The 72,089-nt window shown below is 45.1% G+C and overlaps 1 protein-coding gene, 1 long non-coding RNA gene and 1 pseudogene across 3 annotated transcripts; 1 reads left to right on the top strand and 2 right to left on the bottom strand.

Annotated features, from left to right (window-relative positions):
* Positions 1 to 31,750: 31,750 nt before the first annotated feature.
* Positions 31,751 to 64,303, bottom strand: LOC148143148 (uncharacterized; annotated as a pseudogene). Its single transcript, XR_015751121.1, has 2 exons — positions 64,248 to 64,303; positions 31,751 to 34,530 (listed from the first exon to the last, which is right to left on the bottom strand). The product of XR_015751121.1 is annotated as an uncharacterized LOC148143148 (transcript).
* Positions 52,816 to 64,397, top strand: LOC148143147 (uncharacterized). The gene is made up of 3 exons (XR_015751133.1): positions 52,816 to 52,883; positions 58,836 to 58,907; positions 64,260 to 64,397. It is a non-coding gene; the product is annotated as an uncharacterized LOC148143147 (long non-coding RNA).
* Positions 64,398 to 69,465: 5,068 nt separating this feature from the next.
* LOC148143146 (uncharacterized) lies at positions 69,466 to 70,742 on the bottom strand. Its single transcript, XM_087974062.1, has one exon. It carries the CDS (start codon positions 70,609 to 70,611, stop codon positions 69,697 to 69,699), a length of 915 nt encoding a protein of 304 aa, XP_087830188.1. The 5' UTR covers positions 70,612 to 70,742; the 3' UTR covers positions 69,466 to 69,696.
* Positions 70,743 to 72,089: the final 1,347 nt, after the last annotated feature.

Below are 72,089 nucleotides of genomic sequence, written 5' to 3'. Positions count from 1 at the left end.
GTTTAGACAGAGAAAATAATATAGCGAAAATGGTACCACGCCTGAAAGGATCACTAACAATTAGGCAGAGTCTTGAGGAGAGGAAGTAAAAATAACATTATGAAGAACGTTTTCGTGCAGAGAGTGGTTAGGGTCAGATTTACACAGTTGCGCTGGCACCCTTGTGGAGCTCTGAGTTGTCTCGTCCTGTTCTGTCGGTGTGTTCTGATCTCAAGTGTGAAACCTTTTCCCTCAGATGGTAATGAACTGGTGAAGTTGAAACACATGACTTGCTTTCCTTTGTCCATTTCCTGCGGTAAAGAATCAGACGCCCGTGTAACAAAAGACTTTCTGCAGGATTGCTGTGTCAAGGCAAATTCTGAACACCAAACAGGTTGCACAAGCAGGCACTCATATCAATTTACCTGAGGGAAGAGTCTCCGGTGTCCATTTCTGTCTGTCCCGATAGCACATCACCTTGCCATTTCTCCGATAACAGACCTTTGGAACAAGTTCAAAGTTGCCATTTGATGCATTCGTGTCAATGACGGCTCCTACCCCAAGTGATAGTGAGAGAGAGCAGAAGAGCGAATGGGCTCTGCCTTCCACCAGCACAGCTTGCAAGCAGAAACAAAATGGTTCAATTATCCGCTAGTGGAGAGAGCCCAGTCCCTGGGGACGGGACAAACAGGAGTGTTCTGGGAGCAGGAGACAGACTGAGAAGCAGATGTTCTTGAAACTCGTTGCGGCTTGAAATTCTGGGAGCAATGTACAATGTATTTCGTACTGAGCAAGTCTCAGCTGCTTCTGGAGCTGGCTGCGCCCATGGCATGTGGCTCGTTGGTCTCAGGGTATGAACAGGTTGACGTGAATGGTGCCGTGCCTGAGGAGTGTCAGTTCTGAAGGTAGATTGGAAAATTGGGACAGATCTCCTTGGACCTGTAGTTGCTGTGGAGGAGGATCATAAGACACAGAATATAGAATAAAAGATTATAGTGTCATGTAACATAAATGATATATTGAAGAAACCTAGATTGCTGTTGAGTCTTTCATCTTTTAAAACGGGTGGTAGATTTCGGTTCATTAATCTGTAAATCCCAGAACTTTTTAAAAATCACATTCTCCAGGTAACTTAAGGTTCTATAAAAGGAGGTGACACCTCAGGTCAGACAATGCATGAAAGCTGTGAGGGTAGGGTCTATCTGTATCCTAATCTTGAGTGAGACTGGTTCTATTTCCAAGTATATAATTCTGCAAACGCAGATTCACCCCAAAGACTTCTATATGTGAGTGCATGCATGAGAGAGAGCGTGTGTGTGCGTGTGCATGCTGGGTACAGTGTGTGTGTGTGTGTGTGTGATGGAGTATTAGTATGTGAGATGGTGTATGCGTCGGGTTGAGTGTGGGGATGTATTACTGTGTGTCTGAGAGAGAGCATGTCTATCAGAGAGGGTCTGCACGAGCGTGTGAGTATGTAAGAGAGTGTGCTTGTGTGTGTGAGAGTGTATTGTGTAGCTGGGTCTCCTGTAGTGTGATGTGAACCCAGGGTCTCGGCTGAGGCCATTATCATGTGTTCTAAACTTGGCTATCAGCCTCTGCTCGGCCACTAGATCAAAGCGGGCTGAGGCACGAGAAAGGACGGGCGGGGGCACTGGTGGTGGTGAAGAAGGGAGAGAAATGGAGAGGGGACAGAGGTTGGGGAGTAGAGAACGACTGGGGTTCAGAGGGTTGGGGAGAGAATCGGGGTGCAGTGTGAAGAAGGGAGAAAGGGCGGGGCAGTGGGTGGGGAGAAAATGGACAAGGGGCAGAATGGGAAGCGAAAGACAGCACAAATCCCACCTTCCCCAGGACTGGTGTCAGTGTCCCACGAACTGGAACCCACTCGTCCCACAGCAGATTTGGGTTAACCATTTCTCAATATAAGCATGGCTAAGGCATATCATCCCTGCAGACCATTCACACCGACCTTCCCAACAGCATCCCACCCAGACCCACTCGATTACGCTACAGCCCTGCAGTTCCCCATGGCTATTTTCTGATGAAGGGTTTTGCCCAAAACGTCGATTCTCCTGCTCCTCAGATGCTGCCTGACCTGCTGTGCTTTTCCAGCACACACTCTCGACCCTAATTTCCAGTATCTGCAGTTCTCACTTTCGCCCTGTAAGGGGTGAATGTTATATTCCGAGTCTTTTAAATCTTTTAAAATCTTTTCCCCTCACCCTAAACCTATACCCTGTAGTTTTGCAATACCTCTACCCTGGGGAAACGACAGAAACGTTGAGCAGCCAGACAAAATGCAAAAGTAATAACATGTCGAGACACAGGGGAAAAACATTTCGACAAAATTTGCTTCGGCATTTTTCTCTCGTATTCGCATTTGGACACTTAAAAATTGTCATGATGTGGAGGTGCCCGTGTTGGACTGGGGTGTACGAAGTTAAAAATCACACAACACCAGGTTACAGTCCAATCGGCTTGTTTGGAAGCACTAGCTTTCGGAGCGCTGCTACTTTATCAGGCGGTTGTGGAGTATACGATCATAAATTCTGTGTCTTACGATCTTATACTCCATAACCACCTGCTGGAGGAGCAGCGCTCTGAAAGCTAGTGCTTCCAAATAAGTCTGTTGGACTATAACCAGGTGTTTTGTGATTTTTAACTTTAAAATTTGTAACAAATTCCTGCACACTGAGCATGCTCCGCGGTGTCAGCAAGTACTGCGCATGACCGCCAGTGTCAGCAAAGCACTGCGCATATTCCTTGGTGTCCGCAGAAACTACGCGTCAGCTCCTTTCCATGGACCAATGGAGAACCTTGGAAGACCGGAAGGAGACTGGTCCTCCTGCCAACCAGAGCCGGCCATTGTCGAAATGTGGACGTTGGACCGTGAGCTCTGAAGCTGCTGCTGCACCTTTCTCTGTGAACTTCACCCCAGACTGTAACTTCCTTCCTCTGTCTAACTTTTGTGAGTACAGCAGTCTGTTTCTCACCACTTTTTCCATTTTTTGTTTCATTCTGGGGTTCAATTGTTAACTTGCAGCAACTGAAAGGAAAGAGTGAATCGAGGGAGGGGACAGACTCCGGAAAAGTTGATCCAGGTCTGTCTCAATTTACAAACACATGGCAAATGCAGTGACACAATGTATAGCCTTTGATGTTAAAAATAAAAGCGCAGAGAGGAGGCGCATTGTTTAAATGGTGATATGTTGAGATGTGGTGAAAGTGAGATGATGGAGATCAGAGTTGAAAAGTGTGGCGCTGGAAAAGCACAGCAGGTTCGGCAGCAACGGAGGAGGAGAGTTAATGTTTTAGGCACGAGCCCTTCCTCAGGAATGATGTGTGGATGGACAAAGGGGCCTCAGCGTCCTTCTACACCAGTCACTGCCAGTTGTCAGACAGGAGCAGCAAGCAATCAGCAAGGCAAGTGGTATATTAGCAAGAGAAGTTGAGGTCAGAAGTGGGGATGTCTTCCTGCAGTTAGGTCAGTCATTGAATTTTTCAAGGCTGCGTTCATTTGACTTTGAAGAACAAAGAAGTGGATGGGTATTGTTGGGGGGGGGGGGGGGGGGGGGGGTAAGAAAATGGTTTTAGGACCAGTATAGAACAGTTAGTCATACAGCACAGAAACAGACCATTAAATCCAACTAGTCCATGCTGACTGTGTTCTGAAACTAAACGAGTCCCACCTGCCAGTATTTGGTCCAGATTCTCTGAACCTTTCCTATTACAATTGCAACATTTAAGAGGCATTTGGATGGGTATATGAATAGGAAGGGTTTGGAGGGATATGGGCCGGGTGCTGGCAGGTGGGATTAGATTGGGTTGGGATATCTGGTCGGCATGGATGCGTTGGACCGAAGGGTCTGATTCCATGCTGTACATCTCTATGACTCTATGTACTTATCCAAATGTCTTTTAAACACTGTAGCTGTACCTGCATCCACCACCTCCTCTGGACATTGATACCACATGAGAACCATTCTCTGTCTTAAAATAAAAAGGTGCCCCTCATGTCTTTTTAAAATATTTCTCCTCTCATCTTCAAAGTTTGCTCCCTAACCTTGAAACACCCATCCCAGGGAAAGAATACCTGCTGTTCACCTCATCGATACCCCTGAAGATTTTATAATCCTCTCTAAGGTCATCTCTCAACCTCCGATGCTGCAGTGAAAAAAATCCCACCCTGTCCACCTAGATGCCGGTATATAGATATCCAGTTATGAACTGTTCAATGCTGGTGCCGACTGGAAAGACCAAATGACCTATTCCTGCTCCCAATTCTCTCACTCTGTGTCCAGGACAGCAAGAGACCATTTGACATAGGTGCAGAAATTAGGCCATTCAGCCCATCAGATCTACTCCACCGTTCAGTCACAACTGATACGTTTCTCAACCCCATTTTGAAATTTTGATTTTGGAAAGGCAGATCAGGGCAGGATCTGCAAAGTTAATGGGGAGTGTTGTTGACCAAAGATACCTTGGAGTGCTGGTTCATAGTTTCTTGAAAGTGGAGTCGCAGGTAGACAGGACAGTGAAGGGGGTGTTTGGTATGCTTTCCTTTATAGGTCAGTGCATTTCAGTACAGATGTTGGGAGGTCATGTTGCCCCTGTACTGGACATTGATTAGGCTACTTTTGGAATACTGTGTTCAGTTCTGGTTATCCTGCTACAGGAAAAGTGTTGTGAAACTTTGAAAGGGTTTGGCAAAGATTTACAAGGCTATTGCCAGAGTTGGAGGGTTTGAGCTAAAGGGAGAGGCTGAATAGGCCGGGGCTGTTTTCCCTGGAGCATTGGAGGCTGAGGGGTGACTTTATAGAAGTTCATATGGAGCATGGATAGGGTGAATATCCAAAAACATTTCCACATAGTAGGGGAGTCCAAAACTAGAGGGCATAGATTGGAGGTGAGAGGGGAAAGATTTAAAAGGAACCTTATGGACAACTGTCTCACACAGAGAGTGATGCAAGCATGGAATGAGCTGCCAGAGGAAGTGGTGGAGGCTGGTATAATTACAGCATTTTAAATGGCATCTGGTAACAGGGTGAATTGAGAGGGATATAGGCTAAGTGCTGACAAATGTGACTATGTTAATTTGGGATATCTGGTCAGCACAGACAATTTGGACTGAAGGAAAGCAGAAGTATTGTTGTGAAGACTGGAATTTCAGAGCAGCTTTCAAAGATATTTTGTCCTTACTGGGAGCAGAAGCTACAATGAAATCTTTCATTTGAGAGACAGCAACTGAGTAAGTGAGGACTTCCAGGATTTTGATGGAATGTGGGAATTTGTTGCAATGTGGGGTTGAAGTGTTTTAAGTAAAGTGTCCTGAGTGGGAAGCCTAGAGAAGGGTTTCGGTTGGTTTTTGTTTTAAACTGCTCATTTCTTTCAGCCCCCAACAATGTACTTCCAATGCTGTGCATCAGAAGGAGCGGTGAATCAGTAACTGGTATCATCAGAAGCCTTACGGTTTTCAGTACTGCAAGTATTGCATTGTTGCATCAGCATTGTAAAGGTTATCGGCAGCAGTGGGAGGTGTGGGCTGTATTCACTGGAAGCGATGAAGCAGTTAGATAACACACATATGAGAGGGCAGGGTGGGACTTGTCTTTCAATTTGCAGAAGTTGGGAGGTTCTGGGAGCTGTGGTTCTGCAGTAAATCATAGAAGCCCTACAGTGTGGAACGAGGCCATTCAACCCATCAAGTCCACACTAACCCATCGAACAACTTGCCACCCAGACTCACCCTATCTCGTCGTTTCTGCTTGTGGGTTAGACTAGGTAACAAGATTATATGGCTAGGTTTAAGGCAGAGGAGGAGGGACTACGTTTCCTGGAGAGTGGTGAATCTATGGAATTCTTTGCCCAAGGAAGCAATAGAAACAGGCATATTCAAGACACAGTTCGATGGGATTTTGGATGGTAGGTGAATTTAGAGTAGTCACGATAATGCAGGTAAGAGGAGCTGAGATGATGGATAGATCAGCCATGATCTTAAAGAATGGCGGAGTAGGCTCGATGGGCCAAATGGCCTCTTTCTGCACTGCAGGGATTTTATGATTGCTTCATATGGTGTATATCTGATATTCGCTGTTGTACAAGCTGCATGGCTATGATTTTTCAACTTCTAATATAGTAATGGAATTACATCCTGTATTTCTTGTATTCATTTTTATTTAACAGGTCAGCAGGAAGTCTTTCAGCAACTTTACTGGCTTTCTTTCCTGAAGCAGCCTTGACATTTCATTTTCATATCCTTCATTCAGCTCCATTTCCAGCACCTTTGTAGGAAGGTTGTTCCAGGTCATTGTCACCTAAATGAAGTTTTCCTCTTTATATACTTAATGCTATCTGGCTGAATGAGAGTTTTCAGGTTTCTGTGTCATGGATAATATATGATCAGCAGGTATCTGGAAATCTAAGGAATTGTCACCGATGTTATGTTCATTTGACTGTACTGACCGTGACTTATTTCATGGTTTCTTTTGCAGGAAGACATGGGGAAAGAAATCTGAAACCAAAAGATACATCAGCTTCTGACAGAGCCACTTGATTCATTGGGACTTGAATATCAGCAGCCATTCCAGTCGAGAAGAAATGTTTGCTTCTGTCTGCTTGGACACTGGTGTGGCAGGAAGAATACTGATACACCCGAATGAGGTGACTGTGAAAAGTGCAGTACTTCACACCATTTACTCAGCTTGGAGGATCAAAGAGGCCGTTCACTTGCTCTCTGTGCGGGAAGGGCTTCACCTGCTCCTCCCACCTGCAGAGACATCAGTGAGTTCACCTCCATCGCAGGGGGATTGAAGGAGCTTCGGCCGAGTGCCATTATCGACTGCATTAATAGCCCAGTTCTGGGGACTCCCCGGTTTGAATCTCACCATAGCAGATGGTGGATTTGGAGTTCAGTCAGAAATCTGGAGTTCAGAATCTCATTATGAAGCCATTTTCGGGGAACAAACACCCCAATCTGATTCACTCATGCTTTAGGGGAGGAACCTGCCGTTGTGGGAAAGGATTCACTCAGTCGTCCCAGCTGCATCCTTTCCCTGGTCTGGCCTATATGTGACTCCAGACCACAGCAGTGTGGTTGACTCTTGACAGCCCCTCTGCAAATGCGCGGGGGGAATCTTACTTGCATACAGGCTATGGGTTGCAATTGCTGAGTGAAGCAATACTTCCTCCAGGCTAAGGCTGCACCAAGGATCGAATTACAAAGGGACAACTCAGCTGACCAATAGTGAAGAAAGTGGGTTGCAGGGAAGTGTGTGTATGTGTGAGTTTAAAAAAAAGCTACTTTTTGTGCACCTTTTTGCTGGGACGATCTGAAGCTGCAACAAAGTTGGGTCCCAACAAAAGTTACCTGAACTTACCGTCGGACTCAGACATTGAAGGCTCTGAGATCCAGCAGGTTTTTCTTTTAAAGCTGCTAATTTCTTTCAATCTCCGGCGCGAGGTTTCCAATGTCTTATATCAGAAGGAGCAGTCAATGTGTAGCTCGTATTATTAGATTTGTACATTTTTCAGGACTGACGGTTCATTGTTTCCTCAGCTTTGTAAAGTTTACTGGCAGCAGTGGGAGGGGTGGGCTGTTTTCACTGGAAACAAAGTTAAAATCCAGTTATAGTCCAACACGTTTATTTGGAAGCACTCGCTTTCGGAGTGTTGCTCCTTCGTGCAGCAGGATCATAAGACACAGAATTTGTAGCAAAATGATATATTGAACAAACCTCAACTGCTTTTAAGTGTTTCATCTTTAGAATGGGTTGCAGGTTTCAGTTCATTAGTATGTAAATCCCAAAACTTATTTTAAGTCACAGTCTCGAGATAACTTCAGGTTTTACTAAGAGGTACCATCTCAGCTCAGACAATGCATGAAAAATGTGAAGTTCGAGTCTGTCTTGAGTCATACTGGTTCTGTTTCCAAAGTAGGAATTTATAAAATATTACATGGATTGACTGTCTGCAGATTGTGCACTTTTTGAGCAAAATAGAATGCATCTATAAACATAATTCTGGAAATGCAAATTCATCCCATGGCCTTATCTATGTGTGAATGCATGAGAGTGAGTGAGTGTGTGCATACACGTGAGTCTGGCTGAGAGAGTGTGTGTTTGCGTGTGTGCATGCTTGGTAAAGTGAGAGTGTGCAGGAGGATGTGTGTGTGGGTGAGAGTGTGGGTGGGTACATGTGTGTGCATCTGAGAGAGCGCGTATATCTGAGAGAGTGCCTGCCTTAGTATGTGAGAATGTATGGCTGTGTGTGAGAGACAGAGAGACAGAATGTGTACAGTGTAGTGGGGTCACCTGTAATGTAACATGAACCCAAGATCCTAGTGGAGGCCATCTTCATGGGTTCCAAACTTGGCTATCAGTCTCTGCTCGGCCACGAGAAATGATTAAGCAGTTACACAATAGACACGGGAGAGGGCAGGGTGAGACTTGTCTTTCAATTTGCAAAAGGTGGAAGGCTCTGGATGATGCGATCTAGGGCAATCACAACTTGGAGGACCTTCGGCTCAGAGAGGTGGAACTGGAAGCCAGGTTGCTGACACGCTGGGAAGGCAAGGCGGAAAGTTAATCAGATGTTTTTTTATTCCGGGAGATGATCTTTCCCTCCGTACAGAGCCTTCTGATGGGGTCAGTGGACAGGGTCAGGAGGGTGTGAGCCCGGGTCAGGTAGGTAAAGGGGATCTGAGAGAGGGCTGCAGGGGGGAGGAGCTAACTGTGGTGTGGTGGGAGTAAGAACAACGTTAGGGAGGGGGAGATAAGGGACAGAATAGTGATGGGGATTGCCTCCGTTCTCTGCAGTTGGCAGCAGGAGCACAGAGGGTATCGGAATCTGGTGCCAGGATTCAGGAACCGATGCGTTCAGGGCTGGAGAAGTGGGAAAGGGAGGTGCAATGGGTGTGGTCCAACGATGTCAGCAGGACACAGCCTCTGCTGAGGGTGCATGAGAAGTTAAAAGCTGCAAAGACAAAGCAGAACCTCAAAGCACTGGGTGGGATGGTGGCTCAGTGGTTAGCAATGCTGCTTAATAACGCCAGGAGCCTGGGTTTGATTCCATCCCTGGGTGACTGTCTGTGAAGCTTGGCATGTTCTCCCCCTTGTGTCTGTGTTGGTTACCTCTGGGTGTTCTGGCTTCCTCCCACAGTCCAAAGATCTGCACTTTAGGGTGGATCAGCTGTGCTAAAGTGTGCAGGTGAGCTTGCATCTTTTAGGATGACCATGTTAGTTTGGATTTCTTCATTTGTAAATCCCAGAACTTTTTTAAACTTACATTCTCAAGATAGCTTTTAACAATAGGTGTCACCTCAGCTCAGATAATGCATTGAAGGTGGGACATTAAAGTCTGTCTGTGTCCCAATGTTAGGTCAGACTGATTCTATTTCTAAAGTGGGAGCTACAGAATCTTACATGGATTTATGCAGTTTTTTAGTAATTCGAAATAGAATGGACTTCTGCAAGGAAGTGTACAAACAACTGACCAGGAACATAACAGGCAACTACCAGCTGATCTGACCAAAGAGCACAACCGTGAACTGACAGCATTCATCAAGACTTCTGATCCAATCCTTCCAGAAGCTCAGCACCCACGGATTAGTTGAATCCGTGGACATGTCAGTACTCTACACCAGCATTCCTCATGATGATGGCATCACGGTAACAGCCTCAGTACTCAATACCAACAACTGCCAATCTCTCAGCACTGTCCTACAACTCATCCGCTTCATTCTCAACCACAACATTTTCACCTTTGGCAACCAGTTCTTCATCCAGACACATGGAACAGCCATGGGGACCAAACTTCCACCCCAGTATGCCAACATTTTCATGCACAGGTTCGAACAAGGCTTCTTTTCTGCACAGGACCTCCAACCAACACTATACACCAGATATATTGATGACATTTCTTCCTCTGGACCCATGGTGAGGAGTCACTGAAACAATAATACTCTTTAGTATCTGTCTCATTTTTGAACACATGCAGCTCTATCAAGGATGCGTATCTCAGCACTTCCCTGGACCGCAAACCCACGGATAACCTGACAGTGCTACACTTCTCTCGTGAAACTTATTAAAACAGCCATCCCCTCTGGACAAGCCCTTCGCATACATAGGATCTGTTCAGGTGAGGAGGAACATGGCAGACACTTGGAAGTACACAAGCATGCTCTCATAAGAACGGGGTACAATGTTCAACTCATCAACTGCCAATTCCAATGTGTCACAGCAAGAAACTGTAATGACTTCCTTTAGGAGACAGACACGAGTTGCAACCAAAATGGTACCCTTTGTTGTCCAGTACTTCTCAGGAGCTGAAACACTACGCCATGTTCTTCACAGCCTGCAACACATTATTGATGAAGATGAGCACCTCGCCAAGACCTTCCCCACGCCTCCACTTCTCACCTTCAAACAACCGCCAAACTTTAAACAGATAATTGTTCTCAGAAAACTGCCTGGCCTTCAGGACAACACGATACAACTCTGTCACGGCAGATGATGAAAAACGTATCAGAATGTTGACACGATTATGACCATTACACATGAGGACACCACCCATCATGAGTGCAGCAGGTAATCATGTGACTCAGCCAACATTGTTTATCTCATACGCTGCAGGCAACGATGCTCTGAGTCTTGGTATATTGGTGAGACCAAGCAGAGGCTACAGCAACAGATGAATAGACACTGCACAACAATCAGCAGCCAGGAGTGTTCCCTCCCAGTCGGGGAACACTACAGCGGTCTGGGACATTCAGCCTTGGACCTTCGGGTGACCATCCTCCAAGGTAGACTTCAGGACAGGCAAAAAAGCAAAATTGGGCAAGCAGGGGCTGATAGCCAAGTTCGGTACCCATGGAAATTGCCTCAACCAGGACCTTGGGTTCATGTCACACTACAGGTGACCCCACTGTACTATGCATTCTCTCTCTCTCACACACAAGCATGCATTCACACAAATACATGCTCCTCCAAACCAACACTCACACAGACTCTCTCTCATACACATACGCTCTCTCAAATGATCTCTCTCTCACACACACACCCTCTCACAGACTTATACCCCATTACACTCTCTCTCTCTCACTCACACACACATACACACCCTATCACAGACTTATACCCCATTACACTCTCTCACACACACACATGATCACTCGGTTTCTCCTGCACACACACAAAAGTTTGTGGGTTGAATTTGTACTTGCAGAATCGCATTTTATTTTGTTCAAAAACCCATACACGTAAGATTCTGTAATACAACGATAGAAATAGAATCCGTCTGACCTAACATTGGGACACAGACAGACTTTAACTTAACACCTTCAATGCATTATCTGATTGAGATGACACCTATTGTTAAAAGCTAGCTTGAGAACGTAACTTTTGAAAAGTTCTGGGATTTACATGTGAAGGAATCAAAACTAACATGGTCATTCTAAAAAATGGTAGAGGTAAGCTAAAGTTGTTTAATGTTACATCCCATGACACTGCAATCCTGTTGCTATAAAGTCTGTGTGTTATGATTCTGCTCCACAACCAACAATGAAGGAGCGGCGCTTCGAAAACTAATGATTCTAAATAAACCTGTTGGGCTATAACCTAGCATTGTGTGATTTTTAACTTTGAAAATCTGCAGTAATACCAACATCTCCATACTGCGCATGCTACTCGGTGTCAGCAACGCACTACGCATGTTCCACAGTGTCAGCAAGATATTACGCATGCTCACACAACAAGCGGAAACACTCCGTGACCTTGTTTTGATGGACCAATGAGAAGTTCTGGAGGGCCGGATGGAGACTGGTCCTCCTGCCAATCACAGCAAACCCATCGTCTGGATGCGGAAGTAGGACAATGAACTTTTGAAGTTGTTGCTGCTGCTCCTCTCTCTTTGAACGAAGATTGAGCTTCACTCCAGACTGCAACTTCCTTCCTCTTTCCAACATCTGTGAGTACAGCACACTCTTTTTTCACCCCTTTTCCATTCCGGGGTTGAGCTGTTGACTTGCAGGAACTGAAGGGAAACGAAGTGAATCCAGGGAGGGGACAGACTCTGGGAAAGTTAGTCCAGGTCTTTTTTCAATGGCAAATACAGGAGAATTGACATTTCAAGCTCGAGCCTTTCATCAGAAATGATGTTGGATGAACAAAGGGGCCTCTGCGTCCTTCTAATCCAGTCAATGCAAGTTGTCAGACAGGTGCAGCAAGTAGTGAGCAAGGCAAGAGGAATTGAGTTCAGAAGTGGGGACACCTTCCTGCAGTTTGGGCGTAATTGAATATATCCAAGGCTGAGTTCATCTGATTTTTGAACAACAAAGATGTGATGGTTATGGGGGAGGCAAGACCAGTACAGATCAGTTACAGAAACAGACCCTTCAGTCCAACTAGTCCATGCTGACTATGTTCTCAAACTAAACTGGACCCACCTGCCTGTGTTTAACCTATATGCCTCTGAACCTTTTATATTGGAGTCATAGAGATATACAGCACAGAAACAGACCCTTCGGTCCAATTTGTCCATGCCTATCAGTTATCCTCATCTCGTCTGCTTGCCAGCCCTGGGGCCATAATCCCTCGAACCCCTTCTATTATAGACCAATCCAAATGCCTTTTAAATTCTGTAATTATACCAGTCTCCGCCACTTCCTCTGGCTGGTCATTTCATATATGCACTACTGTGTGAAAAGGCTCCCCTTAGAGCTCTTTTATGTCTTTCCCCGTTCGCCCAAAACCATTAGTTCTGCACTCCCCCACCCCAGGGAGAAGACTTTGTTTATTTACCCTATCCTTGCCTCTCATGATTTTATAAACCTCTAAGGTCATCCCTCAGCCTCCGACGCTCCAGTGAAAACAGCCCCAGCCTATTCAGCCTCTCCCGAGAGCTAATTTTTTTCAAACCTGGCAACATGCTGGTAAATCTTTTCTGAACCCTTTCAAGTTTCACACCGTCCTTCTGATGGGCAGGAGACCAGAGTTGCACACAATATTCCAAATGTGGCCTCACCAATGTCCTGTAAAGCTGCAACATCACCTACCTCCCAACTCCTTTACTCAGTGCTGTAACCGATAAAGGAAAGCATACCAAATGCTGCCTTCACTATCATATCTACCTGGGACTCTACCTTTAAGGAACTATGAACCTGCACTCCAGGTTTTGATCTGGGACTCCTTACAGAGACATGGCTTCAGGATGACAAGGATTGGATCCTAAATATTGAGGGGAGATGTGGCATTCAAGTCGAATGGGAAGCGAGGTAAAGGTAGAGGGTTGACACTGCTAATCAAAGCACTGATCACAGGGTAGTCTAGTGTCAGCTCGGATTTCAGGTCCTGGTTTCTTTGTCCTCTATTGATCTCCCTGTTCCCACAGTTGTTGTCTGTTCTGAGCTCTGCTTCATTTCTGCTGAAGCTTTAACCTCCTTTGACACCTTCTGGAACAATAAATCATTCAGTCAATCAAAGTCCAATCTACAATCTCCCAGCCTGTAAACCATCCAGACACAGAGTATCATACCAGAAAATATAACAAAATAAGTGAAAAGTTAGAATTAAATAGGTGCTTGTGTCTGTTCATTGGCAAGTAAACTAGAAATAGGGGTCTGCCAGGATTCTTATAGTGCCCTGGTTGAAGAATTCTCTCTCCCTTACATCTAAGTATTAGTACCCTGCTATGATTTATAACAATATTTACATCAACAGAAATAAAGCATCTGTTATGCAATAGACATAGAGATATACAGTATGGAACTAGACTTTTTCTCTCTCTCGTGTGTGTGCGCGCGCACACACACACACCGAGGTCTATGGGGTGAATTTGTATTTGCAGATACCATCTATTTTGCTCAAAAAATGCACAATCTGCAGGCAGACAATACATGGAATATTTTATAAATTCCACTTTGGAAATAGAACCAGTCTGACTCAAAAACTGGGATACAGACAGACTCTGGCCTCACACCTTTAATGCATTGTCTGAGCTGAGTTGTCATCTTTTCTTATAAAACCTTAAGTTATCTTGAGCCTTAGAAGAAGTTCTGGGATTTACATATTAATGACACCAGCAACTCATTCTAAAAGATGAAAGACTTTACAATCCAGGTTTCTTCAATGTATCATTTCAGTGGCATGACTCTGTAATGTTTTGCTGTAAACTCAGTGTCTTATGATCTTATACTCCACAACCACCGAATGAAGGAGCAGTGCTCCGAAAGCTAGTGCTTCCAAATAAACCTGTTGGACTGGCGTCATGTGATTTTTATCTTTGCCCAGGTTAGGGTGGGTTGGCCCTGCTAAATTACCCATAGTGCTCAGGGTTTTGCAGGTGTGGGAGAATTGTTAGAAGCAATTTGATTCTACCTTCTCATGACTGTCTGTGTGAACTTTGGTATGTTCTCCCTCTTCTGTCTGCGCGGGTTACCTCTGGGTGCTCCGGTTTCCTCCCACAGTCCAAGGATCTGCAGTTTCAGATGGATCGGCTGTGCTAAAGTGTCCAGGGATGTGCAGGTTAGAGTGGGTTAGCCATGGGGAACTGCAGGGATGCAGGGTAAGTGGATGAGTCTGGGTGGGATGCTGTGTGGAAGGTCGGTGTGAATTTGATAGGTGAAATGGCCTGCAGGGATTATATAAGTCTTCTGCTTTAGCCATATGTGGATTGAGAAATGACTGCTGTGGGAGGAGTAGGTTCCAGTTCATGGGACACTGCCCCAGTCCTGGGGAAGGTGGGAATTGTGCTGTCTCTCTCCCCACCCACCGCCCCCATCCATTCTCTCTCACCCCGCAACTCTCTGCCCCCCATTTTCTCTCTCTCCCCCTCATTCTCTTCCTCCACCCTTTGACCCCCGAGTCTTTCCTTTCAGCCCCCACCACCCTCTGTTCCCCCCAGTCTCGCAATGGCCCCCACACTCTGTCACCCTGTCCATTCTGTATCTCTTCCAACTCCCACTGAACTTTCTCATGCCTCAAGCTCTCTTTGATCGCTGTATCAAGCTCTTAGAAGAGAGAGAGAGAGAATGGTTGGTGATGAAACTGCCTGGGAGATGGGGGTGCACGAGAAATGGCTGATCTTTCAAATTGAGAATAGCTAACATAATATATTCAGAAACAGCATTAATGTTTGAATGCATGTTCAATTTTATATGAAGACAAAGCTGCAGCCATCTTTCTCAAACTTGCTTTGAACTATGTGCAGTTGAGGACAGGCTGTTCGGGGTGAATGAGGCTTTTGCTCGAAATGTCAATTTTCCTGCTCCTCGGATGTTGCCTGACCTGCTGTGCTTTTCCAGCACCACATTCTTGACTCTAATCTCCAGCATCTGCAGTACTCACTTTCTCCTGTTCGGGGTGAATGGCCGAACCCTAGTCTTGAAAAATTGGTTCTGTTAGAAGGTGTAGAGGTGTATTCTACCTTCAAGAGAATTGAAAAGTGAGCAGAACCACCTGACATAGCACCAAACGTTCTGAACAAGGTAACAGTTTAACATTTGGTCGAACAGCTCAGTAGCTGGGTTGCCTGGAGACAAAAACATACTCAATTTTGGCCAATCGATTTAAAATCTTGCCCCAAAATACTGAATTCCAATCAAGTTTGAATTTAGTATTTTGAGAATATTGGTTAGCACTGCTGCCTCACACCACCAGGGTCGATTCCAGCCTTGGGTGACTGACTGTGTGGAGTTTGCACATTCTCCCCGTGTCTGCGTGGGTTTGCTCTGGGTGCTCCAGTTTCCTCCCACAGTCCAAAGATGTGCAGGTCAAGTGAAGTGACTATGCTATATTGCCCGTAGTGTTAGGTGCATTCGTCAGAGGGAAATGGGTCTGGGTGGGTTACTCTTTGGAGTGTCAGTGTGGACTGGTTGGGCCGAAGGGCCTGGTTCCGCACTGTAGGGAATTTAATCCAATCTAATATTAACACCAATGAAACGTTTTGATGCTTTGGAGTACAAAATCAAAACAAAAAGTTGAACAGTTACAGGAGAACTGCCAAAAGACCAACAAATGTAGGCTGCTAGTGAGAACTCTGAGAGGTACCTGTCCAGAGAAGGAGTCTGCACAGAGAAAAAAACATCGACACTGACTTGGAGAGCAAATCTACAGAGGAAGGTACAAAGAGAAGATTTAACAGCTGGCTGGGTTTAAAATTTGAATCTTTCGGTAAATCTTAATCAGAGTTTTTATTGGACTGGTATCATACAGGGGAAGGTAGAAGATAGGTTAGAGACAGGAGTTGTAAATAGTTGTTAATTAATTATTCTCCGTTAGACTTTAATAAATAAAGTTGTTGATTTTTACTTTAAATACTGACCTTTGGGAATAGTTTCTTGGTTCTTGAATTTTCACCGATTACCACATGGGTTAAACCTTCTCTATGTTGCTGGTTTAAATTAGGTGGGGGAGGTTGCACCCAGTGTTGTAAAATTTGGGGACTTTCGTCCGAGATTTGAACTGGTTTAGTCAGATTTGAATAGATTTGGCGGTACGAAAAATCCCAGCAGATTTAAACACTTGCAAGTTAGTGTCCTAGATCATTAAATAAAACTTTAAATAGTGACTTTTAGAAACAGTTCCTTACCTCTTGAATTTTCACATTACCACATGGGGTAAATCTTTTTTGGGTTTAAATTAGTTGGGGGGGGGGGAGGTGCAGTCCGTGTCATAACAATTCTGACTATGTAGAAACAGTAGTGGAGCGTGGAAACAAACTGTTTGTTCTGTGCCAGTCGGATATCCTAAATTAATCTAGGCCCATTTGCCAGCTCCTGGCCCATATCCCTCCAAACCTTCCTGTTCATATACCCATCCAGATGCCTTTTGAATATTGTAATTGTACCAGCCTCCACCACTTCCTCTGGGAGCTCATTCAATCCACGCACCACCTGCTGCGTAAAATAGTTGCCTTTTAGGTCCCTTTTAGTCCTTTCCCCTCTCACCCTCATATAAATCAATTGCTGCTTTTTCTGAACAGGCTCAGTGGCTGGCATTGCTGCCTTGTAGCGCTAGGGACCCGGGTTTGATCCCAGTTTCGGGCAACTGTCTGAGTGGAGTTTGCACCTTCTCCCCATGTCTGCGTGGGATTCCTTTGGTGCTCCGGTTTCTTCCCACAATCCAAAGATGTGCAGGTTTGGAGAGGGCACTTGTGGGGAATTAACTTTCACACTTTTTTTCTACTCCTTAGGTCCCTTTTAAATCTTTCCCCTCTCACCTTCAACCTATACCCTCCAGTTTGGGAGTCCCCTACCCTGAGGAAAAGATGAGTAGTCAAATAAAATGCAAAAGGAATAAAATGGGGGGGGGGAGCAGAAAGGAGATGCATTGTTTAAATGGTGATATATTGGGATGTGGAGAAAGTAAGGACCGCAAATGTTGGAGATCAGAGTCAAAAAGTGTGGTGCTCGAAAAGCACAGCAGATGAGGCAGCATCCGAGGAGCAGGAGAGTCAGCGTTACAGGCACGAGCCCTTCATCAGGAATGTGTATAAAGGGGCCTCAGCGTCCTTCCATACCAGTTAATGCCTGTTGTGAGGAAGGTGCAGCAAGCAATGACCAAAGCAGGTGCTATCTTAGCAAGAGGAATTGAGTTCGGAAGTGGGGATGTCTTCCTGCAGTTATGGGATCATTGAATATATTCAAGGCTGAGTTCATCTGATTTTGGAACAACAAAGAAGTGGATGTTTATGGGGGAAGGCAAGGGAATGGTTTTCAGACCATTGCAGAACAACTACCGAGTCAAACAGCACAGAAACAGTCCCTTCAGTCCAACTACTCCATGCTATGTTCTCAAACTAATCTAATCCCATCTGCCAGTGTTTGGCCTATATCCCTCAGTCACAAAGCTGGTCCTTTTTACTAAAAGCTGGTCCTTTTTACTAAAAGCTGGTCCTTTTACTAAAAGCTGGTCCTTCTTCTCAAGGATGCTGTGTCCTTGGTTTTTTTTCAGAGGGGTGGTAAAAAAAACCCGGGCTCCGAATTAATTGTTTTAGTACAGAGATGTAAAATGGTATTGGGAGGCATTTTTGGTTATATGTGAACAGATGAGACTTGAGGCCAAAGCTGTTATGTTTTAGAAGTGAACTGTACAATGAAAGGGGAGTGGTCAGTCCTGAAAGCTGAAGTCTCGTTTGGGTGAGTTAAGCAGTGGACTATGTGGAGAAAGGCTGCTAACACTGTCACCTTCTGCCCTTCTAACTTCAACTGTAAGCCTCCGTTCAGTTTTACTTTGTTTAAGGGATTTGTTTTTTTTTTCGTACTGTTGTGTACCAGCATTGTGAAGAGTGTTAAGAGTTTCTCCACAGCTTGTACTGTACTTAATAAAGTTTGGTTGTTCACAGAAGTTGGCGTATTGCAGTGTAAGAAGCTCAAGCAAAAGAACTCAACAAAGGAACCTAAGGGATAAGTCTTTCATGCAGAAAGTGGCGTGTTTAAGGAAAGAGCTGTCAGAGGAAGTGGTGGGTGCTGGTACAATTATGACATTAAAAGGCATCTGGATGGGTATACGATTAGGAAGGGTTTAGACGATATGGGCCAAATGCTGGCAAATTGGCCGAGATTAGGTTAGGTTATCTAGTTGGCACGCATGAATTAGACCGAAGGGTCTGTTTCTGTGCTACATATCTCTATCACTCTGGCTTGCCACTAACATTTGCCACATCTATATGTACAGTTTCTCTCTGGTGTCAGTGTCAATGCCTTGATATCTCATTCTTAACTGGACTGGCAGTACTTGAAATATAATGCAGCAAAATGAGGACAATTCACATAAAACATCCCCCTATGCACCGATAGTGGGAACATGGGGATTCCAACCGGGGTTTACAGATGCCACTTTTAAACTCTGGAGATCCAGGGGTATCTCATGTTGAGGGGATCTATTTAAAGATGGGGTCCTGATGTCTTTTGAACAGCTGCGTCAGAAATTCGGATTACCTAATGGAGACCTCTTTCGATACTTCCAAATTCGAGATTATATACAGAAGAAGACCACGTTATTAGATAGTCTTTATAAATCAGATAGAGAATGTAATGTCCTACGACCAGTGGGGGTATCTTCCGTCAGTACTATTTATCATTTACTACATGATGAAGTATCGGGAGATATGGATAATCGGCTTAAAACATGGGATCAGGATTTGGGACTAGAAATCTCTATAGAAACGTGGAATGATATTTGGGAAAATGCTAGAAGAATTACTATCTGTAACAGAACCCAGGCTATCCAGCTGAAGATACTTCATAGGGCCCATATAGCACCGTTTCGATTGGCAAAATTTAAGGCAGGAGCATCTCCAATGTGTCCTCAATGCAAAATAGAGGTGGGCACTCTTATACATTGCCTATGGACCTGTCATAAGATCCGTAGATATTGGACTAAAGTAGCAAGTACCCTGACAGAAATTTTAGGAACGGAAATTATAGTGGACCCTGTATCTCTCCTCTTGGGCTTTTCGAACCTTCCCTCCCTGGACACCTACGGGAAGAGACTATTTTCTATTCTTTCTTTCGTGCAAGGAAAAATATTTTGGTGAACTGGGCGGCTGAGGGCCACCCTGGACTTTCAAATTGGCACAGATTAATTATGGAATGTATTCCCCTTGACTTCCTTACAAATATGGTGCACCGAAAGACTGAATTATTTTATAAAATATGGCAGCCCTTTTTGAATTACACAAATACAGATATTTTGGCTATCCTAACAAGGGCTTTTATTTAATTGAGATTCCAAACCTGGCTGGTCCGGGGCCCCTCGGGGGAGGAATCCCGCACGAATACGGGTTTTATTACATCTGATGTTAACACATTCCGAGCGTGTAAGAGACTTAAATATACACTCTGGTTAGTTGTAGGTTAGATTAGTAGATAGTTGAGTTTTGTTTGTTTTTTCTTCTTCTTTTTCTTTTTTTTTCTGTTTTTTGTTAAATTTTGACTATTGTATATTTGAGTTAATTGTATATCAATGTTTATATCTGAGAGTTTTGTTTATTTTTGTAAACTTGTTAAAATGTTAAATTTCTAATAAAAATATCTATTAAAAAAACCGGACTGGCAGTGATGACTTTTGTAATCTTTTCTTACAGACTATCTGAAGACAGAAGTTTCAAGTCAACAGATAAAGGGCTTATGTCCAAAATGTTGATTCTCCTGCTTCTCTGATGCTGCTTGCCGTGCTGCCCTTTTCCAGCGATGCAGTTTTTGACTCTGACTCTCCAGCGTCTCCAATCCTCACTTTCACGTCAATGTCTGATAGTTACTCAATCCATCAGGACCGCAACAATTTTTAACTATGATTCTGTGAGAAGGAGCAAAGCTTTCTTTTTGGTCCCTGTTTGAGTACGGGGGCACTGGTTGAAAGACCCTACTATTGCAGCGCACTGAGTGTGGAGCCTGAAACAACTCTACTGCCTGGAAAGAAGAATTCATGGCAGGGTTGTACACGTGTGTGTGCAGCTGAAGCTTCGGCCATGGAGAAACCCGAGGAAACACGCCCTGTTGAGAAACCATGGAGTTGTGGCGACTGCGGGAAGGGCTTCCATGTCCCACCTGTCCTGGCGGCTCATCAGTGCAATCACACTGGGAAGAGGCCGTTCTCCTGCCCCAAGCGGTCAAAGGGCTTTACTTGCTCCTGTGTCCTGCTGGCACACCAGCATATAAACACTAGTGAGAGGAAGTTTTACTGCTCCATGTGCGGGAAAGGATTCACTTGGGTGGACAACCTCCAGACCCACCAGCGATTCCACGCAGGGGAGAGGCTCTTTAGTTGCCATGAGTGCGGGAAAGCCTTCAGCAATTCCTCCAACCTGCTGACGCACCGGCGGGTCCACACAGGGGAGAGGCCATTCAGCTGCCCTGAATGCGGGAAGGCCTTCAGCGATTCCTCCAACCTGCTGAGGCACCGGCGGGTCCACACGAGGGAGAGGCCCTTCAGCTGCCCAGAGTGTGGGAAGGCTTCAGCAATTCCTCCAACCTGCTGGCCCATCAGCAGGTCCACACAGGGGAGAGGCCCTTCAGCTGCCCAGAGTGTGGGAAGGGCTTCAGTAAATCCTCGGACCTGCTGAGACACCGGCGAATCCACACGGGAGAGAGGCCCTTCACCTGCTCTGAGTGTGGTAAGGCCTTCAGCAATTCCTCTGACCTGTTGTCCCACCAGCGGGTCCACACCAGGGAAAGGCCATTCAGCTGCCCCGAGTGTGGGAAGGGGTTCACCCAGTCCTCCAAACTGCTGGCCCATCAATGGGTCCACACCGGGGGGAAGGCCGTTTGCCTGCCCCGACTGCGGGCGGAGGTTCACATTGTCCTGCAACTTGCGGAGGCACCAGTGCATCCAACAATCAGATTTCACCAGTGACGCTGCAGTGGGTCACCCCCAGGGCTGAACCTCCTGCCCAATCTGACAGTGGGTGCAGTGAGCTTTTGTGTTTTGTGCTGGACTCACCCCCACCAAGCCCACCTACGTGGCTCAGGGGTGGCATGGTGACTCTGTGGTTAGTACCACTGCCTCACGATGCTGACCTGGGTTCAATTCCACCCTTGGGGAGACAGTCTGTGTGTAGCTTTCACATTGCACGCCCCACGTCTGTATGGGTTACCTCTGAGTGCTCTGGTTTCCTTCCCCTGGTCTAAAGGTGTGCAGGGTAGGATGAATTGGCCCATCTAAATTGTCCCATAGTGTTCAGGGATGTGTCGGTGTGGTGCATTAGTTGGGGTAAATGTAGAGGAATAGAGATAGGGGAATGGCTGGGTTACTCTGCGGAGGGCCAGTGTGGACTTGTTGGGCGAAAGGACCTGTTTCCATACTGTAGGGAATCTAATCTTTAAAAAAAAGAATTCCTCCAAGCAATCTTGATAAAATATGCCGAGTTGGACAAAGTATCCCATCAAGTTTGAGTTGAAGAAGTCAGAAGTGACACGACACCATGTTACAGTGCAACAAGTTTATTTGAAATCACAAGCTTTAGGAGCATTGCTCTTTCATGAGTGCTGCTCCTTCATCACTTCATCTGGTGTCGTGAGATTTCTGACCTTGTCCACCCCAATTCAACACCAGCACCTCCGCATCAGAGTTGACGAATGAGATTGGATTTTATTCGGCCTGGTTGTGAGATGTTCCATTTGGAAACTCAAAACTGTCTGACCAACAAAGAGATGCAAATCATAGAGTCCTACAGCAGGAGACAGGCCCTTCAGCCCAACATGGTCCACACCGACCAAACTGTCCATCAACACTAAGCCCATTTCCCTGCAGTTGGCCCATTTCCTACCATACCTTTCCTATCCACGTATTTGCCCAAATGCCTTTTAAATGTTGTTAATGTACCCACCTCAACCACTTCCGCTGGCATCTCATTCCATATGTGTACCACCGTCTGCGTGAAAAGAAATGTTGCCCCTCACATTCCCTTTTATTCTTTTTCCTCGAACCTTAAACTGATGCCCTCTAGCCCTCACTTCCCCAACCCCGTGCATTCACCCTCTCATGATCTCTTCACTTCTCTAAGGGCCTCTCTCAGACTCTTAATGCTCTAAATAAAAATATCTTAGCTTGTCCAACCTCTCCCTTTTACACAGACCCTTGAATCCTGGTAACATCCTTGGAAATGTCTTCAGCACTCTTCCAAGTTGAATAACATATTTGTTATAGACACTGCCCTGTCTACCTGTTTTGTTGGAAATATAGGACCTAATCCAAACTGGATAATCTGGCTGATGGGGCAGGAAACCACTTCCTTTCTTGAGAGACAAGTCTCCTGGAGAGAACTGGCTGGCTGACTGATCTACTGACCCTCAGTGTCCCACTGCCCTCAGTTATCTGGAGGGGTGTCCACACATTTGCCTAAGGTGGTGCTTGAAACCTTTGTCATCTTTGGGATGGATCCCCATTCATTCCGTGCTATGGAGTCATGCAGCCTGGAAACAGACTCTTCAGACCAACCAGTCCATGATCCCCAACTAAACTAGTGCCACCCATCTGCTCCTGGCCTGTATCCAGTATGTTAATACTTTTGTTCATTTGTTCACCGTGAGAGTTGGATAAATAAATTGCTGATTGTTGATTTTAAAGTGTTGGGGATTTATTCTTATCACTAGAGCAGGTTACACCACTTTTCATGCTAATTTTACAGATTATTGGGTGACACGCTCCTCTGGGTGTTTCTGTTTGAGATAGGTGTGGCTGTCAGCCTTTGCTTTATAAAAGTATTGACGTAATGTAGTGCTGAATGCAATGGAGTCAACATGAATCCCAGCCTCTCACTGTGGTTGTGGGTGAATCGTCTTAATTTGGCTCTTAACTCAGAAACTGCACACAATTAACTGCTGAAACAATGATTAACACTTTATTGTATGTAGCAACCAAAAATAAAACTCCTCAAGTTTTCATTGGAGAAAAGAAGGTTTAGGGGTGACTTGATAGAGGTGTACAAGATGATAAGAGGTTTAGATAGGGTTGACCATGAGAACCATTTTCCACGTATGGAGTCAGCTATTACAAGGGGGCATAGCTTTAAATTAAGGGGTGATCGGTATAGGACAGATGTTAGGGGTAGATTCTTTACTCAGCGAGTAGTGAGTTCATGAAATGCCCTGCCAGTAGCAGTGGTGGACTCTCCCTCTTTATGGGCATTTAAGCAGACATTGGATAGGCATATGGAGGATAGTGGGTTAGTGTAGGTTAGGTGGGCTTGGATCGGCACAACATCGAGGGCCAAAGGGCCTGTACTGCGCTGTATTCTTCTATGTAACCAAGTTCAACCTCACTCACAACTTGGCTATCACCAAATTGATGGCAGAATTTAACTGAGTTTCCCCCAACAGTATCTGTCTCTGGACGTGTCCAGGGATTCAGTGCAACATTCTTCTTCCAAGTACTGCTGCTACATCATTCTGGAGTTGAATTCTGGTGGAGATTCCTCGCTTTCAAATCTGTGATGTGATGCTTCTTTAGATTCTAACACCACCTCCCCACACTTCTGGAGATCTACGGTCTGTAGCTTACCTTCTTATCCTCGAGGTTTCGTGGTTTGTTTGATACAGCGTTTCCTGCAAAAAACTCCTTTACGTCAGGGCCTTCCTTCCACAGACAAACTTAATTGTCCTTTTATCATGAGCTTATTAAACACTTCGCTCATCTGTCCCAGGAAACAGCTTGTTGTTTTGCGTCCTTCTTCCCAGAGATGGTTAACTACCAGAAATTAGGCCATTCAGCCTATTGAGTCTGCTCTACTATTCAATCGTGGCTGATACGTTTCTCAACCCAATTCTCCCTGTCACCCTTGATACTTAAGAATGATTGAGTCTGCTCCAACATTCAATGGGCTGAATGGCCTAATTTCTGCCTCCTGATGTAGCAGTTTCTCAGTGGCCCTTTTGTTTCTTGGTCCAGAAAGAGTTCCTGCTAACTCGGGGAGTTGGAAAGTTCTGCAGTTTACAGAACCACACCACATTCCCCTCTGCCTCCTCCTGAGATACTGGCAATTCCAAAGATCCCTTGGTATCCCTGAAAACAATCGAGGTGTCTGGAAATCTCTGCTGCTACTCTGGAACAGAAGGATTATGGGGAGAAAAATCAGAAATCTGATGTGAAAAGGGACGATGGAGTTCTACTCCAGGATTCTTTCAAGGTAAACTTACAGGTTGAGTCAGTAGTTGGAGAGGCAAATGCAATGATGGCATTTATTTTGATCAGACTTGAATATAAATGCAGGGATGTACTTCTGAGGCTCTGTAAGGCTCCGGTCAGCCCACAATTAGAGTACTGTATGTAGATTTGGGCCCCATATCTCAGGAAGGATGTACTGGCCCTGGAACATGTTCAGAGGAGGTTCACAAGAATGGTCCAGGAATGAAAAATTTAACATATGAAGAACATTAGAGGACTCTAGGTTTATACTTCATGGAGTTCAGAAGGATGAGAGGGAATCTAATTGAAACCTACAAAATAAAGAACGGTGTGGATGTTGGGAAGGTGTTTCCATTGGTAGGACAGACTAGAACCTGAGGGCTCAGCCTTCGCGTCAAGGGAAGACCCTTTAGAACAGAGGGAAGAGAGGCTCCTTCAGCCAGAGTGTGGTGAGTCTATGGAATTCACTGCCACAAGGCTGTGGAGGCCAGGTTACTGAATATATTTAAGACGGAGATAGATAGGTTCGTGAGGATCAAGGGTTAAGGGAGAGAATGGGGTTGAGAAACTTATCAGCCATAATTGAATGGCGAAGCAGACTCAATGGGCTGAATGGCCTAATTTCTGCTGCTATAGTCTTATGATATGCTGATGAGTGGAGGGATGAGAAGGAGGGAAAGAGATGAAGAGAGAAAGACAGTCAAGGTGAAGCTCAATAGAGATGAAGGAAATATAAGAATTGTATGATAAATGGCAGAACACATAGGAGCACTGGCATACAGAGAGATCTTGGCATATAGATCCGTGGAAGTGGTAATGCAGGTGGGCACGGTGGTCAAAAAAGCACACAGCACACTTCCTTGAGTGTAAGAGTTACGTTACAGCTGCTTATTATGGCCACATTCAGAATATAGTGTGCAGTTCTGGTCACTGTGCTACTGGAAGGATGTGGGTGCTCTGGCAGAGGGTACAGACAAGGTTCACCAGGACATTGTCTAGTCTGGAGGGCTCTCGTTATGAGCAGAAGAGGCATAAACCTAGATTGTTTTCTTTGGAAAAACAGAAGCTGAGAGGAGACCTCGACAAAATGCTGAGATACACAGATTGGCTGGACAGGGGTGGCAGGGTAGCTCAGTGGTTCGCACTGACGCCTCACAGTGCCAGGGACCTGCGTTCGATTTTAGTCTCAGGCAACTATCTGTGTGGAGTTGGCACATTGTCCCTGCACCCCACCTCCCATATCTGTGTGGGCTTCCTCCGGGTACTCCGGCTTCCTCCTACAATCCAAACGTGTATAGGTTAGGGTGGATTACTGAAGCTAAATTACCCATAGTGTCCAAGGAGAGGCAGGTTCAGTTGGATTGTCTGTATGTAAATTGCCCCAATTTTCTGGGATGTGTAAGTTCGGTGCATTAGTCAAGAGTAAATGTAGATCACAGGGGTAAGGGAACGGGTCTCTATATTTTAATCTTTGGAGGGCCGGTGTTGACTTGTTGGGCTGAATTGTCTGTTTCCACGCTGGAGGGATTCTATGATAGTCAGAGGCGTTTTTTCCCTCCAAAGTGGAAAGGTCAACTAAAAGAGGGCACAGGTTCAAGGTGAGAGGGGGACTGTTTGGGGGACAAGTGGTGGGGGTGGGGAATTTATACAGAGGAGTGGTGGTGTTCTGGAATGCACTGTCAGTGGAGGTCGTGGAAGCAGGCACCTTAATGTTTAAGGTGTCTCTTGATAGACACATGAAGGGGAGGTGAACAGAGGAACAGAACCACACATGGGCAATAAATTGCAGGTCTAAGTAAGGATTAAGAATTAGTACAGGCTTGAGGGGGTGTGTGTGCCTAAACCAAGTGAGAAGGGCCTGTGACTGTGCTGTATTGTATTGATACAGCTTTCCCCCACTATTTGAAAGTAGAGTGTTCCTTTCATAAGCCGAAATGGCCTAAAGCAAAGAAGCAGTTACCATGAATTAATTTATGTTATGCCTTTCTTTGTAAAAGCGACAATCCTCTTCGAATTTCTTTCGGTTTGTGAGAACAGGTATTAATGTAGGTCTTTTGTAAAAGTGAAGTAGTGTAAAGTGAACTTTCGAAAAGTGGGGGATATCTTTATGCTGATGGAGGGGAGATGGGGGAGCAATGAAGAGGGGTAGATGGAGGCTCAGATGGAGAATAAACACTGAGACACCAATTGAGCAGCCCAGCCTGGCCATGTGCTGGAGACTCAATGGGACAGAGACAAATGTATCTATTTCGGTATACCTGCAGTATGCTCCATCCAGGATAAAAAAAAAATGTCCTTCATCTGCTTCAGCATACAGGGCAGATGAGCAGTTTCTCCCCAATGTGGACCAGGAGGTGATGCGACTGAATGAAGCCTTTCCTGTGCTGAATGTAGGTGAATGGCCGCTGCCCTGTGTATAAATGCTGATGAATATCGGGCAGGTGGGGAAGGAAAACCGTTCCTACACTCCCTGCATTTTCATGATTTCTCCATGGTGCAGGTGTCCTTTTATTTCTCCAGGTTCAACAATCAGTTGAAACTCGCTCACACTTACAGCATAGGTGTGGTGTTACTGGTGGACTGGTAATTGGAGGACTCTCATTCAGTCTGTAAAGCATGTTCCAGTCACTGCTCTGGTGTGTGGGGGTGTGAGACTCTGAGTTTCCAGTCACACTGACGTTTAAAACCTAACTAAGCAGACAGACCTTCTCCCCTTTCTTTTCAAGGCTATCAATATCCAAGTCCTGGTGAATCAAGCGACTGTCAGACTTCGATGTGATGTTTGGTCTGAGATTTCTGCCTCCAAATTCTTCTCTTGTAATATTCCTGTGGAAATAGATTGCAAAGGTCATTGCTGTCAGTCCACAATAGAAAATCAGAACACACAATTCTAGTTTCTGTGGATCATTCTTTCCTCTCTTAATACCCAAGATCTTTGTGCTGATCTATATGTAAATGTATACAGCAGGGTAATGTGGTGGATTGCATACTCCATGAAGAGTCCACTCAAGTTGCTGAATGGAGATCTATCATGCGGTATTGACGTTCTTACTGAAGATATACAATATGCTGCAGTGCAATATTATGAGCCCAGAAACACTGAAAATCAGGCTTTTAGAGCCATAAACATTCCATCAAATATGTACCATATACCCCAGACTTATCTGTCTTATATTAACGCACGGTTGTCTTAGATTCCCAGAAGACTCGGATTTACGTGTGAGTTTCTGTAAAAGAAGCCGTCGTTTTGGACTCCTTCCATGCCATACTGACTATTACTGGAAATACAGCCATACTACACCAGGATTCATTGATCAATGACGTGAGGTTTATCTTTACCTTCTTATAATTTTCTGTTGCATAAATGTTTCGACGAATGTCAATGCTTTTCACCAGTCATACAGTCAGAGACATAAAGCACAGAAACAGATCCTTCAATCTAACTTGTCCATGCTGACCGGATATCCAAAATTAGTCTAGTTCCATTTGCCATCACTTGGTCCATATCCATCTAAACCCTTCCTTTTCATATACCCATCCAGATGCCTCCACCACTTCCTCTGGCAGCTCATTCCATACACGCATCACCCTCTGCAAAAAAAGGTTGACTGCAAGGTCCTTTCAAATTTTTCCCCCCTCGCCCTAAACCTATGCCCTCTAGTTCTGCACTCCCCATATCCCAGGGAAAAGACCTTGTCTATTCACCCCATCCACACTCCTCAATTTTCATAAGCCTCTTTAAAAAACACACACTCAGCCTGCGATGCTCTAGGGAAAACAGCCCCAGCTTATTCAGCCTCTCCTTGTGGTTCAAACCCTCCTACCCTGGCAACAGCCTTGTGACTCTTCCCTGAATCCTTTCAAGTTTCACAACACCCTGCCTATAGGAGGGAGACCAGAATTGCACACGATACTCCAGAAGAAGCCGACTGAAACTGACTTTTGCAGAGTCTGATCCCTGCTTGGATTCATACTCTCTGCCTCCCGTTGCTGCAAGTGAACAGTGCTTCCCCCCTTCTCTTTTCTCCCAGCATAAGGAATGGAAAGGGGGAGACATTGCTTCACTCCCAGAAGAGCCCCCCTATTGTCTGAATGCGCAAGTTGGACCATGAGCTTCTGAAGCTACTGCTGCTCCTCTCTTTCTCGGAATGAAGATTGAGCTTCACCCCAGAGTGCAACTCCCTTTCTCTGTCCAAACATCTGTGAGCACAGCACATTTTTGTTGAAATAAGGCATCTTTCCTGAATGTTACAATTGAAGGGGGTGTCTTCCCCCTGCTATTCAAAGGGATGGTAAGTCAGAGAAGGACCACACCTTGTGATGTGTGGCATGTGTGACAGTTGTAACTTCAATGCTCAATTCAAAGTTTGTGAGAAGATTTGTCGCTCGGGTGCTCATTGTTGTGGTTCTGTTCGCCGAGCTGGGAATTTTTGTTGCAGACGTTTCATTCCCTGTCTAGGTGACATCCTCAGTGCTAGGGATCCTCTTGTGAAGCGCTTCTGTGATGTTTCCTCCAGCATTTATAGTGGTTTGTCTCTGCCACTTCCGGTTGTCAGTTCCAACTGTCTGCTGCAGTGGCTGGTATATTGGGTCCAGGTCAATGTGTTTGTTGATAGAATCTGTGGATGAGTGCCATGCCAGAGAACAGCCAGGGAATTCCTAGAGGCATGGCCTGTAGGCATTTTTCAAGCGCCACATTTTTCAACTCTGGATCTGGGACAAGGTGTGTGGTATGGCTGGGGGGGGGGGGTGAAATAAAGAAACTGGTGAAATTTACATTGATCCCATGTAGTTAGTGGGTCCCAAGGCAGAAGACGAGGTGTTCTTCCTACAAGTGTCAGGTAGCTAGAGCTTGAAGGGGGAGGCAGCAGAGTACTTGCGTGTCTTTGACAGATTGGGAGGGGAAGTTAAAGCGTTCAGAAACAAGGCAGTGGGGTCGTTTAGTTTCGGTGTCCCAGGGCTGTTCCCTGAAATGTTCTGCAAGTTGGTGTCCAGTCTCCCAATATGGCAGAGACCACATCGAGAGCAAGGGACACATAAATAAATCTTATAAACAAATTGTACAAATCTTAGCCTGCCAGGGTTATTTTCTTCAATTCAGTCAAAGAAAATTTTAATTAAATTGGGTGACTACATGAAACCGTTTGTTGGTCAGACTCAAATGAGACAATGCCATGAATATCAGTGAACTGCTTTTTTTGTCAGAACCACAAGTTCTTGATTTATTTTCACAACTTACTGATATTCACATCTGCACATTCAATGTCAAACTCTGACATCAGAAATGACATGACACCATTAATTTTTTCTTACAATAATCCAACAAACAAATGAATAACACACAGTGAATACCAAGTCTCATTAATATGAAATTAAATTTGACCAAATAAAATGTAAAATCAAATGGGAGATAACAAATGAGGAAAGGGCAGAAGGCAAGAAATGCAGCATCATAGAAGGTGCTCCTCCAGGGAGTGTATTTTACCAACTACAACTGCTCAATATAAACAAACACTCTGACATGACCCTCCGGTTTTAATGTAAACCATAGCCCCCCATACAGTAGGTACCATTTAAATAAGTTAATAGATACAAGCCTTGAGCAAATCCAGCCTCCAGCCGGACCCCCCGCTTCTTGGAGCTCGGACCTTCCTCCAGCTCCGGGGGGTTGTTGAGCTCCTGGGCTCCGGCCGCCGCCGAAGACGCCGCGGGCGCCGGCTCTCTCTCTCCTCCACCGCCGACATTTTTAATTTGTTTTATCGTTCACCCGGTTACCGTCACCTCCCCCTTCCCGGGCCCCGGGAATTATACAAAAATAAACAATAAACCCCACCGGGGACTGTCTCCTTTTTTTCACAACTTTTGTTTGAAAAGGTCCGACTTTAATTTGAAATGTATTTTAAAGGTATTTTCTGAGGTAAACGATGCCTGTCTGCCCCCTCCCTCCGTCAGAAACCGCCCGCTGAGTCGATGAGAAAACCGCAGCCTCGCGCCGCCATCTTTGTTTTTCTTCTTCATTCCGTCTCCTCCTTCAGTGACGCTCGTCATCCGCGTCCCCTCCAATCAGAGCGCACCTTACTCCACCTGACCAATGGCAGCTGGCATTCCGTGTCGTGTTGGTCTAACCTTCTGTAATATCTCTCTCCGATTAGTCGGTACCGACCACAAGCTTTGGGATTGGTTGGGAATTTCACAACCACGTCAGTGTATCCGCCCTTTTCATTCCCGTTCATTCATTCAACAGCAGATGACCCACTTTACTGCAACGGGCTCTGGGGCTATAGCGGTAGTGTCACATATTCAGGGGGAAGATGTGATTTTTAACGTTATCAACCAATTCAACTGTGGCACCTCCGCATCCATTCATTCAATCGAAGAGGGCTCAATTTAGTGTAATGGGCTCTGAGGATATAATATTTGTATCCCATGTTGAGAAGGAACCTCTGCCCATTCATTCAATAGAAGAAGGCCTATTTGCTGCAGAGGGTTATTTTTATGGCGCAGTGGTAGTGTCCCTATCTTCGAGCCCTGAAATCCCACAGCTATGAGGATGCGTAATAACAAATTTTTTAGTCATAAGTCACATGACACCAGGTTATAGTCCAGCAGGTTTGTTTGGAGGGGATCTTACAGAAATATATTAAATTATGAAAGAAATAAAAGTAGGATGTTGCATTGGTAGGTGAGACTAGGATAAAAGCACATGGCCTCAAGATTAGAGGAATCAGGTTTAAAACTGAACTGAGAAGAAACTTCTTCACCCAGAGGGTTGTTAATCTATGGAATTCCTTGCCCAGGGAAGTATTTGACATTACTTCAGCAATCACTAGAATCAGTAGATACGTTTTTGAAAAATAAAAGAATTAAGGATATGGTGAAAACGCAGATAAGTGCAGCATAGTCCACAAAAAGATTAGTCATGATCTTATTGAGTGGTGGAGCAGACTCGAAGGGCCGGAAGGCTGACTCTTGCTCCTAGTTCTTATGCTCTGATGTTGAAATCACAAGCTTTTGGAGTGCAGTCACTTCAGCAGATGAAGTCATGAAAAAACAAGTGCAGGAAAGAGAATTTAGATAAATGAAAGACAGAGCATCTCAACGGTCAATTACTTACTCCCATTCCTATTTCTGATTATCTGACTACACAGCAAGTTGTGTTTTCCAAACATTAATTTTATTTCCATTGTTTAAAATCAAATATTTAAGATGAACAGTTTGTTTTTCGTCACTTGGACACACTGTGAATATCATAAACCCTCTCATGAGATATCATAGGAACAATTCATAAACTAGATTTGTCACTGAGTCACTCAAGGAGATATAGAAAGGAGAAAAAATCCCAACATGTGCAGGATGCTAACGAAAAGTTAGCAACCTGAAATGGTAACAGGAGCAAGTGAACAGCCCCAATCAGGAAACTCATATTAGATTAGATGAGATGAGATTACAGTGTGGAAACAGGCCCTTCGGCCCAACAAGTCCACACCGCCCCGCCGAAGCGCAACCCACCCATATCCCTACATCTACCCCTTACCTAACACTACGGGCAATTTAGTATGGCCAATTCACCTGACCTGCACATCTTTGGACTGTGGGAGGAAACCGGAGCACCCGGAGGAAACCCATGCAGACACGGGGAGAACGTGCAAACTCCACACAGTCAGTCGCCTGAGGCGGGAATTGAACCCGGATCTCCACTGTGCCACCGTGCCGCCCACCGTGCTAACCACTGTGCCACCGTGCCGCCCACTACAGTACCTTGTACTATTCTTCACTGAACACTGCAATTGCTTTCCTTTTCAGTTTAATGATCCATAATTGAATCTGACTCCAACACACTCTCTGGCAGACAGTTCCAGAGGTCAAAGTAATTTCAATCATTAACGAAGTTAGTTTTGGATCCATCCCAAAGACAATTCCGGTGGACATTTGCTTCCAAACATTTACAGGAAGTTCTTGGTATGGACACATTTCCAACTTAGTAGGTTTATTCCAGTTTTATAACATATTGGGGTGGCACACTGCTTAGCATTGCTACCTCACAGCATAAGGGACCCAGGTTCAATTCCAGCCTCAGGTAACTGTCTGTGTGGAGTTTGCATGTTTTCCCTGTCTGCACAGGTTTCCTTCCACTGTCTAAAGAGGGGCTTCGGTACATCCGTGTGGACCTCCTCCAATTAACTGAGGGCAATGGGGCACTGTGAGGATCAACAGATCAGACAGACAGTCAGCAACTTCTCTCCGGGAGACTTGTCTCAAGAAAGGCAGCGGTTTCTTATCTCATCCATTCTCCTACCCTCCACAAACTCCACACAGACAGTCGCCCCAAGGGTGGAATTGATCCTTGGTTCCTGGTGCCATGAGGCAGCAGTGCTAATCACTGAGCCACCATGCCACCCCTGAGCCACCGTGGGGTTGCAGTCCAATGGAAAACAAATACAGTGCACCAACTCTCCCACTGCACCCACTGTCAGGAGAATCAGTCCTGGGGGGGACTCATGGCAATGTCAGCGTTGGAATCTGATTGTTGTGAGCGCTGGTGCTTCCGCAAGTTGCGGGAAAATGTAAACCTCTTCTCGCACTCAGGGCAGCTGAAGGGCCTCTCCCCGGTGTGGACTTGCTGGTGCTTCCCACCACCAGCGGGTAAAGCCCTTCCCACACTCGGGGCAGGAGAACGGCTTCTCTCCAGTGTGGACGCGCTGGTGCCGAAGCAGGGCAGAGGAATTGCTGAAGGCATTCCCGCACTCGGGACAACTGAATGGCCTCTCCCCTGTGTGGACCCGCCGGTGGGCCACGAGGTGAGAGGAAACAGCAAAACCCTTCCCGCACTCGGGGCAGGAGAACGGTCTCTCGCAGGTGTGGATCCGCTGGTGGGTCAGCAGGTTGGAGGGCTGGGTAAAGCACTTTCCGCACTGGAGGCAGGAGAAGGGCCTCTCCCCAGTGTGGACCCGCTGGTGCCTCAGCAGGTGGGAAGACCTGCTGAAGGCCATCCCACACTCGGGGCAGCTGAAGGGCTTCTCACCCGTGTGGACCCGCAGATGGGTCAGCAGAGCAGAAGAGCGGGTGAAGCCCTTCCTGCACTCAGGGCACGAGTACGGTCTTTTCCCTGTGTGGACCCACTGGTGCCTCAGCAGGGTAGAGGAATCACTGAAGGCCTTCCCGCACTCAGGGCAGCTGAATGGCCTCTCCCCTCTGTGGACCCGTTGGTGCTTCAGCAGGTCCGAGGATTCGCTGAAGGCCTTCCCACATTCAGAGCAAGGGAAGGGCCTCTCCCCAGCGTGGACGCGCTGGTGGGCCAGCAGGTGGGAGGAGTAGGTGAAGCCCTTCCCACACTCAGGGCAGGAGAATGGCTTCTCCCCAGTGTGGACTCGGCGGTGGTCCAGCAGATGGGAGGAGCAAGTAAAGCCTTTCCCGCACTCGGGGCAGGAGAACGGCCTTTCCCCAGTGTGACTTCGCCGATGAATCTCCAGGACAGATGGTGCATGGAAGCCTCTCCCGCAGTCGCAACACTTCCATGGTTTCTCCACAGTGTGGGATTCCTCTGGTTTCACCATGGCCGCAGCTACAGCCCCTGCCCACAGTAAATTCCTTTTTCCTGGCTGTATAACTGTTTCAGGCTTTACACACAGTGCGCTGTAACAGTAGAGACTCTCATCCAGTCCCACTAATGCTGAAAATGGTCTGAAACAGGAACCAAAATGTTTTGCTCCTTCTCACAGAATCATAGTTCAAAATCGTTGAGGTCCCGATGGATTGAGTGACTGTCATACATTGATGTGAAAGTGGGGACTGTAGACGCTGGAGAGGAGTTGAAAAGTGCGGTGCTGGAACAGCACAGCAGGTCAGGCAGTATCCAAACAGCAGGAGAATCGACGATTCAGGCATAGGCCCTTCATCTGTTGATTTTTAAACTTCAGTCTTCAGATCTTCAAATACTCTGGAAAAAGAGATTACAAAAGTCATCACGGTCAGTCCAGGGTAGAAATTCAGAACAAGCTACTCCACTTTCTGCAGAACATTTTTTTCTTTTGCTGTTCCACAAAATTGAAAGCATCCCACTCTCTCTCTCTTCCTCCATTCTCACTCCCTCAAATTAATTCTCCTGAAGTTGCTGATTCAGGATCTTACAGGGACAGAAAAAGCAAAAACGTCAGGACTGACACCTTCGAATTTTGGATAACACCACGTGAAAGTTAATATCTTTCAGGATATTGGGATATTGCTGAGAGTGAGCAAGTCTGATTTTGGGAAGCAAAACAAGTGTAAATTCAGGTTGAACCTGCAATACAGCTTCTTGATAAAAAAAAAAGACATGAATTGGTTATCGTCCCTGTGGTGGGTGGGGGTGGTGTTGGTGGTATGTGGTGGGTGGAATGTGACATTAAGGCATTGACACAGACAACCCGAGAGAAACTAAACATACAGACATGGCAAATGTTAGTGGCAAGCCAGAGTCAGATCTACAGCACAGAAACAGCCCCTTCGGGCCAACCAGATATCCTAGCCTAATCTAGTCCCATTTACCAGCACTTGGTCCATATCCCTCTAAATCTTTCCTATTCATATACCTATCCAGATGCCTTTTAAATGTCATAGCTGTATCAACATCCACCACTTCCTCTGGCAGCTCATTCCTTACACACACCACCCTCTGCATGAAAAGGTTACTCCTTAGGACCCTTTTAAATCTTGCCCTCCTCCACCCTAAACCTTTTACCCTCTCGTTCTGGACTCTCTCACCCAGGGAAATGTCCTTGTCTATTTACCCTATCCATGCCTCTCATGATTTTATTATTGACTCTCAGTCACCCCTCAGCCTCTGATGCACGAGGAAAAACAGCCCAGCCCATTCAGCTCAAACCCTGGCAACATCCTTTTAAATGCGTTCTGAACCCTTTCAAGTTTCACAACATCATTCTGATAGGAGCGAGACCAGAATTGCACACAATATTCCAAAAGTGGTCCTGTACAGCCACAACACAACTTCCCAACTCTTATCCTCAGTCAGAGGATTGGGAAAGTTTTCAAAACCCACAAAAGACAGCCAGGAAAGAATGCAGGGACAAACCAAATTTGAGGGTTAGCTTGGAAGCATCATTGAGAAATCGGCGGACTGGGTTTATTGGGTATCCGTTCTTGAGTACGTATACGTATTTCTCTTCTGCTCTTCGCAGTTCCTCTGTGCTGCAATGTGTGGTGGCTCGTTGAAATAATCTCCTGATGCAGCTTCGTTTGTGGGCGTTGGGATGATTGCTTCTGTAGTTAGGTATTTGGTCCGTGTGTATTGTTTCTTGTAGACGCTAGTGTGAAGTTCCCCATTGACTGTTCGCTCTACTGTGACATCTAGGAAATGGCACTTTGTTGTTGTTCTCCTCCTCTTCAAACTAGGAGCCCCCCGCCCGCCTCAGGCCCATAGTCTCACTACCCGGAACACCACCAATATACAGACTGGTCAAAGACCTCCAGTGAAGACTAAAACACCAAGTCGAAGATCCATGCCACTCCATTCACTCTACCCAAGAATTCCTGAACACCAAAGACACCAAGATAGAAGAGGATGAAATAATGCTGTCCTTTGACATAACAGCCCCGTTCACATCCATTAACATCAACGTGGCCAAAGAAACACTGACTACACTACAAGAACCACCAAAGACACAAACACCAAACAGCACCAACTTCATCAGCAAAGATAACATTGTCAAGCTTGTGGACCGTATCTTATTACCCACTTCACATTCAATAACAAGACCTACAAACAAATCAACAGAACACCCATGAGACCACCAATATCAAGGTTCCTAGCAGAAGCAATAATGCAGAGACTCGAACAAACAGCCCTCCCAACGCTCCAACCCAAATTTTGGGTCCGCCACAGTGATGACACCTTTGTCATCAGAAAATGAAACAAATTAGAAGAAACCTACAACACCATCAACAATATCCTTACTGGCATAAAATTCACAAAAGAGGAGAACAACAACAAAGTGCCATTCCTAGATGTCAGTAGAGCGAACAGTCAATAGGGAACTTCAGACTAACGTCTACAGGAAAACAACATACACAGACCCAAGTACCTAATGCAGAAGCAAATCATCCCAAACGAATCTGCATCAGAACACTATTTCAACGAGCCACTACACACTGCACCACCCAGGAACTACGAAGAGCAGAAGATAAATACTTATACAACATATTCAAGAAGAACGGTACCCAATAAACCCTGTCCGCTGATTTCTCAACAACAAACTCAAACAAGCAGACACATGCGCAGAAACCCTAGCCACATTACCTTACATCAAAGACATCTGTGAAATGATGTCCAGACAACTCAAACCTCTCCGCATCATGGTAGCCCACAAATCTACCAACACACTGAAGCAGCAGCTAATGAACCTGAAAAAACAAATGTTATTTACAAATTACCATGCAAGGAAGTATAGACATGGATTCTGCCCCCATAGTTCTCGGTGGCAAGAAATGCTGGGATGAGATAAGGAAGATTTTTTTCAGTCAGAAAGAGCTGACTCTGTGGAACTCATTGCCACTGAAATGAGGAAAGTAACTGAGTGCTTTTAAATCAGATAAAGATAGGCTCTTGATTAGTAAGGAAATCAAGGGTTACAGGGGGGAAGCAGGAGAATGGAGTTGAGAAACATTGGCCATGATCGAATGGTGGAGCAGACTCAACAAGTCGAATGGACTGATTCTGCTTCTGTATCTTATGGATCTGTAACCACAAAGATCTGACTTAATTTTCACTACTTTTACTGTGTTCCTGTCGTATTTATGGCAAGCATGTGGCAATACGTTGTAGATTTCTCAAGCTAGATCTTCTAATTTCATATCAAATATTGATAATTGGAGTTAATATTAGAGAGAGCAAAGGTGCTTATTTCTTGGATAAATAAACCTGTCATGCATTTTAAGCTTAAACCTTGCATACTTGCGAAATTAGAGTTGCCATTTTGCCCGCTGTCATCAAATCTCCAATAATACTTCCCTTTTACTTGATAACCCATTTTGAGAAATAATGAACATAACTGAGGTTGTGTTTTATGCAAGCGCTTTAAGCTTTTGATATAATGATTTTAAGCCATCTACACAGAGTGTGATTGAATTTCTAAACTTAAGTAACAGCCTTAAAGTATTGTTATTTGTGTCACTCACATAACTGTAATTAATGTAAATATTGAATTAAACTTATTGAAAAGAACATACTTGCTGAATTAGAGTCAGCATTGTTTTCATTGCTTTGTCCATTATTCCCTTTCACCTCATTACCTATTTTAGAGAAAGAAAAATATTGCATATGTTGAACATTTACTTTTTTTGGCAATATTTTAAAATGAATAAAGCAGTTCAGTCAACTTCAATCTTCATCCGGTCACTTTTTAGAAAAGGTTTTGAGCACAGTTATAAAATAATAATGCAAGGTTACCTAATTTGCAGCATTGCTGGAGACAGATTTAATAGTACAAGAAGTTATGATCTCCATTCAGTAATGTCTCGATTTGAACATAGTTTAAGTTAAGCTAAGGGTGTTGCAGGAATTGAAGTCATTGTGAAAATGTTACCAGGGAAAACACTGGATCAAAAAAATTTCTGGTTTGAGTTTCTTCTTTGGGTATAAACAGATACTGGATCCAAGTGTCCTCCCAATCTTCTTAAAATATCCCACAAAATAAACACATAGCAACCTAAATAAATCAGGCCCAAAAGAAATTCAGAACCCACACTAATATATGGCAAGGAGGAAAGTTTTGCACGACAGGGCAATAAAGATGGGTTGGTCAGCTGGGCAGAACAATGACAGATGGAGTTCAATCCTGAAAAGATTGAGATGGTACATTTCAGGAGGATCAACAGGCAAGGGAGTACATGAAGAATCACAAGAACTTAGAATGTACTGAAGATCAGAGAAAGGTATATGTGTTCATAGATTCTTGAAGGCAACAGGACATGTGGATGAAATGGTTAAGGCGGCAGATGAAATATTTGCCCTCAATAGTTAAGGCATTGAACATGAGAGCCAGGAGATCATGATGGAACTGTACAAGACATTCGTTGGGCCACAGCTGGAGTACTGGATCTGGTCGTCACATTATTAGAAGGATGTGATGGCACTAGAAAGGGTGCAGAAGGGAATACTAACCCAGGGTGGTGCATGTTGGTGGGTTTCAGCTATGAGAGTGATTAGATCGGCTGAGGGTATTTTCCTTAGAGCAGAGAAGGCTGGGTGAGGACCTGTTTGTACAGATAAGACACTTAGGGTCTAGATAGGAAGAAACTTTTCCCCTTGGTGGACGGCTTCAGCAATTAGGGGGCATAGATTTAAGGAAAGAGATAGGACATTTTAATGGAATTTAAGGAACAATATCACCTAGAATGTGCTGGAGATGGATGAATTTACTGATGGGAAGAATTGGTTTGTTTGAAGGGATGGATATAATGAAATAAAACTAGTTCAGAAGATCATTATAATGTGCTAAGAAAAAGAACTGGAGGTAGACCTCCAATAGTGGAAACAATCTAAAGAAGTTTCACTGTCCCATCTAAGAAAAACAATTCTGCTAAACTTCTCAAACGAATCTGAACATGTGTCAGAACTTGTTTGTTTAAAATTAATTGAATCTATTTCAAGTATTTAGAAAAATGAGAATCATCTTTAATATTGGCCCTATTGGCTGCAACCAAAAGTGATAGGAAGCTTTTTCAGTTTCATTGAAATGGAGCTATCAGAGATATTGGTTCATGAGAAGAACAGAAGAGGGTTGTTTGAGCTTATTGAGCAGTTTGTAGACTCAAACAAGGATCCAGAAAACAATTTTCTATGGCACAGAAGCAAGGACAATTAACAAGGACTGATGTTGGTCCTGTGTGTCCAAGTGTCTCAGTCTTCAAAGTTCTAGATAAGTTAAACTTCTGAAAAATTGAAGGTGTCAAAGGAAGATCAGTGGGGAATCAAGGGTTTTGGGGAAAAGGCAGGAAAATGGAATTGAGGGTTATCAGATCAGACATGATCTCACTGAATGGTGGAGCAGAATGGCCAATACTGCTATTTCTTGCGGTAAATCGATCTGGGTGTGGATAAATGCTTTTGTGTGATTTTTCTTTGTAGTCTGCAACATTTTGCATTCGGAAGAAGTTGGCTTTTGTGTTGGATCTCAAATAACGCTTGAGGCTCCACTGAGGGTTGTTTAGCAACTGAGATTACATATCATCATCAAGTTAAATCAAAATAAGCAGCAAAATATATGGTAAAACTGTAGGTGTGACTGCTGAAGGCCAAATAAAACATTTTCAGTCGCAAAAATGTCTTTACTCCATAATGTTTCGTTTTACATGCAGTCAGCGACAACCAATCAAGGTGTCGCAGAGTAAAGTTAGGTCTCACCAAGACAGCTGACATGTCCGTACAATACTGTTGTAGCGCTCTTTAACCACAGGGTATATACCAGTGATTCATTTATTTTGCACTTTCCCCAACATCCCAAAATAGGTTGAGGTTTGTTCCAGCATCCTGATGGGAAGCCCGATGTAACGTGCTCAGATACTGCTGCAGTAGTGTGATGTGTTAAATTCCCAATGATTTTCAAAAAAAAAGAGTGAAAGGCAGTGGTTGCATGTGTTGACAGCACAGGTATTATTTATATTGGCTTTGAGATAGGGAACAACCATCACCTCCCAAATTGTGTTTTGTTTGCACAGCAACTTTGAGTATGAAAAACATTCTATTTTTAGACGGCTTAAATGCATACATCGTTTCTTATCAGCGACCTTAAAATCAACATTAAAAAGCACAAACAATTCATTTTCACTGTAAATTACATAGTTTAAAATCAAATATTGCAAGACATACAAACACATTAAGAAGTTAAAATTTGTGAAGAAAGCACATCTTTCTGACAGTTCAGACAGGGAAAATCTTTGTTCTTGTGGTGGTTAGTGGAGACTTACTCGATCAAATATTAACTCCCAGTGTATCTCACATAGATGCTGTATCAATCAAGATCTTATTGATCACTGTTGACAAAATTAAACCTATTGACCTGACTCTTTACAAAATAAGAACAGATTTTAGCACATAGCATTTTCCCATAATACAGACGTTTGCAGTAGTGCAGTTATGTGAAAAGAAACCTGCGTTGTTCATTTAGTCTGTTGCTCCACTTCATTAATGTTGTTTTCATTTATTTTGAAAAATCAACCCTTCCACTCTTTCTAAAGGTACATGACACTTTACTTTTTTTTTCTTTGCCAATTTTCTTTCACCAACAAAAGCAACTTTTTTGGCATTGGATGGGGGAGCTCTGCCAGCTGCCAACTTCTTGCTGGAATTGTTTCACTTGACATATGAGTCTTGCCAATAAATGACAGCAACAGCAGCAGCTAATACTGATGATAACATTTCAACAAAAGTACACCAAGGTGCTTCACATTATGTATCACCCAAGCTGGAGAAATGTGAGGATCTCCTTCTCGGCCTTTCCCCTCAGCTGAGGTGTGGTGACCCTCAAGATAAACCACCACCAGCCATCTCTAATGAGAGAGAACAGTCTAATCCTCTGGGAAGATTGTGATGAATGTGTTTAAAGTTGAAAGACTGTTGAAATATAAGTGGTTAGCACTGCTGCCTCACAGCACCAGGGACCCGGGTTCAATCCCATCCTGGGGCGACTGTCTGTGTGGAATGTGCACAATCTCCCCGTGTCTGTGCTGGTTTCCTCCGGGTGCTCCGGTTTCCTCCAAAGATACAATCCAAAGATACGCAGGCTAAGTGAATTGACCATGCTAAAATTGCCCATAGTGGTACATAAGTTAGGGGTAATTGTACAGGAATGGGCTTGGCTGGCATACTCTCTACAGGGTCGGTATGGAGTTGTTGGGCCGAAGGGCATATTTCCACATAGGGGTTCTATGACTGTAACAAATACTACATCTGACAAAAAGGTATAAAACTAGCCACCAGGATATATGAACATCAACTAGCCACAAAAACACATGATCCACTAACACTAGTATCTTTACATACAAAGGAGGACACCATGTTGACTGGGACCATCCATCCATCTTATGACAAACCACCATCCTATAAGCCAACCAGAAACACACACAAGAATTCCTTGGAGCATGTCATTCTAACTGGAAATCTATTGATTTGGACCCTATCTACCATGCTCTGAGAAAAAGAATGGAAATGATATCACTCACCCTAAGAAACCAAAAGACATAAATAGAAAGCAGGACATAATACCAGCGCTTCACTCGACTCACTGATGATGTTACCTAGTATGGTGATGAAACATCTGAAAATGACCTTCCAGCTCAGCGAGCAAACTTACATCCAGAATGAGAAAATCCTAGTTGACACAAAGGCTGCCACAAAGTTGGAATTCTCTCCCAGAAATGACAGTTGATGGTGCCCTCACCAAGATGGATGCTCGCGCTCCCCGCCCCAAGACAACATGCGTCGTACCCTCACGAATATGGCGACCAGTTGCCCCCAGAGGTCCTTCCCCAAACAAAGTAAACACTGGGCCTGTGGAGCTTTTATTCGCAGCCTCAGGCCTCCCCAAGGAGTTTATAAACTCCGCAGTCTCCCTCCTCCCGCGGTTTCCAATCCTCCCCTGTCTCACTGTCTCCTCTCGGTAAAAACAATGGCCGCAGATGCTGGAAACCAGAGTCTAGATTCGAATGGTGCTGGAGAAGCACAGCAGTTCAGGCAGCATCCGAGGAGCAGTAAAATCGACGTTTCGGGCAAAACCTCTTCATCAGGAATATAGGCAGAGATCCTGGAGGGTGGAGAGATAGATGAGAGCAGGGTGGGGGTGGGGAGAAAGTAGCATAGAGTACAATAGGTGAGTGGGGGTGGGAAGAAGGTGATAGGTATGGGGGAAGGGGGTGGTGGAGTGGATAGGTGGAAAAGAAGATAGGCAGGTAGGACAAGTCATGGGGACAGTGCTGAGCTGGAAGTTTGTAAGTGGGGTGAGGTGGAGGAAGGGGAAATGAGGAAATTGTTGAAGTCCACATTGATGCCCTGGGGTTGAAGTGTTCTGAGGCGGAAGATGAGCCGTTCTTCGTCCAGGCGTCTGGTGGTGAAGGAGCAGCGGTGAAGGAGGCCCAGGACCTCCATGTCCTCGGCAGAGTGTGAGGGGGAGTTGAAATGTTGGGCCACAGGGCGGTGTGGTTGATTGGTGCGGGTGTCCCAGAGATGTTCCCTAAAGCGCTCTGCTAGGAGGCGTTTAGTCTCCCCAATGTACAGTAGGCCGCCTACTTGCGGAGCGTTTCAGAGAACACCTCTGGGACACCCGGACCAACCAACCCAACCACCCCGTGGCTCAACACTTCAACTCCCCCTCCCACTCCACCAAGGACATGCAGGTCCTTGGACTCCTCCATCGCCAGACCATAGCAACACGACGGTTGGAGGAAGAGCGCCTCATCTTCCGCCTAGGAACCCTCCAACCACAAGGGATGAACTCAGATTTCTCCAGTTTCCTCATTTCCCCTCCCCCCACCTTGTCTCTGTCCCAACCCTCGAACTCAGCACCACCTTCCTAACCTGCAATCTTCTTCCTGACCTCTCCGCCCCCATCCCCACTCCGGCCTATTACCCTCATCTTAACCTCCTTCCACCTATCGCATTTCCAATGCCCCTCCCGCAAGTCCCTCCTCCCTACCTTTTATCTTAGCCTGCTGGGCACACTTTCCCATTCCTGAAGAAGGGCTCATTCCCGAAACGTCAATTCTCCTGCTCCTTGGATGCTGCCTGACCTGCTGCACTTTTCCAGCAACACATTTTCAGCTCTGATCTCCAGCATCTGCAGTCCTCATTTTCTCCTCTATGTTTAGAAATCAGCAAGGATACTGCAGAATGCGAGGTACAGACTTCTACAGTTTGATGTAAAGTTATATTAGAGGTCACCACTACCATAGTATGGATGGCAGAGAGAATCTGGGTGCAGGAAGGCATGCCTTGAGCAAGCTTAGTAGAAAAATAGGCAATAGGGCGCCAAGAGGAGCCATGTTGCTGGGTGAGAACAGCTGTTGCACAGGTATCAAGAATGGCAACATAAAGATGAAAGTGGCAGTCATACAAACGTCTGCCTAGCGTGGGTGCTGAAGAGAGGGTAGTTTTAAGCTCTGTAAAGACTTGTAGTTGTTATGGGGTGAGTTCATACCGTTAAGGCACATTAGTCGAGGATAGGGGAGATAATTTTTGATCAGAAGGGCACAATTAGGAATCCATTGTCGGCAATAATTGATGAGGTCAAGAAACTACCATATCTGTTTAGGAGTGGTTGGAGGGGCAATACAAAGAATAGGATCAATACGTTCAGGTGTCAAGCACTGGTCGAATTCAGAAATGAGAGTACCTAGGAACTTAACTTCTTTCTGATTAGTGTTAACTTTGCTTGGGGGTACAATATAGCCACATTGATGTGGATGGTTGTGAAAGGTAGTGGAGTCAGTGTGATTGGACACTTTGTCAGGGCTAGCTCGGAGGTCATCGATGTATTGAACTAGGGTAGCGTTTCCAGGAAATTCAAATAATTCAAGCTGGGTGTGAAGAGTCTCTGAAAAGAGTGTCGGCGACTGAATAAACCTTTGAGGTAGGCAAGTCCACATATATTGGTGGCCCTTAAAAGAAGGCAAAAATGTATTGGGCTATTGGATGCAAAGGAAGACAAAAGAATGCATGTTGGAGGTCAACGATAGTGAAGAGCTTGGCATCAACTGGAACTTGGCTGAGGATAGTAGCAGGATTAGCAACTGGAGGATTATGAGCCTCAATGATTTTATTTCCTTCATGAAGGTCGTGAACGACATTCAGGATGTCCCGGTGTAGGGATCGGAAATATAGGTGTATTGACAGAAGAATGGCATGGGACTAGAAGGTCTTGCTGTAGAAACGAATCAATGACAGGTTGAATGCCAGCTTCACCTTCTGGTTTCAGGGGGTATTGAGATATAGACAGGAGGACAGAATTAGGTTTGATCAGAACAATGATGGGTGGGACCTTAGCAAGGCCCACTTATGTTTTAGAGTCCACCCAGACTCCAGGGTATACTGCGTCCTGCGGGTGATGGTGGGCATAATGATGATGAAGGTTGCCGTGAATTGACTAAGGCTGTGCATAAAATAGGATTGATCTTTGAGTGAGCAGCTGAATTTCACGGCAAGTTTGATCAGCATGGTCAAAAAGAGTCTTAGTGTCAAAACCTACTTCTTGGGCTTTATGTTCTGGGTTCAAGTGAGTGGTGACTCAGGGGAAAATGAGAGGGCCAGTTATCCAGCTATGAAGAGGAACTGACACGAAAAGAACGCCACCAGCTAGTGACCTGTTCTCACCAATCACCCAAGTGTGCTGAGTAGTGACCAGTAAGGGATTATAGTGTGTTCAAGCCTGAGATCATAAGCTAAAGTAATGTGGGGGTGAGGGACGTTATGTAAAATAGGATCAAAAGCATAAGGATCCAAATCAAATGACCACCATCGAGGAGGCTTTGGTTTGGTATTGATGCATTGAACAAAATGAGGTGGATCCTGAATCAGGATACCATCATCATGACATTCAATAGTAATATTTAGAGGACAGAGGAGATCTCTAGCAAGTAGAGGGATACGTAATCCATTAGTAACAACAAAGCAAAAAGGGCGCATGACGCAATTTTTCCACACCACTGTCAGAGGGACAGCGTATGCATGTTTATTAGAGGAACCATCAAAACATTGCAGGATTTCATCATCGTCCAAGATTTGAAAATCAAAAGCTTTAGCAAGATGGACGGGAAGTGATGAAACAGTGGCTTCTGTGTCAAACATAAATTCAACATCATGGCCATTATGGTTAAGAATTAGCTTAGGTCCATCCTCTGGGCTAGCGGTAAGTATGGGAAAATTCAAAGCAGGAAGCTGCCCTATATCCGGGAGTCAGTTTTGAAAAGGGTTTTGTGCAGTAAAAGGGGCAACCTGCTGAGGTCACTGGGGAGGGAGATCAGGAGATTGTCTGTTGTTTTTACTGCGGTGATGAACCAGGGACTGCTATGGAAAGGGCAGTTCTTGGACCAATGTCCTGGTTCATTGCAATTGAAACAAAGGTGTAGTTTTTGGGGGACTCTAGGGGGTGGGGGAGGCAGTGAAGAGTAATGAGAGGATGTATACAGGCATCATGGACTGTTGGGAGAGGATACATAGGAGGACTGCAAGGTCCATTGGGATGTTGTGAATACACAGTACCATTTCTACTGTCCTGCCATACTGGACGATAGTATGAGGGTTTCATTTGCTAGCTTGACTGACCTTGCAGACGAAAAGGTCTACTTTGAATCCTGGGTTTAAGTTTAGCCACTGTAGTTTGGGCAAGTTCTGTCTTACTCTTGGGATCCTTTCATTCTCAGAAGTAACAAACCTCTCGGCTGAATTGTGCAACCTCAGCATCTTGCCAGTGGATATTGTGGGTTTTAATAGCTTTCTGTACTTGATCAGGTAAGAGAGTCATACATAGGGCATTAAATTGGGATGATCACCCTTGTAGGTAGTTAGCGTCACCAGAGGAAGCACCATAGCATTCCTTAAAACGGGTAAGGAACTCCTCAGCCTCTTCGCCTGAGCTAGGTTTACATGTTAAGACTTTACCCACATCAACTACACGACGCACTGCTTGGTGGAGACAGGTAATAATCCAATCTGATAGTTTCTGCCGGGTGCCGGACTACAGGCTGGGTATGATTATTACCTTGTAAAATTTCTCAGAACTCGCCCATTTTTCAGGCAAAAGGCTGCATTCTGAGGTGAAGTAGGTCTTGGGAGGCAGCATTATAAATGGTCTTAGTCCTGGTAATTACATGTATAAGGCTAACATCTGCTATTTTGTATGGTCAGTCAGGGAGGATCTGTCAGATCGATGTTGTATAATGATTCATGATTGGGGAACTGCAGGGATTGGGACTAGGACCCCAGGTATTCACAATATATGTCAGTGATTTAGATGAGAAACTAATTGGAATATATCACAAATTGCAGATGATACAAAGCTGGGTGGAAGGGTGAGCTGTGAGGAGGATGCAATGTTATTTGGACAGGCTGAGTGAGTGGGTAAATGTATTGCAGGTGCAGTTTAGTGTGGATAAATGTGAGGTTATCCACTTTGGTAGCAAAAATAGAAAAGCAGATTATTTCAATAACTGTAACCTGGGAGATGGGAATGTTCACCAAGAACTAATCCAAGTTGGAGGCTGAGAAAATTTGTGGCTGTAAGAGCTTCTCTTTTTTAAAGGTATTTTCAGTGTTGGAGGCGATTTCCTTGAATTCCAGGAGCAGCAATTACTGTTTTATATGCTGTTGCATTGTTTTGGAACTTTGGAGTAAAAAAATCAAGTCAACAGCACTTTTAAAAGAGAGAAAGACAGCTAAAGGCAGCGACCACATGGTCTGAAAGAGAGAGATAGAGAGAAAATCCTACACTGCTAGCTGACACAGCAGTGAATCTATGTAGTTCCTGCCTTTGTTGTTTGAAATCATGTATCTCTGAACATTGGAGTGCATCTAGGGAAAATTAACAAACACAAAATTCACAACTGGTCTTGGTGGAATCTGTGTGGGAGAGCTCACAGCACAGAAACAGATAAGTGCATAGTTTTTAATGTGTAACCTTGCTGTAAGTCTGCGGTAGTGAATAGAGTGGGTTCTTTCTTGATTATTTGTTTTGAGATTTTAGAAGCTCACCAGCGGGTCCACAACAGGGAGCGGCCAATCACCTGCTCAGAATGCAGGAAGAAATTCATTGATTCTTCCAGCCTGCAGACGCACCAGTGGGTCCACACCGGAGACAGCCTGCTCACCTGCTGTCAGTGAGGGAAGGGCTTTACCCCCTCCTCCCACCTGTGGAGGCCATTGCAGGGTGATTGAAGGAATGACAGCCGAGTGCCATTATCGACTGGACTATCAACCCAGCTCTGGGGACTCCTGGGTTCGAATCACACTGTGGCAGATGGCAGAATTGGAATTCAGTCAGAAATCTGGGGTTCAGAATCTAATGATGAAACCATATTCTGGGAAAAAAAAATCCCATGAGATTCACTCATGTCAGAGTCTGTCTGTATCCCAATTTTGAGTCAGACTGGTTCTATTTCCATCGTAGAATTTATAACATATTACATGGATAGACTGTCTGAAGATTGTGCGTTTTTTGAGCAAAATAGAATGTACTTGCAATTAAAATCCTGCAATTGCAAATTCACACCATAGACTGATGTGTGTGTCTGTGTATGTGCGTGCTTGGTAAAGTGTGTGAGTAATGGAGTATAAGCCTGTGAGAGGGTGTGTGCATGTGTGTGTGTCTGAGAGCGAGCATGAGTGTGAGAGTGAGAGAGAGAGAGGGTATAGTGTAGTGGGGTCACCTGTAGTGAGACATGAACCCAATGTCCCAGTTGAGGCCACCCTCATGGGGTTCTAAATTTGGCTATCTGCCTCTGCTCAGCTACCAGAAACGATTAAGCAGTTACTCAACACATATTGGAGAGGGCAGGGTGGGCCTTGTCTTTCGATTTGCAGAAGTTGAGACGCTCTGGATACTGTGATCCAGGGCAAGCACAGGCTGGAGGACATTCAGCTCAGAAAGATGCAGCTGGAAGCCGGGCTGCAGACACGTTGGGGGAAAAGGGGAAAGTTAACTGGACACTTTATTCTGGGAGATGGTCATTCCTCTACGGACAAAGCCTTCTGACTGGGTCAGTGGACAGGGTCAGGAGGATGTCAGCACAAGTCAGACAGATAAAGGGGATCTGAGAGAGGTCTGCACGAGCGAGGCTGCTTGGTGGGAGTAAGAACAATGTTGGGGAGGGGGCAGTGTGGGTCAGGGAGAGAATAGTGGCAGGGATTGTCACCATTCTCTGCAGTTGGCAGCAGAAGACCAGGTTGCATCAGTGTCTGCCTGGCGCCAGGATTTGGGAACCGGTGTGCTCAGGGCTGGAGAAATGGAAAAGGGAAGTTGCAGCAGGCATGGTCTAACAATGTCAGGAGGAGAGAGCCGCTGCTGAAGGCTCATGAGAAGTCAGAAGCTACAATGACAAAGCAGAACTTCAAAGCTCTGGGTGGCATGGTGGCTCAGTGGTTAGCACCACTGCCTCACAGTACCACGGACTTGGGTTCAATCCACTCTCCTGCAGCTCTCTGTGTGGACTTTGGCATGTTCTCACCTTTGTGTCTGCGTGGGTGAACTCTGGATGCTCCAGTTTCCTCCGACATTCTTACCATCTGAAGTTTAGGGTGGATTGGCCATGCTGAAGTGTCCAGGGATCTGCAAACTAGGGTGGGTTAACTATGGGGAACTGCAGGGAAAGTGAGTGGGATGCTGTTTGGAAGGTCAGTCTGAATTTTATGGGCCGAATGGCCCGTAGGGATTATATGAATCTACCGTCTTAGCCATGTGTCTGTTGAGAAACGATTGTCCCCAAGTCTGCTGTGGATGGAGTGGGTTCCAGTTCATGGAACACTGACACCATTCCTGGGTAAGGTGGGATTTGAGCTGTCACTTCACCAACCCACTGTCCCCATGCATGCTCTCTCTCCTTACAGTCTGCACTCACCAAATCTCTCTGCCCAGCCATTCTCTCTCTCTCCCCCTCATTTTCTGCCCCCCATTCTCTGTCCCCAAGTCTTTCTCCTCCCCTCCACCCTCTGTCTCCTGTCCATTTTCTCTCTCTCTCCCCTACCCTCTGCTCCCCTATCCATTCTCTCTCTCTCTCCCTCTTCCTCCCCACCCTCTGCACCCCTGTCCATTCTCTCTCCCTTCTACCTTCCCCCCATCTTTTCTCGTACCTCGAACCCTCTTTGATGCTGTATCAAGCCCTTCTCGGGAAAGAGAGAGAATGGATGGTGATGTCTCAACCTGGAAGACACGGGTTCACAAGAAATGGCTGATCTTTGAGAACAGCTGAAATTATATATTCAGAAACATCGTTAATGTCTAAAAGCATAAAGCTGCAGACATGTTTCTGAAACTTGCATTGAACTTGGCGGGTAGAGTCATACAGCACAGAAACAGACTCTGCAGTCCAGCTCACCCATGCTGACTGGATACCCTAAATTAATCTCGTGACCCATTTGCCAGTATTTGACCCATTTCTCTCTCAACCCTTCCAATACATATACCCAACCAGATGCCCTTTAAGTGTTATAATGGTACCAGCTCCCATCACTTCCTCTGGCAGCCCATTGCACACACGTACCACCCTCTGTATGAAAAAAATACAAATCTATGCTTTCCTCACTCCCTCGTTTTATCATTGGGGATCTCTGGACTTGGACAGCAAGGTTCCTTTGTTCCTCAGCACTCTGTAGGGACCTACTATTTATTGATTACTTTCTTCCATTATTACATTTCCCAGTATGCCTGGAGATTAAATTCCATCTCTCTGCCCCATTTACCAGCTGATTGGTATCAAAGTATAGCCGGAGACCATCCTCCTCACTATCAATACCACCACCTTTCCAGAGTTTACTCCTGAACAGAGGGGGGGCAGCACTGTCTCCAGCTGAGCAGTGGGAATTGTGTGTGTGGGGGCTTGGAAACTTTGCAAGCTCCCTTTCCTTCATTTTTTAATCCCACCAAATCCATGCGATTTGAGTTTTTATAACAGAAAACAGCACAGGGTTTAATTTTAACTTCCCACTGGCTGAAACTTTGTCCTCCCCTCTAACGTCTAAGAGTAAAACACTTTACTTCCCCTCCCCTCCCTCCATGTGTCACACAGAGTTGTGGGATTGGCACCTGTTGTTATTTTGTGATCTATTCCAAATGAAATTTTATCTCTGCGCAGGCACAAGTGAACAGTCTGTTTTTGTGCTTTCTGCGAGATCAGGCTAGCAGCTTTTAAATCCTTATGTTAAGCAGCAGAAGCAAACAGTAGATCAGCAATTGTATTTTGAGAGTGGTAATTCTAGCTCTGGTAATCCCATTGGGTCAACAGAGAGAGAGGGAGAGGATGTCACATCTAAAGTGCATACAGAAGAGTTGTTACACTTGTTCAGTCAGTTGAGTTGGTTCTGCACTCAGATGTGACTGGGATGTTGCTTTTCATGGATCATAATTAAACTACAACGGAACACATTAAATTCAAAGAATTCAATTGAAAGGGCAATTTGAGTGAATAAATGGAAAACTGCTTAAAGATTGGCTCCTGGTCTTTTACTTCACCAATTAGAAGTTGTTGGTTTGACAACTCCCTACAGTGTGGGAGCAGGCCATTTGGCCCATCGAGTCAACACTGACCCTCCAAACAGCATCCCATCCAGACTCACAAAAATGTGCACCGCATGTGTGCAGAGAAGGGGATGCTGGGAGTGAGTGGGAGGCTTTCACCACCACCATCTCCCTCCAAGACCCAAACATCCCCACATCACCACCTGTCCATTCCTCCACCACCACAGTGCCTCTGGCCTTACCCCCTGCCAACCACAGTGCCACTGTCCATTCTTCCCGCCACCCACAGTGCCCCTGGCCATTTTCCCCGCCACCCACAGCATCCCCTGTCCATTCTCCCCGCCACCCACAGCATCCCCTGTCCATTCTCCCCGCCACCCACAGCATCCCCTGACCATTCTCCCCGCCACACACAGCATCCCCTGTCCATTCTCCCCCACCAACCACGGCACGACCTGCCCATTCACCACTGTGGCACCAACAGCACCCCCATCCATTCTCCCCCGCCATTCATGGCTCCCCCCTCTCCATTCCCCCGTGCCACCCACAGCAGCCCCATCCATTCCCTCGCCACCCCCGGCACACTGTCCATCCTCTCTTTCTTTCTCTCACCCCCACCCTCTGCATCCCCGTCCAGTCCTTCTTCCCATCTTCTGACTCCCCATGCATTTTCTCTCTCCCCCACACCCTCTGCTCTCCATCCCTCTCTTCCCCATCTATTCTCTTTCTCTACCCACGTTCTGCCCTCTGTCCATTCTCCTGCCATCCACTGACTCCCATCTATTCTCTCTCCCCTCACACTCTGCACTCCACTCTTTCTCTACCCCACAATGCTCTGTACTCCATTCTCTTGTGGCCCCCTCCACCATTCTCTGCTGCCCCATTCTCTCTCTTTGCCCCCCACCCTTTGCCCTGCAGGTCTTTCTCTTCCCCCCCACCAACCTCTGCCCCCCCCCAATCTTTCTCTAACCCCACCCTCTGTTCCTGTCCATTTTCTGTTTCTCTACACACCACCCTCTGCCCTCTCATCCATTCTGTCTCTTTTCTCCTCATCCTTTCTCATACCTCGAGCCCTCTTTGATCTCTGAATCAAGGCCTTTTCAGAAGAGAGAGAGAATAGATGGTGATGACTCAACTGGGAGTCAGGAGGGGTGACAAATGGCTGATCTTTAAAATTGAGAATAGCTAAAATGATACATTCAGAAACATCATTAAAGTCTGAAAGCACGTTCAATTTTTAAGAGCTGCTGAAATCTTCCTGAAACTTGCATTGAAATAGGCGCAGTTAGACCACAGCTCAGGACAGGCTGTAAGGGGTGAATGGCCTATTCTTAGTCTCATGAAATTGGTTCTAACTATGTCAAAATAGAGTCATAGATTTGTATAGCACAGAAACAAACCCTTCGGTTCACGCCGACCAGATATCCTAAATTAATCTAGTGACCCATTTGCCAGCATTTGGCCCATTTCCCTGAATCCTTCGTATTCAAAGCCCTATCAGAATGCATGTTAAATATTGTAACTGTACCAGCCTCCACCACTTCATTGCATACACATTATCACCCTTTGTGCAAAAAGGTTGGCCCTTAAGATCCTCAGTAATCTTTCCCCTCTCATCCTCAACCTATGCCCTCCAGTTCTGGACTCCCCCAAAAACATGCGGAAAAGACATACAAAAGTTGATCAGCCAGACAAAATGCAAAAGCAATAAAATGTCGAGCCACGGGGGAACAAAATTGTTGTTCTACCTTTGTTTTCCTATTTGCATTTGGACACTTAAAATCTGTCCGTAAAACTAGCATCCCCACAAGAGGAAATTGCCGATATTTGCCGGCGTCAGCAACGCAGTGCGCATGCTCATCGCTGCCCAAACGATAGGCGTGCGACCTGCTTTTCATGGACCAATCGGGAGCCCTGATGGACCAGAAGGAGATTGGTCTTCCTGCCAATTAGAGCCACCGCATTGTCTGAATGCGGAAGTTGGACCATGAGCTTCTGAAGCTGCTGCTCGTGCTCCTCTCTTTGGAATGTAGATTGAGCTTCACCCCAGACTCCAACCTCCTTTCTCCGTCCAACATCTGTGAGTATGGTCGTCTCTTTTCTCAACCACTTTTTCCATTTCACTTTTTTCATTCTGGGGTTCGGTTGTTGACTTGCAGCAACTGAAAGGAAAAGGAGTGAATCCAGGCAGAGACATACACTGGAAAAATTGGTCCAGGTCTGTGTCTCAATTGGCAAAATACATCGGCAGGAGACTGCCAGAACACACTAAGCCAGGCAGCATAAGGGGGTGGACAAGGCGATGTATAAAACTCTGGTGCGGCCGCATCTGGAATATTGTGTGCAGTTTTGGTCGCCATACTATAGGAAGGATGTGGAGGCACTGGAACGGGTGCAGAGGAGGTTTACCAGGATGTTGCCTGGTATGGAAGGACGATCGTATGAGGATAGACTGAGACACTTGGGGCTGTTTTCATTCGAGAAAAGAAGGTTTAGGGGTGACTTGATTGAGGTGTACAAGATGATTAGGGGGTTAGATAGGGTTGACAGTGTGAACCTTTTCCCGCGTATGGAGTCGGGTATTACAAGGGGGCATAGCTTTAAATTAAGGGGGGGTAGATATAGGACTGAAGTTAGGGGTAGGTTCTTCACTCAGCGAGTCGTAAGTTCATGGAATGCCCTGCCAGCAGCAGTGGTGGACTCTCCCTCTTTATGGGCATTTAAGCGGGCATTGGATAGGTATATGGAGGATAGTGGGTTAGTATAGGTTAGGTGGGCTTGGATCGGCGCAACATCGAGGGCCAAAGGGCCTGTACTGCGCTGTATTCTATGTTCTATGTTCTATGTTTTGGGTGTAAACCTTCTTCGTGGCGGAGTGGGCGGTGGGGGAGAGTGTAGGGGGAACTGTAGATGGAGCATTAAAATGGGTGGTGACTGGGAGGACCCGTCAGTCTCTGCGGACCTGGCTGCGATGCTCGGCGAACCGTTCCTCAAGTTTACTCTTGGTCTCCCCGATGTAGAGAAGTTCACAGTTGACAAACACATGACAAATACAGTACCACAATGTGAAGTTATAGCGTTTTCTGCCAAAAAAAAAAGCAGAAAGGAGGTGCATTATTTAAATGGTGATATATTGGGATGTGGATAAAGTGAGAACTGGAGATCAGAGTCGAAAAATGCGGTGCTGGAAAAGCACAGCAGATCAGACAGCAACGGAGGAGCAGGAGAGTCGCTGTTTTGGGCATCAGAAATGGACGTACAAAGGGGCCTCAGCGCCCTCCTACACCAGTCAATGCCAGTTGTCAGACAGGAGCAACAAGCAATCAGCAAGGCAATGGTACATTAGCAAGAAAAATTGAGTTCAGAAGTTAACCAACCTCTGTACTTCTGGTACCTCTCCTGTGATTGATTTACAGATATCTCAGCAAGGGGTCCAGCAATCATTTCCCTAGCTTCCCACAGAGTTCTCGGGGCACCTGATAAGGTCCCAGGTATTTATCCACCTTTGTGTTTCGAGACATCCAGCACCACTACCTCTGTAATATGGATATTTTTCAAGATGTCACCATCTATTTCCCTACAGTCTATATCTTCCATAACCTTTTCCACAGGAAATACTGATGCAAAATATTCATTTAGTATCTCCCCCATTTTCTGCGGTTCCACACACAATCCACCTTGCTGATCTTTGAGGTGCCCCATTCTCTCCCTAGTTACCCTCTTGTCCTTAATGTATTTGTAAAAACCCTTTTGATTCTCCTTCACCCTATTTTCCAAAGCTATCTCATGTCCCCTTTTTGCCCTCCTGATTTCTCTCTTAAGTATACTTGTTTATACTTTGTACCTTTTTATACTCTTCTAAGAATTCACTCGATCTATCCTGTCTATAACTGACATATGCTTCCTTCTTTTTTTGAATCAAACCCTCAATTTCTCTAGTCATCCAGCATTCCCTACACCTATCAGACTTTCCTTTCACCCCAACAGGAATATAACATCTCTGGTCTCCTCATCATCTCATTTATGCAGGCTTCCCATTTTCCAGCTGTCCCTTTATCTGCGAACATCTGCCCCCAATTAGCTTTTGAAAGGTCTTGCCTAATACTGTCAGACTTAGGCTTCCTCCAATTTAGAACTTCAACTTTTAGAGAGCAGGAGAACAGCCTCTCGCCGGTGTGACTGCGCCAATGAGTCTCCAACACAGACGGGAAACAGAAGCCTTTCCCGCAGTTGCCACACTTCCACGGTTTCACCACAGGGCGGGATTCCTCGGGTTTCTTCATGGCGAAAGCTTCAGCTGCACACAAAATTGTGTACAGGCCCTCCCTGCTGTGAATTCCTCTTTCCAGGCCTGTATATCTGTTTTAGACTCCACACTCAGTATGCTGCAACAGTAGGGTCTCTCATCCAGTCCCACTGATACTGAAAACCAGCTGCATCCTTTACCCGGTCTGGCCTTGGCGTGACTCCAGACCCATAGCAGTGTGGTTGACTCTACACTGCCACCCCCAGCAAATGTGTGGGGAGAAATGTACTTGGATACAGGGTGTGGGTTGAAATTGCTGAGTGAGGCAATACAGGTTAAGGCTGTACCAAGGATCCAATTACAAAGGGACAGCTTGGTGCTGACCAATAGTAAAGAATGTGGGGGGTGGGAGGAGTGTGAGCACTTGGGCCTTGGGCCTTTAAAAGAAAAAGCTACATTCTCAACACCTTTTTTTGCTGGGGGGGGGATCTGCAGTTGTAACAAAGTTGGGTTGCAGTAAAGGTTACCTGAATTTACTGAAGGGCTCAGACTCTCATTGAATTGATTGTATCGCGGCACACGTGACAATAAGTGAAAAGCTTTGTCTTGTGAGCATTACAGGCAGATCACAGAGTTAAGTAGCAAAGATATGTAAATAATAAATAAACAGCTGCAAAAACAAAAACACAGGTCCAGGTGAATGATAAGAGTTTGAGAGTGCATTCAGTATTCTAACGACAGTGTGGTAGGAACTGTTTCAAAATCGGCTGGTTCAGGTTTCTGTACGATCCACCCCAATGATACAGGTTGAAGAAAAACATTGCCAGGCTGTGATGGGTCTTTGAGAATGCTGGCAGCCTTTCCTTGACAGTGGGCCTGATAGATGGATTATATAGATGGGTGGTTGACCTTTGTGATTGTCTGGGCTAAGTTCACCACTCTGTGTAATTGTCTCTGATTTTGAATGGTACAGTTGAAAGCTTTGACCTCTAAGAGGTTTTTGTGTTAAAGCTGCTCATTTCTTTCAGCCTCCTGCACTAAGTTTCCAATGTCATGTATCAGATGGAGCAATGAATGACTAGCTAATATCATTTGAAATTGTAAATTTTTCAGGAGTGCGGTTACTGCATCATTTCATCGGCACCGTAATGTTTACAGACAGCACCGGGAGGTATGGGCTGTCTCCACTAGAAATGATGTAGAGGAGCCAGTGTTAGACTGGGGTAAACAAAGTTAAAAACACAATACCAGTTATAGTCCACTAGGTTTATTTGGAAGCACTAGCTTTCAGAACGATGCTCCTTCATCGGGTAGCTGTAGAGCAAGATCATAAGACACAATTTATAGCAAAAGATCACAGTGTCATGCAACTGATGGGATATATTGAACAAACCTAGAATGATAGTAAGTCTTTCATCTTTTAGAATGGGTTGCAGGTTTCAGTTCATTCATATGTAAACCCCAGAACGACTTTTAAGTACCCATTCTCAAATGTTTTATAAAGGTTTTATAAAAATAGGTGACATCTCAGCTCATATAATGCATGAAAGGTGTGAGGTTCAAGTCTGTCTGTATCCCACTCTTGCTTGAATCAGACTGGTTCTATTTCCAAAGTAGGAATTAATAAAATATTACATGGATTAACTGCCTGCAGATTGTGCACTTTTTGAGCAAAATTGAATGTATCTGCAAATGCAAATTCACCCCATAGACTATTATCTGTGTGTGAGTGTGTGTGTGTTTGCGTGTGTGCATGCTTGGTAAAGTGTGAGTGTGATGGAGTATAAGTCTGTAAGAGGGTGAGTATTTTGGTTGGGGTGAGTGGTGCATATGTCTGAGAGACAGCATATTTATGACAGAGTTGTGGATAAAAGCGAGGAGTTGCATTTTGCTAAAACAAGGGCAGGACTTGTACAGGTAATGGTAGGGCACTGGGTCGTGTAGAACAGAGAGGCATGGTGGCTTTCAGGTACATTGTTCTTGAAAGGTGCATTGCTGGGACACAGGATGGTGAAGAAGGCATTTAGCAGCATTGCCTTCATTGTTCACACCGTTGAGATAGGAGTTGGGACATCATGTTGAGGATGTCCAGGATGTTGGTGAAGCCACTTTGAGTACTGAGTACAGTTCTGGTCACTCTGTAATAGGAAGAATACTATTGGAGGGGGTTTGGAAAACATTTTCCAGGATGTTGCCAGGACTGGAGGGATTGACTTGTAAGGAGAGACTGGGACTTTTTCAGTGGAGTGCAGGAGGTTGAGGGGTGACCTTATTGAGACTTAGAAAATCATGAGTGGTGTCGGTAAGACAAATAGCAAAAATAGCGACAAGCATGGACGGTTACGTCAAGCTACAGGAGAACACAATTGTGGCTCTACTCTTTTTTTTACCCCATTAGCATTTGACCACTTAAAATCTGTCAGTAACAGCAGCATCTGCAGAGCATACTGCACATGCTCCTCGGTGTCAGCAAGGTCTGTGCGGGTTAGCCGGTGTCAGCAAAAACTGCATGCCCGTCGCTGTCCCCGGAAACGGTTCGCGACCTTCATTGACCAATGGGGAGCATTGGCGGACTGGAAGGAAACTTATCCTCCTGGCAATCAGAGCCCCCCTACTGTCTGAATGTGGAAGGTGGACCATGTCCTTCTGAAGCTGCTGCTGTTCCTCTCTCTCTAAATGAAGATTGAGCTTCACCCCAGACTAACTTCCTTCCTTTGTCCAACATCTGTGAGTATGGCACTCTTTTCTCACCCTCGTTTTCCATTTATTTTTCATTCGGGGCTTCAGTTGGCTTGCACCAACTGAAATGGAAGAGAGTGAATCGGGGTGGGGGGGGCAGACTCTGATCTTCAGCATCTGCAGTAGTCATTTCTCCAACATTTCCAGAGTCGAGAGTGTGGTGTTGGAAAAGCCCAACAGGTCAGGCAGCATCAAGGGAGGGTATGAAGGAATGGAGACTTTCATCTTCTGCAGAATGAGAGAAAAAGAGTTCACTATAAATTAGAATTGATCAGATAGGCCAATGGGAGATGGAGTTTAATTTAGAGAAATACATTTTGGTCAAGCAATCCAGGCAGGACTGACTGGGGAGTGTTGCAGAATAAAGAGACCTTGAAGAGCAGGTTCATACTTCATTGAAAATGGAGTCTCGGGTTGACAGAATAGTGAAGGCAGTGTTTGGTACGCTTTCCGTTATTGGTCACAGCATTGAGTATGGGAGGTCACGTTGTGGCTGTGCTGGACATTGGTTAAGCCACATTTGGAATGCTACATCCATTTCTTGTCTCCTTTCTATCGGAAAGATGTTGTGAAACTTTGAAAAGGATCAGAAAAGATTTACAAGGCTGTTGCCAGAGTTGGAGGGTTTCAGCTACAAGGAGAGGCTAAGTAAGCCAGGGATATTTTCTCTGGAGGGTCAGGGGCTGAGGATAAATAGACAAGGTAGTTTCCCTGGAGTCAGTGGCGGGGGGTGGGGGGGGGGGGGGAACTAGAGACATAGGTTTTCAGTGAGAGGGGAAAGATATGAGTTCTGAGGGGCATTTTTTCCACGCAGAGTGTGGTGCATTTAAGGAGTAAGCTGCCAGAGGAAGTGGTGGACACTCGTACAATTGCAACATTTGAAAGGCATCTGGATGGGTTTATGAATAGGAAGTGTTTGGAGGGATATGGGTCAGGTGCTGGCAAGTGGGACTAGATTGGGTTAGGATATCTGCTCCGCCTGGACAGGTTCGAGTGAAGGGTCTGTTTCTATGCTGTACATCTATGACTCTGTCTATTTGATTACAGATGCTGCTCCTCTCTCTGAATGAAGATTGAGCTTCACCCCAGACTGCAACTTTCGTCCTCTGTCCAACATCTGTGAGCACAATACTCTCTTTTCTCACCCACGTTTTCAATTTATTTTTTCATTCTGGGGTTCAATTGTTGACTTGCAGCAACTGAATGGAAAGGGAGTGAATCCAGGGAGGGAACAGACTCTGGAACAGTTGGTCCAGGTCTGTGTCTCTATTGACAATATAGACATTCAGGAGGCTGGAAGAACACAGCAAGCCAGGCAGCATCAGGAGGTGGAGAAGTCGACGTTTCAGGTGTAATCCTTCTTCCGGATGGGTGTAGAACAAGATGCAGATAAAGGGGTGCTGGGGTCAAGGTGTTGAAGTGGGGATTGGTGAACAGAGGGTACAACCTGATGGTCGATGGGAGAAAGGAATCTGGTTGGTGGCAGGGAAGAATGAATGGGAGGGGCAGAGGCCGTGAAGGGAGTTGGGGATGGGAGGGGAGAAATTAGACAACTCCAGGTGGAAGATGAGGTGTTGTTCCTCCAATTTGTGGATTGGATCGTTGTGGCAATGAAGGATGCCAAAGCTGGTCATGTCAGAAAGGGAGAGGGAACAGGAATTAAAATAGGTGGTGACTGGGACATCTGGTCAGCCTCTGCAGACCCTCTTGCCCTTCCTTGTTTTAGCAAAATGCAACCCCTGGCTTTTATCCACACCTCTCTTATGCACATACTCTCTGACACATGCACATATTCTCTGACACATGCACATACTCTGACACACGCACACATCCCCAATACTCACCCTCGCACAGGCTGATACTCCATAACACTCACTTCACCAAGCAAGCACGCATGCAAAAACACACTCACGCACAAACTCACATGGAGACACCTGTGCTGCCCTGCATAGTTTGCAGAAATCTCTTCTCTCCAGAGAATCCCCACAGTGTGGAAGCAGGTTACTCGACCCAACAAGTCCACCTGACCCTCCAGAAAGTAACCCCCCTACCTCCATTTCTCTACATTCACCCCTGACTAATGCACCTAACCTGGACATCCCTGGGCACTATGGGTAATTTGAGTATGGCCAATCCATCCTAACCTGGACAAAGTTAAAAATCACATGATATATTGGGTGTGGGCGCTTGCACTCCCTTTTTGATTTTCTTAAAAACCTCCTCCTCTGCTTTTGGTTGCACTTCAGTCCCACGCTCCTGATCTTCGGGCACCCGGTACGGAGGAGGGAGGGCAGGTCTGAAGACCTCCTCGTGGGTCTGCTCCTGGGCCTGGCCAAACTGGCCATCAACAGGTCCAGGCAGCGGGCCGTGGTGGGGGTCGTTAGGGCCGACTGCCTGCCCCTCTTCCGCGGTTACGTTAGAGCCCGGTTGTTCTTGGAAAAGGAGCACGCGGTGTCCACCAACACCCTGGAGTTGTTCAGGGAGAGGTGGGCGCATTATTTCCCCCTCTGACTCTATTTTGATTTAGTCCCTCCCCTCCCCTTCACTGTTTTGATCACACAGCGCTGCCCTTTGATGTGAAGGGCAGTGCTTGTCACTGGCCACTCGGGTGTTTTCCTATCTTCCTGGTGGTGGAAATTGAATAAAGATTCATTCACTTTGTGTCTCACACCTGCACACACACACCATGGGTGCTAGGGAAAAAAAAAAGCACTACCGTGGTTAGGCGGTAGTGTCGGGGTTTAAAAAAAACAGAGTAAGAAAAAATAAACAGGAGTAAAAAAAAAATCACATAACACCAAGCTATTTGGAAGCACTGGCTTTCGGCACGAAACTCTTTCATCAGGTGGTTGTGGAGAATAAGATCATAAGGGACAGAATTTATGGAAAAACATTGCAGTGTCCTGCCACTGAAATTATATATTGAATAAACCTGGATTGTTAAGTCTTCCATCTTTTCAAATGGGTTGCAGGCATCATGAATATGTAAATCTCCAACGTCCTGTAAGGCACTTCTCAACATAACTTCAGGTTTTGTAACAAAGATGACATCTCAGCTCAGACAAAGCATTAAATGTGTGAGGTCAGAGTCCAAACCTTGTTCTATTTCCAAAGTCAAATTTACAAAATATTATATGTATTGACTGTCTGCAGATTGTGCATCTTTAAGCAAAATAGAATGCATCTGCAAATAAAAATTCACCCCCATGGACTTGTGTGTACGCGTGCGTGAGAGAGAGAAAGTCTACTTCCGTGCTGTACGTGTCTATCTCTATTTGATAAGATGCTTCATTTCTGGTGTAAATATTGTAAATCATAGCTGGGTACTAACAGTTCGATGTAAGGGAGAGAGGATCCTCAAGTTGGGCACAATCAGAATCCTGGGAGAGTCCTATTTCTGGTTTGCTTCCTAATGAACAGACATTAAGCACTAGCACCTATTTATTTCTCATGTTGTTTCATTTTTCTTGTTTGATTCTCTGCTATGACTACACTTTTGTGTCTGGTTGGTTGGGAGATTGTGCATTGGGCTTTGATTGACTGACTGAATATTTTATTGTTCCAGAAGGTGTAAAAAGAGGGGGTGGGTGTCAAAGCTTCAGCAGAAATCCAATAGAGCTAAGAACAGACTGACATCTTATTCTCTGGGAACAGGGAGATCAGAGGACAGAGAAATGAGGACCTGAAATCAGAGCGGATACCAGACTACCCTGTGGTCAGTGTTTTGATTAGCAGTGGCAACCCTCTACCTTTACCTAGCTTCCCATTTGACTACCACCTCGATATTCCGGATCCAATCCTTGTCATCCTGAAGCCATCTTTCTGTAAGGAGTCTCAGATCATAATTATTCTCTTCAATGTGTGCAGACAATTCATTTACTTTTGTTCCAGTGCAGCACACATGCAGAAACACCACTTTTTGTTTCCATTTTTGCGATCTTCAGAATCCAGTTTTGATTGCTGGTATATTTACTCTCCTTGTCCCTTTCTATCATTCTCTGATGTTCATTTCCCACATCACTACATTGCTCACCAGCCTTGATTTGGATTGACCAGGCAAAATTGCTCATCATGTCCAGGGATGTGCAGGTTAGGTGGGATAGCCATGGGAAATGCAGGGTTATTGTTTCATAGTAATAGAAGCAGGAATAGGCCATTTGGTCCATCCAGCCTGCTCCGCCATTCATTAAAATAATGGTAAAACTGTCTATCGTCTCAGCTCCTCCTCCCTGCATTATCCAAACTATCCTTAATTAACCTACCTGCAAAAACCTAACCAACTGTGTCTTCAATATACTTAATGAGGCTGTCTCTACTGCTTCCTTGGGCAGAGAATTCCATAGATTGACTACTATCCAGGAAAAATAGTTCCTCCTCATCTCTGTCCGAAATCCAGTCCTCCAAATTATGTGGCTTAGTCTCATCCACCAGCAGAAATATCTGGATAGGGTAGGGTTTCATCCCTACAGTGCAGTGAATTCCCACTTTCCACCAAAGTCCCATACATAACTGAATATTAATCTACCTACATCTAGGTGGATAGGCTGGGACTTTTCTCACTGGAGCACAGGAGGTTGAGAAGTAACCTTAGAGATTTATAAAATCATGAGGGGGGGGGGGAGATGAGGTGAATGGTAGGTGTCATTCCCCACGGGCGGGGATTTTAAGATTAGAGAGCAAACTTTGAAGGTGAGAGGAGAAAGATTTTAAAAAGACTTCAGGGGCAGCATTTTTTTTAAAAAAGATTGGTTTGTGTGTGGAATGAACATCCCGACACAGTGGTGGATGCAGGTACAGTAACAACATTTAAAAGACATTTGGATAAGTACATGAATAGGAAAGGTTCAGAGGGATATGGGCCAAACACAGGCAGGTGTGACTAGTTCAGTTTGAGAACATAGTCAGCATGGATTAGTTGGACTGAAGGGTCTGTTTCTATGCTGTATGACTGTGTAACAGTTCTGTACTGGTCTTAAAAGCCATTTTCCCCCATAAACATCCTCCTCTTGTTCAAAAATCAAATGAACTCCGCCTTGAATATATTCAATGATCCCCTAACTGCAGGCAGGCATCCCCACTTCTGAACTCATTTCCACTTGCTAATATGCCACTTGCATTGCTCGCTGCACCTGACAACTGGCATTGACTGTTGTAGAAGGACGCTGAGGCCCCTTTGTACATCCACACGTCATTCCTGATGAAGGGCCCGTGCCTGAAGTGTCAACTCTCCTGCTCATCGAATGTTGACTGAGCATTTCCAGCACCACACTTTGACTCTGATCTCCAGCATCTGCTGTCCTCACTTTCTCCATATTCCAATATGTCACCATTTAAACAATGCATCTCTTTTCTGCTTTTTTTTTAAACACAGCAAAGGCTCTAACTTCACATTGGGGTACTGTATTTGCCATGTGTTTGCCAATTGTGGTCTTCGGGAGACAGAGGGTAAACGTGGGGAACGGTTCGCCGAGCGTCACAGCTGGGTCTGCATAGGCCGACCGGACCTCCCAATCACCACCCATTTTAATTCCCCTTCCCACTCCCTTTCTGACATGACCATCTTAGGCCGCCTCCATTGCCACAACAAACCAAACTACAAATTGGAGGAACACCACAACATCTTCCACCTGGGCAGCCTACAGCCTGGAGGACTCAACACTGAGTTCTCCAATTTCAAATAACCTCCTTCCCCACTCCTCGAATCCCTTCCCAGGCTCTTTCCCACCCCTCCCTGCCCCCAACCAGATTGTACCCTCTACCTGTCTCCACCTATCCCCAATTCACCACCCTGCTCCCAGCACACCCTGTTCTGCAGCTCTCCCAACACCCACCCCCAGTCCTGAATAAGGGTGACACCCAAAGCAAGGAACATGCGCAATGCTTGTTGACACAGAGGAACGTATGCAATATGCTCAGTGGTGATGCTGGCATTATTGACAGATTTTGAAGTGTCCAAATGCCAATAGGAAAAAAAAAAGATAGAACCACAACTTTTTTCCCCATCTGGCTCGATATTTTGTGGCTTTTCCGTCTTGTCTGGCTGCTCAACTTTCTTATGTCTTTTCCCTAGTGTAGGGGGTGAAGGTCTGCACTAGAGGGCCTAGGTTCGGGGTGAGAGCAGAAAGATATAAAAGGTATTTAAGGGGCAACGTTTCCATGCAGAGGGTGGTGCGTGAATGGAATGAGCTGCCAGAGGAAGTGGTGGAGGCTGCTACAATTAAAGCACTTAAAAGGTCTCTGGATGGGTATACGTATAGGAAGGGCTTAGAGGCATGAGCCAAGTGCTGGCAAGTGGGACCGGATTAATTTAGGATATCTGGTTGGCATAGACGGGTTGGACCGAAGGGTCTGTTTCCGTGCTGTACATCTCTACCATTCTAAATAATAAAATGTATACTTTGACAAATTACAAACTATATCCATGTTAAAAAGGCTCAGTACATCACACATTTCACTAACCATTCTCAACAGGTCCTGCCCTTTCAATGACTGAGGAACATCCGCCTCCAGAATGCTCACCGGCTCCTGCCTGCTGTCCAGCCGGCCGGTGTGGCCGTGACACAGCAGCTGCGCCAGGAAGGCGGCGGTGCCCAGTGACGGGTGTCTGCCCCGGGCCGCACGGCGCCATTTTCCTAACGGCCGCCCTCCCGCCGCTTCCCCGCTCGAGCGACTTCTCCTCCCAACCGCCTTCACCCCCGCGTGACGTCAGCTCAGGGAGATGGGCGGGGCCGGGGAGCCTCACCGTCACCAAGCAACAGCCACCTCGCGCTACCTGAAGCGGGAAATCTGCATTTTAAAAGGGACATGGACATTTAACGGGCTATTTCTGCAAATAGATTGAAATGGAAAAAATTACATTTCAAAGGGATGTAGGCACATTCAAAGGGATATCTTAATATGCAAAATGACGCAGTCATATCTAAATGAATCTACATTTCGAAGAGACGTTGCCCTATTTATAAATAGAAATGACCCTCTAAGAGACAGTCATATCTAAAGGGGTAAGTATACATTATCGAGAGGCAAGATTGCGCTTAGAGGAACATAACACATTTAAAGGGCATAACTACATTTGAAGAGGCATTTTTATATTTAAAAAGACACACTGAAATCTCATAATTAAAAGTACATGGTAATATTTAGAAAGCATGACCATGTTCGAAATAGTGCAGCCACACTATAAGGAAAGGGATTTGGGCTGGGGCGCGGGGAAGGGGTGGGGGTTAAGATTTAATTTTTAAGAAAATAAGCAAGTTATTACGATTTGGAATGATGCTGAAGGGGTGATGGCACCAGTAAATGGCAAAAGTTAATACAAAATTCTTGAAAAGAAAATGATTCCAGATATATGCGGATGCAGGGAAATAATTCAACAAAAGAGCCATTACAAATTTATGGAGCAAACAATATCCTTTTGAGAGATATAAATGGGAGCATCAATATTTAAGTAGGAATTCCAATTGTTGTTCTCCTCCCAAAATGTCTTGTCAGGGTACAATGCAAGCCCTTACAATTTGTTATGCCACAGTAGGCCTTGCAACTCAACCTCATTGTGTCCTCACCCAATATTCACATCTGTGTGCTTACAAGTCAAGGGAACGAGGGGATGATGAAAATACTGGCTCTGCCAGTGTTGCTCACATTCCATGAACAACTAAAATAGATCATGGTGTTGCCATCACTGCATGCGTCAGAATTAAATGATCAGAAAAATTCTGAACTCCCTACAACCAGTTTGTGCACAATGCTGTTATTTCTACTTATAATTTTGATTGCGATTTAGTCTGTACCAAATTAAGAGCAGCCTTGGTTTACGTTTCATTGGCAATTCTACATGTTGACTTTCTATTATCACAATCTCTTTGACATTCTTATATGTATTGAAATTAATCTTCAGATTGTTCACAACTGAATGACATTACAAGACTGAAAATTCACAGCCTAAAAAATGTTTTTGCATTTGATGAAGTTATTTGGGCAATAGCAAATGAAATATCAAAGAAATACAAAGTTATGAGAAGGGATACAAATCTTGTTTAACCAAATACAATGGCAGTGCAGAGAATTTCAGAAATGCGCAATAAATATTCACAGTGTACCCCTTATTCAACTCATTCAAGAATTTCAAATTGTGTTTGAGGCAATTCAATGGCAAATGGCAACATTTGTTTATTAATACACTCACCATAAATTGTGAATATGATTTTGATAAAAATAATCTATGTTTAATCCCAAATGGAGCAATTAAGTACAAAGTTACTTTCAACCATTCAATAAAACACTGCAAATTTTATTTCATATGAAAATACAATCATTTTATAAAATCTTTACAAAGGAAATATATTAAACAAAATAGCTTTCCTGGGTGTCAATATTTACAACAGTCATGCAGCTATTATTTGGCAATCGACCAACTAATTGAAATAATTTCAGAATAAATTAGCTGTTTCATTATTATACATTGAGATATTTTAATTAAAATGTCACGAAGGAAATCTTTAACACAAAGCAAAGTTAGATAAAATACAAAACAATCTTGCAGAATTCACTTCAAATCATATCTGTTGAATCACAAAAAGATGATGCTCAATGTACCAAATGATGGACAATCACTGGTAATGATGGAAAAACATTGTAAAGAATGTATATACCTCAATTATATCTTAAATGAATATTTACTCTGCCTTGGACAACAACAACTGAAAAGTTGTTTTGACAAATTGAAAACTACAATAGCAAAGCTTTAGAAAATCCTCCACTGAGCCAAATCTTGAATAAAAGTTTTTTTTCAGGAAATCCTTTAAAGATTTCAGGCTTCTCCATCTTCAATTAGCTGAAGAAGAAAAAAAATGCATCTGGTTGGAGACATGAATAGAAAAGAATCAGAGGGCTATGGACCAAATGCTGGCAAATGGGTCACTAGATTAATTTAGGATATTTGGTTGTCTGGACTGAAGGGTTTGCTTCTGTGCTCTACAACCCTATGACTATTTCTACATAGTCAGATCAATTTCACAAAACTAGGATTAGGCCATTCATCCTTTACAGCCTGTCTTGGGCTGTGACCTAACTACGCACGTTTCAATGCAAGTTTCAGAAAGATTTCAGCAGCTCTTTTCAAAAAGTGAACATGCTTTCAGGCTTTAACAATGTTTCTGAATATATCAATGTAACTATTCTCAATGTTAAAGATCAGCCATTTCAGAATGTCATTTAAATGTAGAGCTTTTCTAACAATGGGTGTGAATTCTGTGTGTCCCAATATCGAGTCAGACTGACATCGAAAAGCTCTGCATTTAAATGACATTCTTGAAGGTAATTTGAAACAAGTTCTGGGATTAACGTACCAAAGAACAGAAGCCCATTCTAAAATATGAAAGATTTAATCTAAAATTGCTTAGTGAAGGACATCTCCATGACCGTGGACTCCTTTGGCTATAAATTCTGTGATCATGATCTTACTGTCCACGACCAGCTGATGAAAGAGCAGCACTCTGAAATGGAGTGATCAGTAAAAATGTCTCATTTGGATCACCCAAGGTTAGAAATGGAAGCATATCTCTTCAAGGTTACAGTTTGATTTGCCCTTTCAACGTTCTTGAAATTTAAGGTGTTCCATTGTCGGGTTCAATTCTGATCCATTAAAATCAGTTTCCAGTCTCATCGGAGTGCAGAACCAACTCAACTGACGGAACAAACACAACAACTTTTCAGTTTGCTTTTTAGATGTGACATCTTCTCTCCGTCCCTCTCTGGTGACCCAACAGGACTACCAGAGCTGGAAGTACCATTCTCGAAATACGATTGCTAACCTACAGTTTTCTTTTAAAGGATTTAAAAGCTGCTAGCCTGATCTCGCACAAAGCACAAAAACAGACTGTTCACCCGTGCCTGCGCAGAGGAGAAATTTCAGGAGGAACAGATCACAAAATAACAACTGTTACCAGTCCCACAACACGTATTTCCTTGGACAAAGTTAAAAATCTCAATACCAGGTTATAAACCAACAGATTTATTTGGAAACACTAACATTTGGAGCACCGCTCTTTTATCAGGTTGTTTGTGGAGAATGAGATCATGATCATGGCACTTATAGCCAAAGGAATCCAGTGTCATGGAGATGTGATATATTAAACAATTTTAGATTAAATCTTTCATCTTTTAGAATGGGTTTCTGCTCTTTGGCATGTTAATTCCAGAACTTGTTTTTAATTACCTTCTCAAGAAAGTCATTCAAATGCACAGCTTTTCTAACAATAGGTGTGAATTCTGTCTGGGTCCCAGGGTTGAGTCAGACGGACATTTTTCTTAGAAATGTTGTGCATTTAAATTGCATTCTTGAGAAGGTAGTTTTTAGATTAGGGTGTAGGTTAGGCTGGATTGGCCATGCTAAATTACCCTTATTGTTCAGGATATGCAAGGTAGGGTGGATTAGCTATGAGAAATATGAAGTAAGGGGGTGGGCCTGGGTGGCAATGGTGCTAAATGCCTTCTTAACCATCCAGTCTACCAGTTCTTTGCAGGTTGCATAACTATGTATCTGAACCCTCCCAGGTCTCCGTTTTAACTATACAAGTCCTGTCCTTCCTCGTTTTAGTAAAATGCAATCCCTTGCTTTTATTCATACCTCTCTCATATCCGCACACCCTAACATGCTCACACACTCACAGACTTATACTCCATCACACTCACACTTTACCAAGCATGCACACACTCTTACATGCACTCTCACACACAAACTCACATGCACACACACACACAACTCTATGGAGTGAATTTGTATTGGCAGAATTATATTTGCAGATACTTTCAATTTTGCTCACAAAGCACATAATCTACAGGCAGTCGATCCATGTAATATTATATATATTCCTACTTTAAAAAACAGAACTAGTCTGATTCAAGATTGGGATACTGACAGACTCGAACCTCACAACTTTAATGTATTGTGTGAGCTGAGATGTCACTTTTTAAAAAAAATATAAAACCATAAGTCATCTCAAGAACATGACTAAGATGTTGTTCTTGGATTTACATATTAATGAACCGAAACCTGCAACCCATTCTAAAAGGCATCAGTTGCATGACACTATGAATTTTGCTATAAGATTTGTGTCTTATGATCCTGCTCCACAGCTACCTGTGGAAGGAGCGGCGCTCCGAAAGCTCGTGCTTCCGAATAAATCTGTTGGACTATAACCTGGTCTTTTTTGATTTTTAATTTTATCCACCCCAGTCCAATACTGGCACCGCCACATCGTTTCTAGTGAACACAGCCCATACCTCCCAGTGCTGCCAGTACACTTTACAATGCCAATGAAACAACACAGTACCTGCACTCCTGAAAAATTTACAATTTCTAATGATACGAGCTACCCATTCACTGCTCCACCTGATACACAACATTGAAAACTTAGTGCAGGAGGCTGAAAGAAATGAACAGCTTTAAAACAAAAAACCTCTTGGAGCTCAAAGCTTTCAATGAGAGTCTGAGCCCGCAGTAAGTTCAGGTAATCTTTATTGCGACCCTACTTCGTTACAGCTTCAGATCCCCCCAGCAAAAAGGTGTAGAAAAAGTAGCTGCTTTTTAAACAGCTCAAGGTCAAAGCGTGCATACTTCTCAACTCCCCCCCCCCACCCCCACCCCACCCCACCTCACTTTCTTTACTGTTGGTCATCACCAAGTTGTCCTTTGTAATTGGATCCTTGGTACAGCCGTAACCTGGAGGAAGTATTGCCTCACTCAGCAATTTCACCCCACCCTAAAAACGGCTTCATCATCAGATTCTGAACTCCAGATTTCTGACCGAATTCCAATTCCGTGATCTGCTGCGGCTGGATTCAAACTCAGGAGTCCCCGGAACTGGGTTGATAGTCCAGTCCCTAATGGCACTCGGTTGTTGCTCCTTCAATCACCCTGCAATGGCACGTGAACTCGTTGGTGCCTCCGCAGGTGGGAGGAGCGGATGAAGGCCTTCCCACACTCTGTGCAGCCGAAGGGCTTCTCCCCAGTGTGGATCCGCTGGTGCGTCTGGAGATTGGAGGAATCGCTGAACCCCTTCCTGCACTCAGGGCAGCTGAAGGGCCACTCCCCTGTGTGAACCCTCTGGTGTCTCAGCAGGATGGAGGAATTGCTGAAGGCCTTCCCGCACTCTGTGCAGGGGAATGGCCTCTTCCCCATATGGATCCGCCGGTGGGTCAGCAGAGTGGTGGAACTGCTGAAGGCCTTCCTGCACTGAGGGCAGCTGAAGGGCTTCTCCCCAGTGTGGAGACGCTGGTGCTTCCACAAGTTGCTCACCTGACTAAATCTCTTCCCGCACTTGGGGCAGGTAAACGGCCTCTCCCCCGTGTGGACCCGCTGGTGAGTCAGCAGGTGGGAGGAATTGCTGAAGGCCTTCCCACACTCAGGGCAGCTGTAGGGCCTCTCCCCCGTGTGGACCCGCCAGTGGGTCAGCAGGTCAGAGGAATGTCTGAATGCCTTCTTGCACTCGGAGCAAGAAAACGGCCTCTCACCAGTGTGGAGTCGCCTGTGTGTCTGGAGGTTGAAGGAATTGCTGAAGGCTTTCCCGCACTCGGGACACGGGAATGGCCTCTCCCCTGTGTGGACCCGCTGGTGAGTCCGCAGGGCAGAGGCCTGGGTAAAGCCCTTCCCACACTCAGGGCAGCCGAAGGGCCTCTCTCTGGTGTGACTGCGCCGATGAGTTTCCAGGGCAGATGGGACAGAGAAGCCTTTCCCGCAGTCACCACACTTCCATGGTTTCTCCACAGGGCGGGATTCCTCAGGTTTTTCCATGGCCGAAGCTTCAGCCGCACACAAACGCATGTAGAGCCCCTTCGCACCGTGATTTCCTCTTAACAGGCGGTATAGCTGTTACACGCTCCACACTCATTGCACTGCAACAGTAGGTCTCTCATCCAGTCCCACTGATACTGGAAATGTACTCGAACAGGAACCAAAAAGCTTTGCTCCTTCTCTCAGAATCGCAGTCAAAAATCGTTGTGGTCCTGATAGATTGAGTGACCGTCAGACATTGACACCAAAGTGAGGACTGCTGACTCTGGAGAGTCACTGTCAAAAAGCACGGCACTTGAAAATTCACAGCACATCAAGTAGCATCCGAGGAGCAGGAGAGTTGACGTTACAGTTGATTTTGAAACTTCTGTCTTCAGATCTTCAAACGCTGTAAAAAGAGAATATAAAAGTCATCACTGTCAGTCCAGGGTAGAAATTCAGAACAAGCAATTCTGCTTTCTGGAGAACATTCTTTTCTTTTATTATTCCACAAAATTGAAAGCGCCATCCCATTCTCTCTCTCCCCTCCTGTTCTCACTCCAATCTAACTAATTCTCCTGAAGGTGCTGATTCAGGATCTTACAGGAGCAGAAAAGCAAAAACGTCAAGACTTATCTCTCTGAACCTCCACCTGAAAGTTAATATCTTTCACGTCATTGGCATAATGCTGAGAGTGAGCAGGTCTGATTTGGAAAGCAAAATAAAGTGTGCCAATTCAGGATGAACCTGCAATGCAGCTTCTTGAGGAACAACCTCAAGAAATGGTTAATGTCCCCAGGAAGGGGAGCATAATGAGACATCAAGGTATTAACACGACACCAGAGAGAGAAACTGAACATACAGACGTGGCAAACGTTAGTGGAAAGCCAGAGTCATATACACACAGAAACAGAAACAGGCACAGGCACATCAGTCAAACTCTTCTGTGCTGACCAGATAGCCTAAATTAATCTAGTCACATTTGCCAGCAAGTGTTCCCTGGCCCTCTGAACCGTTCGTATTGATACACCCGTCCAAATGCCTTTTAAATGCTGTAATTGTCCCAGCCTCCACTACTTTCTCTGGCAGGTCATTCCGTACACACATTCACACCCGCCCAAACCTCGTGAAACAGTTGCCTCCTTCGGTCTCTTTTAAATCTCCACGGCCCCTCCCCCGCCACCCTCACCCTAAACCAATCACCCTCTAGTTCTGGACTCCCCCACCCCAAGGAAAAGACCATGTCTATTTACCCTATCCATGCTCCTTATGATTTTATAAAACTCTATAAGGTTACCCCTCAGATTCTGGCGCGGGCTGGGGAAAACAGCCCCACCCTATCCTTCTGTCCCTCCTCACCCGGGCAATTAAGACACATACGTGAGTTTGCAGAGTCTGCGCCCTCCCTGGATTCACTCCAGTTGCTACCAGTGAACAGATTTTCTCCCTCTTAGATTGAAGAGTTGCCCAGCGAAAGGGTTTTTCTCTGAACTGAGCAGAGCCACTTCCGCGTTGTGACGTCATCGATG

Source organism: Chiloscyllium plagiosum, unplaced genomic scaffold (genome assembly GCF_037043375.1).
Source record: "Chiloscyllium plagiosum isolate Xiang-an unplaced genomic scaffold, Cpla_swu_hap1 HiC_scaffold_27, whole genome shotgun sequence".
Taxonomy (NCBI): Eukaryota; Metazoa; Chordata; class Chondrichthyes; order Orectolobiformes; family Hemiscylliidae; genus Chiloscyllium; species Chiloscyllium plagiosum.
The sequence above is the reverse complement of the archived record's forward strand: the minus strand, read 5'-3'. Positions and strand labels throughout refer to the sequence as shown.

Bases quoted from the DNA above. Each gene is read 5' to 3' on its own strand.
- LOC148143146 (XM_087974062.1), bottom strand. From the start codon at position 70,611: ATGCGTTTGTGTGCGGCTGAAGCTTCGGCCATGGAAAAACCTGAGGAA.